Source organism: Rhinolophus hipposideros, assembly GCF_964194185.1.
Source record: "Rhinolophus hipposideros genome assembly, chromosome: 3".
NCBI lineage: Eukaryota > Metazoa > Chordata > Mammalia > Chiroptera > Rhinolophidae > Rhinolophus > Rhinolophus hipposideros.
In genome coordinates this window covers 45036279-45091668 of record NC_138049.1, presented here as the reverse complement: position 1 = coordinate 45091668, position 55390 = coordinate 45036279, and the positions used below count along the sequence as shown (strand labels likewise).

The following is a 55390-nucleotide window of genomic DNA, read 5'->3' as shown; positions in this document are numbered from 1 at the left end:
GGGTACCCTCTTCATCCCCCAGGACTCTGACACCCTTCACTATTTTCAAGAACACTCCCCTCACCCCATGTGAGTTCTGAAACACCATGGCAGGCTGACCCCCCCATCCTCAACCCACCTGGGACCCAACACCCAGCACTAAGCCATTGTCTCAGCCGCTTTGGTTCTGACACTGAGCCATGCTGACCCTCTGCACGGGTGCCCCTCACGTCTGTCCTGCTTGGGCTCGACACCCTGCAATAGGCCTCCCTCGTGTGGATACCCTCCTCATCCCACTTTTCTGGTGTACTAATTCCTTAAAGATTTGTATTATCTGTATGTAAAACCAGGTTTTCCTCAAACTAGAGAAGTCTGTGTGTATATTATTGATGGTCTATCAGCAATAATATGTTTTCATTTCAATAATGATCTAAAAAAATATAATAAAATAAAAGCTTATCTGGCTCACCTGGGATGTTCATTTTATAACCACATATTTTTAGTGCTTTGTGTTTAAAGCACTAATTTAGTCAGTGCTTTGTGTTTACAATTGGTTTGGCACCACATGATCATTAATGTGGCAAAAATTTAACTTTTAATGTATTGGTAGTCTCTTTTCTTTCTGTCTTTTTCTTTTAGATTTACTCTCTTAGCAACTTTCAAATATGTAATACAGTTTTATTAACTATAGTCAGCATGCTGTGCATTACAGTGCTGGTAGTTTTTAGACTGGCATTTCTGGTATCAAAACGAAAACCATCTTGCTTTCTGTTCGGTAAAGACCACATTGAATTATCTTAACAGTTATAAAGCTAAAACTGCTCTTATTCAGTGATATGATAAGATGCAATTAAGTTTAAGCTCTTTATTTAATAAATTAATTTTTATTTTTTCAGCATAAAAATAACCATGCTATTTGAATTGTCATCATCTAATGAGAAAGAACCAGGGGGACCTAATACACTAATGATGCTTTCATGCAAAATGAAGGCCAAATGAATCATGGCACCAATATAAATGAAGTTTTATACTTTACAGTAGTTTACATAGAGGAAAATGGTGAGAATATTGAGTCATTACAGGTCTCATGGTAGCATAGTTTGAATTCAAAAGAAAGTAAGCAAAGCAGTCAGTTTATTCAGGTTATAAGCAGATGTATTGGTTTGATTCTGTGTTTATATGACATACCACCTTGTAAATATTCTCCATGAAGAACTTTTCATTAGAAGTTTTTAAAAAATTATTTGTCAATATTATATTTTGGAGAGCACCATTTTTAAATCAGTTGGTCCAATCAAAATAATCAGTTGATCATTTCAGATGAATAACCTGATAGGAGGAAAAATTATAATAACGATAATTGTGATTCAAATGACTGTCCATCATACCCCAAATCAAATATCTCAGTCAACAATTGAAACATAAAATGCATAAAGGCATTTTATGCATTTTATTATGCATCTTATTATGCTTTTATAAATTACATGTATAAATTGTAGTTAAACCCAGTATTGACTATTTAGTTTCAGCAAAATGTTACTGACTTTACACTAAATGTATTTTATTTGAATTTATCTGGTGATTTTGTTTTTATTTAATTTGTAAATTTAAGTTCTTCTTTTGTTTTTTTCAATTGTGGTAAAAACCATGATACGTACCATCATAACCATGTGTAAGTGTACGATTTGGTAATTTTCAGCATATTCACATTGTTGGGCAACAGATCTCCAGAACTTTTTCATTTTGCGTTCTTACAGGTTTTAAGAAGCAACAAGCATAAAGCACTTATACCTAATTATATACTTTTGTACATATTTAAAGAATATAATGAAAGTTATTTAAGTCAACATGGGGGGCGTTCCAAGAAAACTTTTTTCCTTTTAAAAACAAAAAAAGAGGTTTGGGAAACACCAATGAGTATGATAACTCTATTTCAATTTAAATGTTTGCATAACCAGCCCTGCCCCCTTTTCCTCTGTGGCTTGATAGTTCTGAGTGGGCTCTGTTGGAGGTGACAGCGATACCTCATTTTTTTTTGGAAAAGCAGAGCCAGGGGAAAGCATAGCAGTTTCCCAAAATGAAATCAAAATTTCCTTTTTAACAATAGGTATAATAGGAACACGATATTGCCTTTAAATGACTTTTCAAAATACTTTCAAATCCATTATCCTATTTTTGAGGCCCCATTGGGAAGCGCTAAAGTTAAGTTTCCTTTCAAGTCAAACATGATGGCCAGGTTTGATAGGTTCTACCGTTCATCATTCCAGCCAGTGCTGCTGGAGTCTTGCTCCTTAGCAAGATGTGAGAGGAAAGAAGGTTGCCTCCAAATGCTGATTGTTCTGTGAGTCGGCCAAGGCCTCTCGCAGGCCTCAGTAAGAAAACAAACTCTGCTGATTAGCTAAACCGAGATGGAAGTAGCTCCTGTTGACCCCTTCTAAGGCTTCGTTTTGAAAATGAAAGAGTTTCTTGGTTGGGATTTTTTACTTACCTCTTTGGAAGGAAGAAAATATCACAATCCCCATAAATAATCATTAATTACGAGGTAGAAAGCAAGAAGGAAAGGGCAAGAAAGGAAGGAACAGGTACTAAGTATTTACTACGGGCCAGGCACTATCATAGAAGCTTTCTATCATCATTCATCCTACCTTATCCTGACAGCTTCCCTGGCATGCCGTTCTGTTGTCCCCATTTTATGGCTGAGACTCTGAGAGGTAAGGCAATGTGCCGAAGGTCACGTAATCTTTAAGTAAGTGAACTGGGATTCAGACTCAGGTTTGTCTGATGGCAAAGCTACACTGCATGCACGTTTGAGAAACAAGTTAAGGCACATCGCAGACTCAACTTGATCAGTGTTTTCTGCCACAGATTTTGTTTGGGGATATTGGACAATGCCAATCCTCATGGCATTGGATTGGCATTGTTGTCTCAATTCATGGAGACAGTCTCTTTGCCCAAGCCAGCAAATGATCATTTTCTGCTTTCTCCCTGTTATTTGTATATTTAGCCAATGGGCTCAACTTCAAACTAGCAGAGTGTAGAAATCCATTTGCTCTCTCCCAGCTGATCCCAGCACTGGCCAGGTTTCTGCCTTCCCAGATGTGGAAGCCAGTGTACAAAACACATCCTTACCTTCCCCCAATGTTATCTGGCCCTTCTTGAGGCATGGAGCTTGGCTGCTCTTTGGAGAGGGCTGATGTATGCCCTGTGGGCTGCATTGCCATTTATTGGTTTAATATGCATACTCTGCAGTGCTTTTTCCCATTTCCAACATTCTGTCTCCTAATCTCAGATCTCATTTACATGGTGATTTATAGGTACTTTGAATATTATCATCTAAAAGGTATACGTGGGGAGGAGGAGTGAGCAGGTTTTCTGTTTATTAGGAAAAATCTCCAGTCATCTGCTTCTTTGAAGATCTGACCTTCAAACTGCGTACATGTGAGCTCAGTCCAGGGTCACAGGGAGGGTCAGGGAAAAGGGACCAGCTGGCCCTTGCTTAGCACTTACTGTGTGCTGCCTTGGGTTTGGCCTTTTCACATGTTGTGTCCTCTCTCCCCAGGGAGAGTTTAAATAATTGGAGGGTAAGTGCATGTTACCCTCATCTTTGTGCCAAGCTTAGTACCTGGCACACAGTAGGCGTTTAGTAAGTAATCGGTGATTGGTTGCTGATCTGTAGCTGCTGCTGAACTCCCACTCTGTGATCTTTCTGGGATTAGCTTTTGACTGACAGTTTCCTTACAGATGGTAGCATGATAGAACCAGCACTTTCCTGCTCACTGTGGGGTGTCAGGCACTTGGGCTTCATGTGTCTCTTCAAAGAATAACTATATGTTGGTATCCAAAGACCTAGTCTAGAATCTTGAGTTTTAAAAACCTGAATGTGGAACGGCCCTCCCTGCCCACCCTCTCTGGAATGTCCCCCGCCTTAAATTCACCTCACAGCACGGTTTAATGCTTGAACTTTGTGATACTATTTTTCCTGCTTGAGTTAGTTCAAGAAACCCTTTTCACCAGTGACACCAGAACTTTGATGAGGTCTTCAGACAGCCATTTTTTTTCTTTTTTCTCATTAGGATCAAAGGTAAGGTGATACGTGAAGGGGCAGCCAGGGCATCTCTGGGAGGCTAGGGCTCCATGCAAGGGGCAGGAGCGGTGGTGCTGGGCATCTTGTTGGAGGAAAGAAGGAGCACAGATGGAAGCAGGGAAGGGGTTTTGCTGAGCATTGACCGCTCTTGGCCAGTTTTGCATGGAGGTAGCTGACTCTGGCTGCACAAGCTCTCTTCAATTTGGTTGTTTTGCCACAGTCTCATGCAGAATTGTCTGTACTCTAGGAGCCCGGTGTGAATGAGTATCTTGTTTTGAAAATCAGTTTGAAGCTAGAGTGGAAGAAGTTTTCTTGTAATCATAAAGTGAGAACAATGAAAATAGGACTATCCTACTTTATCATTATTTTTGGCCTTATAACAATAAAAAATAAACTTTTCTTTTCACCTTGGGAAGATGGTATAAACTCTCCACATTTTGTGTACATTTCAGACAAGAGATTCAATTGCCCCAGAACCTTTTTGAAAGGGATTTAAAAAAACAGGGAAACAGCAGCTCTCTGCAAGTTTCTGAATAGCTGAACTTGGTAGGTAACAACAGATTGGAAGATAGAATCAGTTAATCCCTGAACTCAAGGACCCCTTGGCCCATATCCCAGATAACACAGGATGCTGAAAATTGGCCAGGTCCCAGCCTCACCTAAACACAATTCTCCTCCCTTAAGAAGAATGCAGCTTTTGACTACTGCCCACAGGAGAGCTGGGCCTCACCGTCACGCCTCGATGAATGTGTGAACAAGAGGCTTTCTGTGGAGGACATTGCCTGGAAGGTGCAAAGGCCAGACAGGTACCTGCGGCCCAGCTGCTGCTCAGGGACAAGGCTGGCAGCCAAGCCGAGCGCCAGCTTTTCAAAAGCAGCCCTTTTGATAACACTGATTACATTTCCCTCGCTAGAGCCTTGGGCTGATTGGGCAACAGCCAACTTCTCCTGGTAACAAAGAGGAGGGGAAAGTAATCCAAACACAGGTTTTATTATAAAAACCAGGGAGTGAGAGAAGTATGTTTATTCTGTAAGATAACACACCTGCTCCGTGCTGGGAGGCTCATTTCCATCAGTTGCCATGGCAAACTCGTTATACTTCAAGGCCATGTGGCTTTGTTTCCTTTTGAGATCTGGTCCTTGTCCTACCTTTTCTAACAACTCCAACACAATGACATGGAAGCCTGCGACAGCATAATTGATTTCTCCTTCCCTCTATCAACGGTTCCCATTTGTTTGGCGCAGGACCGAGGCTGCCTCCTCCTTTGAACTCCTAGCTAACCGTGAAGGCATGCTTCAGAGAGCCGTCCTCATTGAAATTCCAGTCCCCCTTCCCTGTCAGCGATAAACAAGCCCAGCATCAATGGCCTTCTTCCTTCCAGTTTTACAAATGAGTGGCTCAGTTCCACGTTTGGCTGCAGATCCAGGTGCCCAGGCGTACTATGCGGGGCTAAGAAGCCTGCGGGAGAGACTAAAAATAGAACAGCAGTTTTGGAAGCATACCAGAGCAGCTACTTCATCTCAACTTGCTTTTGCACACTAAGCCTAATGGGATCCATCAGGCATGAATCCCCCCCTCCCTCCCTCTCTCCTTCTCCCCTCTCTCCCCAGCTGCCTGTCTGCCATCAGCGACTTCCTGGTGAAGGGAGCAAAGGGAGGTCAGGCAAGGGACAAGACATTTGTGCCCTCATGGCTTTAGTTTACAAGTCCTGGGAGATCTGAGGGCCGCAATTACTCCTTCCACAGGCGTGTTTCTAGAAGAGAGCAGGCAGGCCCAGAACATGGGCACCTTTGCCCAGGTGCACTTTGGTTTAAGACTCTCATTATTTAGCAAAAGCTCAAATATCACTTCCTAAGTACCAGTGTAGGTGTGACCTAGACCTATACTCGTACGCTCTTTGAAAGTTAGAAAACTAAACGACCCTGTGTGTTCCTCTTCCAGCCTGCTTGGCTTGAGGCTAAGAATTCGGGAACAAGTGCATAGTCACAGATGGAGGAACTGTCACACATGCGTGAGCTGGCAGCAGGTGACAGCCCAGGGTCGGTGAAAGCCTCCCACCTGCCACCAAGTGTCCTGTGATTTTATCTGAAACCTTTTTCCAATAGAAGAGAGGACAAAGAAGTAGGAAGTGATGAACATGGTATTCTGTCAGGGCTCAAGGCCTCCCCTAAAGCTAGCTGTACTGATTGAGCGGGGCTCCACTGTGTTGCTCACGTGCCTCTTGATGAAAGGTACCCTTCCTGCAGCCTCTACACCCAAAGGAGAGGCTGCATGACCCATACAGTTCTCATTTCTTCCTCTGGAAGGCAATGCAGATGTTTCAAACTGCTAAGTATTATTCCAACAAGTGCCACTCTTGCAGAACCCGAAGTGTGAGGGAAAGATGAAGAGAACATAGTTAAAAATTAAAACCTTTTTCTTTTTCTTTCCTTTTTTTTTCTTCTTTTTTTTTTTGGAGATTGGCTGGATAAAACTAAAAGAAATTGATCTGGCTAGTAGGAGGTTTTGTCCACAAACTTCAGGGAAGTGTCAAGGTCTTTTAAATTGTGCCTCGGTTTCATAGAATACCAGTATAAAATAACTATGCCAAACTACTTCAAGAAAAGTCACTCCATATAATCACAGCAATAATTAATTCCCCAAAGAACAAGTTACAACATGATCATTTAATCCTCTAGGCACTGGAGCCCGGAGGTGCTTCTGCCCTTAGGCCTCCTATGTTCATGAGGCTCAGTTTACCTTTGGGAGATACTGGGTCAGTTGTTGAACAAACCTGCCATCAAAACCCAGAAATTTAGGTTTTTAGGTTCACCCAATACATGTCTGGAAACCAGAATACCTAGGTTCTAGCCGGGGTGAACTTAGACAAGCTACGGTTACAGGAGGCCCCACTATGCATAAAAAGAAAACCGGTAGAGGTGTAGGATTTCCAGGGTCCTTTCCAGAATGAAAATTCCATGACAGAAATAAAGGATATGAGAATAAAATGATTTTGGTGCTTTCTTTCTTCCTGCGTGGTTTTAGTTGTTTACTCGGTTGGTGGGCTCATGTAGAACTATTTTATCTTGAAAACTAGTGCATAATTCTTCAGGGTGAGTGGCATTTCTACTTTGTCGTATTTTCCCAGTCTAACCTTCCTTCTCTTTTCAGTTGCCATTTGGAGGTGGGTCTCACTGGTTCTTCTTGGTTCATTAGGAAGAGACAGAAAGATCCTGTGTTTGAGACACTCTTTCTGGATCATTTCCCAATGATCATAAGACTGTAATCCACTTGGCGAAGGTGGTGGTGACAACAGGGTGTGTGACGAAGTGGATGAGGTGGTTGATGAAATTAAGAAGAATGCAATTGGCAAGACTTCACGAAACAAGGCCTGGAATGTTCACAACAGAGATCTTGCCTCCCTTGCTGAGATGACTGAGAAAAATCCAATCACTACATAGGTGATTTATTTTATAGGCAAAAAGAGAAAAGGGTATCAACTACAATAATTTTTCTGAGCACTGAGCTGAGAAATAGCTAGTCTAATACTTTGATTATAGCCACGAACTGAGATGTCTGAACAATACAGAAGTTAAATTGAACTACACAGGTAGGTATTTTGAAACCAGTCACTGAAATTCAGAATTGTATTTTAAATTTTAAGTTAGTCACGAAATATTAGACAAGACTCTAACCTTGCATTTTGCACACCTCATCCCTAAAATCAGGTTAGGTCCGAATAAAGCCTGAGGCGAAGAGGTTATTTTTACCATGTCAGCCCTACCTCACCTCCACCCCCAAAATATCTCCTGAGGAATGTGTGAGGACCAGGAGACTGTCTAAATAAACCAAGTGTTAATCTTAGTGTCGGTGCTCTGAAATGGTTGTTACAAGTCCTGCGATGTGCACAGTCATCAGATTGCAGAGAAACTTCAGGGGTCAGACTTTCATCACTCAGCCAGGTGTCGTGTGTGCACTCATGCTTTTTATTTCTTTTTGCTACCAGTGCTATCGGCTGCAGCACTTTAATGACTATTTGTGGAACACCAGGGACCTTCCGTCATCGTTCACCTGGGGTAGAAATAGTGGCTGAACACTCAGGACAGGTCTCTGAAGGGAGGAAGAGCTAATAACATATTATTAAATCGTTGTAAGCTAGAAACATTTCAGAGTAATAATTGCTGAGGTCACTTTATTTACAGCTGTGTGTAGAATCTTTAATGACGGTGTCACCTCCCAAAAAAGAGAATAAGAAGAGAGAAAGAAGACTTGGAAGTTTGTGTTTGGGCTATTTTCCAGGCATTTTGAGTTACTAAAACAAGTAAGTCAGTTCTACCAGGTTTCAAATACTATGGAGCTAAAGGGACTTGGCATTGAGTCTTACAAATGTATTTCAGGCATACTAACTTTTCTTTTCTTTTTTAAACAAACAAATAGCCCCCCACCCGCCAAAAAAACAACAACGACATTCACCTTAACCAGTAGACATCTACCTGTTTCCCCGAAAATAAGATCTAGCCGGACAATCAGCTCTAATGCATCTTTTGGAGCAAACATTAATATAAGACCCGGTATTTTATATTATATATATTATGTTATATTATATATTATATTATATTATATTAAACCTGGTCTGATAGTACAATAAGACCGGGTCTTATATTAATTTTTGCTCCAAAAGACGCATTAGAGCTGATGGTCCAGCAAGGTCCTTATTTTCAGGGAAACACGGTAGGTTATAATGTAAATAAAACTAGTGTTCTTTGTGATTGATTAGCAAAGTTCCTTAGTTATTTTATAGTTAATAAGTATTTGTCTCCCTTGGTGACATATCAAGTTTGAACTATCTCATCTTACAATTGAGCCTTGTTTAAGAGGTTAGGTAGACATATATAGTAGAATATGAATACATATATATATATATATATATCTGTATATATATATATGTATCTGTATATATATATGTATATTTCTTTTTTCAGAGACCAGATGAACAAGATATATATTTTTTCTAAAATTATGAATGTGAGGGTATTGTTGATAATACTTTAAAAACAGAGAAGAAAATGTCCCTGTTCAGAAAACGTAACTTCATCACTTCATCCTCTGGGAAATACAACTATGAAAATGAAAACTCCATCATTCCTGAAGAGTATTTAGAATTTAGATCCTAGACCTTAAACCTTTTAGGGTCATTAGAGATACTTTTTTGTCCATGTCATTTTATAAATGAGTTCTCAGTTTCAGAAAAGTGAAAGGACTTGCTTCCAGTCTCACATCAGTCAGTGGTAGAACCCAGACTGGCACACAGGTCTCCCCAAAACACCATTCTAGCCTGTAGTACACGTCCCGTCTCTTTATACAATATACCAATATTTTTACATATATAGCAGACTCTAAAATCTGTAATTCTGTTTAGAATCATAGTTGTGTGTTGTACAAAGTTGTTTCGTTAAAAAGTTCTACTGCACAAATAAAACTTTCAAGATGATGTCAAAAAGGACTGTTTAACTATCTGGCTTTAATCCTTTAATACAGAGTAGCCTGTTGCATTTATCTAATATTGTATCTAAGGAGCTTTTTTGATGTCCCTGGAAGCAACTGCCCTATTATTATAAATTGATATACATCTGTCTCCTTTGAGATAAGTGAAACACAATCTTACAAAAGAGTACACATTTTATTATTTGTACACGACTCCATTTGGTCTGCGGCCACACAAGCATCTGCCGAAATCAGAAACGTCGGCTTAAGCACGGGAGGGTGTTTGTGGTCATTTACACTGATTGCAAGCTCACTTATATGATGGACCCGCCAAGCAGGGAGAGGCCCAGAATGGATACACCAGCCTGTCTGGAGGAACAGGCAGTGGGTGTAAGAAGCAGAGAACACAGAGCAGCCATGACCGTTTCAAAGACAGGGTGTGTGGAGGGCTCAGGAGGAAGAGCACTTTGCAGAACAGGTCTTCTGGGGTTGGAGGGCCCCTCAAGGGAGAGACTGAAAACAGCTATGAGTGCTGCCAACCAGCCTCAGCTAGCGGAGTGTCTGTCGGCACTGGGCCCCAGACGGGCAATGGCCCCCGCGATCTGGGGGTGAAGGGCATCACAAAGGTATCACCTGCAGGGTGGGCAGAGGCCCCCGGGGAGGAGCCACGTACTCTTCCTCCCTGAGCAGCCGCAGAAGGATGTTCTTTTTATTCTTAGGCCAGCTGTAGACATGAGTGTTCTGAAGCCAGGTGGGCACATGCTCCTATGGGAGAGAGAATGACGGGAGCAAAGGCCATTAGAGAAAAACCTGGATTCCAGATCCCCCAGTTCCCAAACATCCATGGCTTTCCCTTCAGGGGTGTTTCCGACCAAACAACCCTGGTGTTGAGCTATTTTGCTTTTGGAAGGGGTTAGCCTGTGACATGCTCTTGGCTTCGGGTGCAAGCTGTAGATCTCATTATGGAAACCACATGTGCACAGCATTTTCTGTCAGTCTCCCAGACTACCTGCCCTTTGCATTTCAACGTGCTTTTCACCACCCTCACATAAAAGGGGTAGGACGGAGGTCATGCAGAGGGATGCGAATTCCCCTGTGTCTTCGTAAGAAGTATGCCAAGGCTGTGGGCTTAATCTAATTCATTATCCTTTCACTTCAGCCACAGGTCTGGCCTGCAGTAGAAGGAGCCCACCAGACCGCATCAGGCAAAGGCAGAAACCATGAGCTGGGGGTTGTGGGGGTGCAGTTTCAGACTGCCCTCACGGAGTGGACATTCTGTGGGGGAAAGACAGATAATGAATGGGTAAAAGGTATAGCGTGTTCATTGGTGACACATGCTGTGGAGAAAAATAAAACAGAGAGAGGCTAGGCAGTGCTGGGGCTGGGAAGAAAGGTTTGTGGTTTTAAATAATAGAGTGTTTAGGAAAAGAGTGGATGGAGGGAGCAAGCTTTATGGAGGTCTGGGTGAAGGCAGACCGAAAAGCCAGTGCAAAGACACTGGTGGGTTAGTGCCTGGCCTGTTTATGTTTATGGAGAAATAAGGCCAGTGTGGCTAGAGAGCAGTGAGTGAGAAAGAGTAGGTGAGGGAGTCTGGAAGTAGAGGGGCTGTGTCAGATAGGGCCTTGCAGGTTTTTCTCTGAGTAGATGGTACTCCTTTGGGGACTGCAAGATGAGCCTAGAAGTGGTACCTGATATGTGTCAGGTATCTTGCTGGGAATCGATGAAACACCCAAATGAAAAAGACACAGTTACTGCCTTGAAGAATTCGGAGTATTATGATGGAGTCCAAATATAAAGAAAAAGAAACTATTTTCTAGGCAATGGCGTACCCAGGGGCCAGGCAGTGGGAGCAGTCTGCCTCAGCACAGGCAACAAAAGGGATTGTCTAAATAAGTTTTAAAAATGTTAATAAAACTAACCGAAAGTTGGTCTGCTTTTCCTATCACCACGCTCTAATGATTCTAAACAATGACTCCCAGCGCCTCTACCCCAACCATACCACTGACTCCAGGTATATAAGAGCCTCAAGAGAGGGACGATTCAATCTACCGGCATGGGGAAGAGCAGACGAGGCTAGAGAGATTGGATAATATCACGATAAGCAAGAGTTCACTAGACAGATAAGAGCATTGAAAGCAGAGGGAACAGAGTGCCGAGGCACAGAAACATGAAAGAACGTGGCGTGCGTGAGGGCATGCTGAAATAGTCCAGTATGACCAAAATACAGTCATCTGTGCACATGGGCATAAGGGAAAGAAGGCTGAGCAAGTGGGCACGGCCCCCTTCTAAGGGCCTCCCTCATATGTCATACTAAGAAAGGTGGATATGATCTTGTAGTCAGTGGGAAACCACCACGAAATTTCTAAGCTGGGGAGAGAGAGATCAGATCTACATTTTGGATGTTCCCCTCTGATGGCAGAGCTGCGGCTGGCTAGTGTAAGGTCAGAGTGGAGATAGGGAACTCAGTAAGAAGATCTTACAGTGAGAGCAGTGAGAGCCTGGACAAAGGATGGAAAGGCACACATTGTGCAGGTTGTGAACTGTGCAACCCTAGTGTCCCAGTCACGTAAATGGAACACTCCCTCGTCCTGGGCGGAAGGCTCAACGCAGCCCTGACATCTCGGGCTCCTCCAGGCTGAGGCTGGGCCTGAGCCGAGGGTGTTGTGCTCTGACTCTCCAGACATTTACAACACCAGTTTCCTTCCGCCAAGCCTGGCCCATGGCCTCAGAAGGGTTTTGCCCCCAAATCTTCTGGCAAACCTTTCTGGTACAAAATCCCTCCTATGAACCACAGCAAAGTTCACTTTGGTAATTGTGTAGCTACAGCTCGGAGAGCTGAGCTATATGCAATGAAATACTTCTGTGGAACAGCCAGCAAAAAATGTACACATCTTGACTTTTATGTACAAGAGATAAGAAGTATCAGATGAACAGCCTTTTTCTCTCTCACGAGTTGAAACGCAAACTACTTCTTTAAGTGTAACTGCTGTTTGAACAATTAGGCCCAGAGATGGGCCATCAGATGATGCTTTAAAACCTTCCCGTTCAGGCTACTGAACTGAGTGCTACAACTTGTTGACCTTTCTGGCAACACTGTTATCTCTAAGAAGAGATAAAGAGTTGACAAGATTTTCCCCTTAAAATCCCAGATGCCAAACAAAGCAGAGCTTGAATTCTAACGTTTGTTTGTTTACCTTCTTTGCATTTGGGAAGAGCACAGGGATGAATCGGAAATTCATGCTTCCTTGTTTTATGAACTCAATCTGCATCTGGAACAGAACAAATTGAAGGTTTAATTTCAGGAACGAAGATGAAGAGTTAATGGTACCCACAATCATGCCAGCCTGCACAGTATCTTTATTCTGATTTCCTTATTTGAACGCCACTCACTTATAATTTTAAGCTCTCCCAACTACACATCTATGCCCTTTACTCATTCCTTCATTGAAGGCCTATTAAAGTCACTCTCTGTGCTAGACTTTGGGTTTCAAGGATTAGGATACCTTCCAGGGTCTACTGAGCTGGCTGGCATCAGCTCATAAAACCCTAACAAGCATCCCTCTTCCCAATTGTGTGTTCAGGGACTTCACGTTGGTAGCCTGAAATTGGCCAGGGTGAGAGTATTTATACCATGGAAATTGACAAATGCTACCAATCAGGATTTTCTTATTTTTCATTTTGGAGAACCAGTTTACCAGAACACCGTTGATACAATCCCTACCTTCACAAAGCCAGCAGTTTAGCGATCAATCAGAAAGGTAAATTGCCAACCACAGTGCAGTGTGAAAAGTATGAACAAATTGCTGTCGAAGCCCAAAATGGGGGCCATCCATTCCACATGAGAGCTTTGAAGGACCGTTACCAGGGAGGTATCATTTGAATACCGAAAGAAGAATTTGGTCAGGCAGGGAAAATGGGGGTGAGGAAGAACGTTCGCAGCAGAGGGAAGAGCATGAGCAAATGTGTGGAGGTCTGAAAGCATGTTAGTGGGTCGGGAACAGCTAGTAGTGCACCGTAGCTAGTGCACAGAACAGGCTTGGGAGGAAGTGGAAGATGAGGCCGGGAGGTCAGCTGTGAAGAGCTCTGTCTGCCAAGCTGTAGGTTTCCCACACCAGTTCCAATGGGCTCTGACACTGCAGTGGTCCAAAAAGATTTGGCTGCCAAGAACTCTATCAAAACCAGAATTTTCATCTGAGAGGAGTCAGAGTCTTCCAAATCCTGTGACCAGCACAAAGTTTTCAGTCCTGTGATGACACGGAGATGAGGAATGATGTGTTCCCAACTATTTCATCTTCCCATTGATTTTTATGACCGAGGCGTCTTCATCGGGCATGGGAATAAAAACAGAACCGAGAAGAATGTGCTAGTGGTGATGGCTTGTTATTGAAATCACCAAAGAAACCGCTCGTAAAAGCACACTCTTACACTCATACTTACTTGCATACACGCACATTCATACAGCACACACAAACCCTCCACAGGTGCTTTCTCAGAATCACCTCCCTTTAAAAATCAGAAGGCAACCTCAAAAGCATATTTCAAAATGACCCAAGTACTGTGCAACTAAAAGCACAACCACACTGGTACAAACACATGAAAGGAAGGGCATAGGGCTTATAGGTTAAAAGTGAAGAACTGCATTTAGTTTCTGACTTCCAGGACACTGTATACTGCAAAATTTTTATTTGTTCACTAAGCTAGCCAATCTGTGGAAGGGCCAGCCAGCCAGCAGCAGTGCGTGTTCATATTTCCAGATAGACTGGCTTTCTGTGAAGTTGTTAGCTCTGTGATGCAGTTACTCGTGGGCATCTCTTCACTCCGTCTTGGAGTTTTCTGCGGCCTGGAGCGAACCAGGAAGGCAGCTCGGTAGGCAAAAGGCACGTCTGTACCTGGCCTCTTCAACTCCTTCAGTGATGAGCAAGGGCCCACGCATCATTGCCCTAATTAACCGAGTTTGGACAATCTGGTTCATAGCTGGGCACAGGCAGACAAGCTCTGGGGTTGAGCTGTGTAGTATTGCCTGGCATTGCCACACACCCAAAGAGCTTGACAAGTTTCCTTAGAAACTGGCAGGGACCTGGAACCCTTCCCACACATCAGCTGTCAGCTCCCGTTACTGGCACTTCCTAGAGATGGAGACAGGACATCAGGTACTTTGGGGCCATGCAGACATGCAGCAGACAGCCAAGGGATGGCAGCACCCAGAGACAGGAGGGACCTTTTCTGGGCTGTCAGACTGGGAGAGGATGGACTAGGAGGGAGCCGTCTCCTGACTGCTTGGCCTTACTCTTTTGACTGCACTACCTTGTCTCGGTTTTTACTTTGGGTTGGTTCTGAGCTCAAATATGTGGTCGGCACTTGGTAGAAGAGGAGACAGAGACCCTCAAGACCCAGATGGGGAACCCACCCTGCCTTTTTCCTGTGCTTCTGACCCACAGGACAGACCTGATTTAAGTCAGCTTCCCTCGAGGTAAAGCTGCAAATCCCTTGACTACTTGCCTCCCTCCTGCCTTGTGCTGCTTGCTTACTCCACCTGGACAACTTTTGCTTCCTGCCCCATCTTCCTGGCCTAGTCAGTGATCCTTTCTGCCCATGCCAGGTGCCTTCCCCCACGCCGTGCAATGTTAGGGCTGAAAGGAAGCTCACAAGTTCTAGTCCAGTAATTTTCAAGCCTTTTTAAACCTCAGATTCCTTGGGAAACAAACAAGCCTGAGAAAGGCAGACCAGCTCTGGGGTGGGAGGCCCAGAGCACCTGCACCCCCAGCACACACAGGCACCCACGAGGGACTCCACAGGAGGGCCTGACAGTCACAGGTCTAGTCCGGCATCCTAGTCAATCAGGCACTGTCTCCGTCGTGTTTCTGTGATCATGGAAAGCAGGATGATTGCCAGCCCATAAAACAGCCAGTTCCAAAGAAAGGCGATATTTTCAGAATGTTCTATCCGATGCTGAGTACGTCTAACTCCCTATAAATTTCTCCCACTGGTTTTAGTTTGACCGGGCCCCAAAGTTTAGTGTCGCAAAGGCCTGATACTCACCTATCGTGAGCTAAGAACAATTGCTTGCCTCGGTTGAGCATCTGATACATGCCGTACACGTCACATTTATTTCATTTACTCTTCACAGCAGCACGATAAATGATAGTGACCCATTTTAGGAATAGGGACATGGAGGCACAAGAGGTTTAAGCAGCCAGCCCATGGTCACACCTATGCATGAGCGAGCTGACTTTGAGCGAAGTCTCTCCCACACAACAGCATGAGTCCCTTTCACTAGGCTACTGCGCCTCTCTGCACGGGCTGGGGACAGGATATGACAGACGCAGGAGCCCCGCTGTCAGGAGCCTCCAGCCTTGTCTCCCACCCCTCCCAGGACTTCGTACTTGTTGGTAAACAACCAAGCTGCTTTCCAGAACCCGGGAACTTAGAGACCATAGGTTAAACTCCCCTTGTTACTGATAGGAACACTGAGTCCCAGAGGTGTGGTGGCTTGGCCAAAGCCCCAAAGGGAGACAGAGCAGATCCAACATCCCCCTCTCCTGCCTGGGCTTCTTCACGCATCATCATGGCCTTCAGGTGGTCTCTAGTGAAGGACAGGCCTGCACAGAAGAAAGAACCGGTGTCTCCCAGGGCCAGCAAGGGGCTGCCGTACCCTCGCCACTCACCATCCGATGAATGTATTTAGTATGTAAACCATGCTCATCCTCATCCAGCTGCGACTCTGCGCCTTCCACATCCTGTTTGTATTTGGGGCTGATTGCTACGATTATCATCACTGTCTTCTGTTAATGAGAAGGAGAAAGCATGTTTAGGAAAGTGTAAAGTGTGGTCCATTTGGTGATGGCAGGCTGGAACCCGACCAGCAGGACTATAAGCATTTCCTGACACACGCGAGGACGGAGGGCCAGGCTCGCTCTCCGTGGAAAGTGAAAGGCACTGGCCCCTACTCGGGCAGATGTCTGTTTCCCCTTCTCCCCTCCATCTCCCTCCCTGGATCCCTTCAAATGCGCAGAGCAAACAGCTCCAAGAAGAGCTCTCCTAAATGGATAAGGTTTTGCCCACCATCTTCCACAACCAACCACCACTAATAAATGTCTCATGAAAGCCTGATTCACTAAGTGATTCTGCATCGTGGCCGAAAGGCTCAGCAACGCCAGTGATGGAATCCCCCTCCCTCCCGCAGCTGGATCTGAGCTGCCAGTCACTGCACTCCCGACTGCCAGGCTTGTGGCACGTGCGTCAGCAGTCAGGAGGACCCGACCCTTCAGCACAAAGCAAACATCAGGCTGCAGACAAAAGGAAAAGCCACACAACCCCAGCCTGCTGAGACTCTGTCCCCCATCACCCCCTCCGAAAGCAGCCAGAAGCCGCCGAAGCCCCGACATGGCCACGCTGGCAGCAATCAATTTCTATCTTGTTAAAGCACAAAGTGCCCGGGAAAGCTCTTCAGCCCAATCCTACAAAACACTTGGGGTGGCCTCAGATTAAATTGAATTCTGCCGCTTCCTTCCCACTCCTGCCTTTCTTTCCTCCTTTCTTATTCGGGTCAAAAAATTGTTTGCTCTGATTGTTATCAACCACCTGTGTCTGGGTTGACCGTTTATTTTCTGCCTGTGCATGTCCAGGAGGGCGACCCAATCTTTCCTTTCCAAGTCTTTGCACCACTGTCAACAAGGGAGGCTCTGTTGGGGCTTTCTCAGCTTTGGACTTGGTGGGTTTGCCAGTGCTTCTTTCATAAAATAACTTCATAAGCTCATTGTATTTCTCACCAGAAACTGAGCTCAGAATTTTGGAAAGTACTTACATCTCTAAGGTAGCGTTCCATCCACTTGATGATATCAATGCCTCGAATTCTATCCTCAAATATGTCAATCTAAAAAAAAGAAAAAAAAAAAAAGAAAAAGATGTGGGAGGTGGCTCTTAATGAGAAGCTTTCTCTAGACGCAGTGCTAAACACAAGATACTATATACATTTAAAACTGAAACCATTATAAATGCATTTTGCAGGAAGGCGCATGTTAAGTCTAAAAAACAAAATACAATTTTATTAAAATGTGCCCTATTTCAACATTAGCAGGCATTTAAGTATTTAATATCTATAATTAGAATATAGTGGTGGTATGCATCAAAATATATCGTTGCCTATACAATAATTATGTTTTAAAAATCTGACAGACATAGACCACCAAGTTGGATATAAGCCATTAATATACTATATACAATATACTATATAGCTATATATACATAATATGTATTATATATATACATATATCTGTAATTTGAAAGGCAAACATGATTCTGGAACATTTTAATGGATGCATGGTGTGCAAGTACTGACATACAATTGTACTTTACTTGCGTTAGCCAGGTCATTATTATGGTATTATGTCCAGTTTCAATCTATATGTTTAAAAAGGATTGTATGAAACTTGGAGCAAATCCAAGGAACAGTCACAAAAACAATTACTGAGATGGTGGGGTAAAGGTTTACGATGAAAATCAAGAAGCAGAACTCTTGGGTCTTGAAAAGACAATATTAAATATCAAGTCTTTGAAGGAATGTTGTTGGAAGGGAAAAAAGCCAGATATTTTCTGTTTTACAGAAGACCAAATAAGAAGGCCTTTCTTGGGTTCAGGTTTGTCCTGCAACCAGAGAACACTGTGTGTGTACCAGGTACTCTTGATTGGAAGGGGGACTATCTACTGGAATGGGTGACTCAGGGAGAGTGTCTCTGAGGAAGGGTCATTGCATTCAGCCGCAGTGCTCCCAGATCGGTCGTCCTAAATATCACTTCGATTTTTAGGACTGATTAAGTGCTAATCATTCAGCAAGCTTTCCATGCCATCTGTGCTCCAGCCTTCCCTTTCTTCCTCACATGCCCTGCCTACCTTACTCCCCACATTGGTATCCCTGTACTGCACCCTAAAAGCACAACACAAACCTCCCCACTCTCTGAATCATCCCAGTACACGGACTTCCTCCTCCTTACCCCACCACACTCTACCCCACCGTGACCACTAGTGGTACTGGACAATTCACACATTATAACATTCTTTCATTTACTAAATGTCCCATGTATGTCTGCCTTATCTCTTCAGCCTGGTTCTAAGCTTTTTATGGAATGAGATTGTGCTTCATGTACACCAAACTCTCAAATACATACAGTACATAACATGAGTTCAGATTATGCTTCTTCACTAATGGGACACAAAAATGGAATGGCATTCCTTTTGGTTTGGATGGCCATGTCTTACTTTAAAACGTTGATGACCCCTGACTACGTCAAGTAACTTTGATGAAGCTTTGGTAGCTCCGTGGGACTGTGTCAGTAACCCATTTCTGTTATACAAGACAGAAGCACTGTAATGTTGGGTCTGAGAAGAGACAGCTTGGCTCTACTCTTGGTTCCACTGTTGGCTTCTGCACTTTGCATTTACATGACTTTGGAAACATTACTACAACTCTCTAAGTCTCATTATCTTTATTTGTAATATGTGGTTTATAAGCCTACTTCCTAGGGTGGATGTCAGGATTAAAATGAGTTAACATGGAAAAGGCCTATCATAACGCCTGGCATGATGTAAGTACTCAATAAACGGTTATTAGTATTATTATCCCAGCACCTAAATTATTCCCTGCTGCTGAGGTGAACATTCTGCGAGGCGCAGCGTGCTTGATATCTTCCCTTTGTCTCTCCACGTCTCTGCCCAAGACCACAGCTTCTGTCAGGCCAACTTCTCCACATCGCCATTATTATGGGCCAAATTGTATCCCTCGAAATTTATAAGTTGAAGTTTTAACCCCCACTGCCTCAGAATGTGAATCTACTTGGAGATAGGGCCTCTAAAGAAGTAATTATGGTAAAAGTGGTCCTATGGGTGGGCCCTGATCCAAAACGACTGGTGTCCTTATAAAAGGAAGATTAGGACGCACACAGGAAAGAACCAGGTGGAGACAGAAGGAGAAGCCGGCCATCTACAAGCCAAGAAAGAAGGCTCAGATTCAAATCAATCCTGTCAAAACCTTGATCTTGAACGTCTAGCCTCCAGAACTGTGAGGAAATAAAGTTTTGTTGTTTAAGCCCCCCAGCCTATGGTACTTCACGGCAGCCGTAGCAAACCAACACAGCCGCCTTCTTCAGGCTGCAGTAACCGCTGGTCCCTTGCTTCTTTAGACGGAGGGATGCTAGCAGCACCCTGCTTTTGCTTGTCCCAGAACAGTGCACGATTCCCTGTGAATCCCCTAAAACTTACCGAGAGCTTTGAAAATAGTCCCTTTTTAAAACTCTCCTTAAATTACCCATTAAGTTTTTTCTCCACTAAGGGGATCTTAATGTATCAATCTAGTCACTTAGCTGTCAGGACGGGGCTCTGTCATTCTACCACAAAGCTTCGTAGTGATGAGTGGTAAGGAGAGATTTCAATTCTGCCCCAGCAGCCCGATTGTTAGGGTCATAACAACCTGTCTTCTTGTCCAAGGGCAATCAGTATGCTTATTTGGAAATCACCAAAAATGAGATATTTTCTGAAATGTTGGCCTTTTGTCCTGTAATTTGATTTTATGTCATGGTTACCACAGTGCTTTCTTATTCCAGAAATGAGAAATTGAACTGTGGGTCTCTACGTAGTCATGAAGTTGGAGTGTATAAATGGGATGCTTTTAAAAAATTTCTAGAAACTCTCATTAAAAAAAAAAAAAAAAAGAATAAAAATATTCAAACAACAACTCCTGTTAATGTCAAGTAATCTTTAAAATTGACGTTTAGTTACGAAGTATTCCCTCTTTATCCTTCCACATTCCTATTCATTGACATTTCCCTTAATTTGTCACCACTGTCTAGAATTCACTGTCACTAAATCCCCCAAGGAGACCTCTGGGAAGGAAAAGAAGTGATCTCAGTGTTTGAATAAAGCCCGTCCTCCATATAGGCTCCTGTGGAATTTTATTTATCCTCAAGAAAAACTTACACAGGTTTAAGGGGTGCTCTTGCAAGGCACTGCAGGGGCTCTTGAGGCATGTGTGCTTCCTGATATTTCTTGAGCCAAGGTCACAGCGAACTGCAGGGTCGGGCTGTCTACCTCACCTAGAACTAGACTAGACCAGCCGAGACCCTGGCTATGTAGTCCCTATCGAGAAGTGTGTCTGCTGCAACAGGCGGAACGGCACCCATGCACGGTGGGGGACCCAGGCTGCAGGGATTCTGCTTCAAACCTCACAGCACAGAGCCCAACATAGGGCTTTGTGAAATAAACAGGGGGCCTGGTAAAGACTGCAGCTTCCTGCGTCACAGGAAGCACAGCCAAAGCAGGCATGACTGATGAAAAAAGGGAACGGCACAAAGTGCAGCAAAAGGCTGGCGTTTCCTTCAGGCCACTGACTAACTACGTATGTGGTCGGCATTAACACCCTTCTGGCTGTTCAGAGGTATTCAGGATCACTCAAAAAGTATGCAGGAAAAACATGTTGGAGATGGGATAGTTTCATATCTAGAAAATAATTACCTAAAGTCATAAGCTTTTACTTCATAACCACATACATCAAATACTGTAGTTTAAAACATCAACAAATAGTTATACTTTTTCTCCTTTTGTTTTTCTTCTCCTTGTACTCACTTTAATTGTTCAGTCTTCTCTTTGGATGAAATACTTACTGCAGTTTGGAAGCCATTTACCAACAAAAAGTTCACGAATTTCACCACCTCCATGGCTGTGTCCATAGAATAAGTGATAAAAACTTTCCCTAAGAGAGATTTTTTTTCACGTTAGAAACCAGTGAAATAATAATTACATTCTGAACAACACTAGTAAATTATACGCAATGTCTTTTGTTTTCAAGAACAGTGAAGGGAAACCTCTGGATGGGGGTTATGCCTGCAGCAGTGTGGATTACTGTCCTTGGGACAGTGACCCGCAGGCCCCAAAGAACAGGGGGTCTGCCCAAGGGCATGCAGACTGCTCAGGTGCACGGCAAGAAGTGGCACGGGGGAGACTGCTGGCAGTCTGAGTCAAGCCAAGGAGGCCTTCTGAAAAACCCCATGATGCATTAACGAAAAATCCATCACCCAGAACATGTGGGTCCTTCAGATCAGATGCCTTGCCACCTGGCTTCTTAGAGACGCTTGGCCCTGTGCCTAAGGAATGCTCGCACAGCAGGCCAAGAAGCTGAGTTTTAGGAAGGGACCAACTGCAGTGTCTGTTCTCTTTTGATCTCATGATGCTCTCGCTGCCCTGAACTCTTGCTTGACAAGGAGCAAGAAAGGGGAGACGGCAAGTGGTTTCCCACCCTCTCCTCCCCGCCATCCAGTCACAGGTGGGGGAAAGGCCAGGAAGTTGGAGTAGATGAAAGCACAACTGAGAAATGGTAGTAAAACTGCAGCAGCTGGAAGGACAGACACGGCCTCTGGGCGCTCCTCCCTAGGTCAGCTTAGAGCACAGACAGAATGGTGTGCACACACTTGACCCAGGCAGCAGGAGAACCCATGTTTCCTCAGGCTTCAGCCTTGGGGAAACTGTCTGGCTAGAGTGTTAATGTGCCAGATGAATAATCTCTGTCTGTTGGTTTTTAGTCTGGAAGAGATCTGCTAAATCTCAGAAAGCCCCTGGGGCAGAGGGTGGAGAAGAAAGGGGAGCTGGAGAGAAAATATGAATCTGTCTGTATTCATGCATGCTTCAGTCTTGTTTTTTGAAACACACCTCTTATAAATATGTATTTTCTGTTGGAAAAAAAAAGAAACACACATTTCAAATTGAAGCGTGTACAATGGTCATATTGGCTCATTAAAAGCAGTCAGGCATATTGATGGCACTCAAGTTATTTTCTTCTCAACACCTAATATTCAACCAATTCCTATGGAAGAATTTTAGGACTCTCTTTGTAGATGATGGTAAGATAAATGTGATCTATAAATTGACCCCAGAACTATATCCTATGCAGGGTAGCATCCATTCTGCAGAAATGCTCAAAATTAAAATGTGGAAGACTTTAAGATTAAAAACATTTTTATGACTGCAAAACAACAAAGGATCTTTGTAATAGAAATCTTTCGAGTCCTAACTGACGTAAGAACATAGATCCACAATAGGAATTAGCAAATGGAAAGGGCTTCATTTTCAAGTTTGGTTCCCAGCAGTGCCCAGATTTGCACAGGACGTCTTAGAATTACCTGCGTTTCTCCAGCAAGCACCACAGAATATAACAATTTCACACGCAGTGGCTGTTTTCTTAAGATTTCTGGAACTTACGGTCCTGGCTAACCTTAGCAAGAGAACATTTTGGTGATATTTCAACATTTCTGTTTCTGGCTAAAAAATGTGGAAAACGAATCCTCACCTGATACTTAGCCGAATGTTTCTTTAAATAAAAGGCTTAGTTCGCATCTGGTTGTAAGACAGTATGGAGAATGTGAGACCGCTTTTTCCCCAAAAGACTGCTCATTCCTACAGGAAATGACCTTGTTCCCGACGGCTGCTGCTAATTTATGGTGAGATGCTAGGTCCCTGGCCAATACCACGTGATCATCCGATCAATTTACCCAGGGACAAGTCCACCGAGAAGCATCATTTAGAAGAGGGAAAAAGCACTGGGGTTATTTGTTGTTGAAGTGTATGCTTAAGAAAATCGAGTGGGAAGCAGTTTGTGAATATCTCTGGCAGTGTTAGAATCACTAAAAACATTCATTCATACAAAATGCTGCTTCCGTTTTCAGCAAAAGGTAATTTTGTTGAAATTTGTACATGAGAAATATCCAAGGTTATGGATGAAAAATCACGAAGTACTCTCAAAGTATAAGAGCGGACAAGAAGAAGGAAAGCAAAAAACAACAACATTGCAAACAACTTACGCAATTCTTCTGGCAAATTGCTTATTTTCAGAGTTCCTCTGGCTAGAAGGTTACTAGGAGGTCTAGGGACAGCAGCTGGGGACGGAGCCTGGGGACCCTGTGGTCTCAAGTCTGCAGGACACTCCAAGGAATCCCTGGGAGCTCCAGCTCTATTAGGTGGCTGGTGAAACAGCTGGTCCCTGGAAAGGAACACATTTACAATAAAAGTTTCATTTTTAACACAAGGTACATTTTGCAGAACAGAAATGGTTAAGAGCTATAGGAAGACACCGGTGAGCTATTTCTCTCCTCTGCTTCCATTTCTTTTCTGAGCCAGAGGGACAAGGGTTGCGCTATGGAGTTACAGTCAATGAGCAAACAATTTGGCCACTGCCATCGGTAAGGGCCTGTGCTGGGGTGAAAGAGGGAAGTAGGATTTGATCTCTTGATTCAAGAACTGTCTAATTGGGAAGACAAGTCTCTTGCAAGGGCAGATAAAGTCACCAGGAAAACAGTATAACGGGTGACATACAAGGTTGGTGTTATAGGCATTTGGATTAAAAAAATAGGACTTTTAGCTCATAATAGATAACATTTAATTATGTATCAAAAAGTAGAAAAGGCCATGTAGTTTTAAAAATATTTATGTTACTAGATGGATGAAACTCTGATTTTGAAAACCCTTTAACAAAGTTTCTACCACATGGTTATCCGGCATCTTTATTATTGTTTTAGTCATCAGTATTCCTGTAAGAATAGTCAGACTCAATCATGAGAGATTTGGAAGGCTGACGGAAATGGAAACCATGCTTCTGTCACTTTTGTGGTTTTTGTTGGTAAGAGCCGTCAAAAGGTGCTGAGTTCCTCAGGAAGCATCCCAGTGTCCTATTACTAGCTTCAGTGTCAAGGTCAGGGCATGGGCATCCATTTTTGGCCAGTGCAGGTCTAGCAGGCACAGAATGGATCCAGTAGTTGCAGTGCTGTTGGCTACCTGATTCTGGATTGTCCTAGGGCAATGTGGCCTAGAATGGAGAATTCCATAGTGGCTTTCTGACCTCTGCCTCTGACGGTGACAGAGGAAGCAGCCTCTTGGTGGACTGTTCTGTTACGTTGCTCTGCGATCATTTCTAGATGAAGCCCAGCCCAGAGCTCGCTCTTCCAACCTCCCACAATTTTGTAAACACCCAGTTCCCAAATTAAATTCCTTCTGCTTCAAATAGCTAGAGTTGTTTCTGTTTTCTGTAACTGAATCCTAACTGATAAGGGGACTACAATTGTGTCTGTAATGTTTTATTTCTTTAAAAAAAAAAAAGCTCTGAAGCAAATGTGGCACTATGTAAACATTTTAAAAAATCCAGGTAGTGGGAATGTGGATGTTTGCTATTTGTTGTATATTTGAGATTATTTTATATTTTAAATTTAAAAAAATATTTTGATTACAAAATGTATGTGTATATGCCAAGTTTTTATTGATTGTTGCTTATGCTTTCATAGTTACCCAAAAGAGTAGAGATTCTGAAAGTCTTATGTGATAGAATTTTAAATAAAATTACACAGAATCTCAACTACACGATATTTCTAAAATGTGCATATTTGAGGAAGTTATTTTTATTAATGTATACCAAAAAATCCTATAAAACATGCCTTCATCTAATAGGGATCCAGTTCCATATCCTTTTTGCATTAAATTCCTTTATACCCCAAATTGCTTAGTTGTTATAGAAGATAACTGCTCATTTGATAAAGAAATGTTAAGGCCTTCATAATATTCAAAAACTTCCATATAAAAACAGTATCATGAAGATTAATGACAGAGTAAACTTCCTGTGTTAAGGTTCTCTTTCAAATTATCAGTAGGAAGAGAATTAGCTTCATTACCTGACCTTGTTTTTCATTATCCTAAAATGATAAAAATAAATCCAAGGAGACCATAGCAGGCTTACATTGATGTTACAGAAGTAATTACTCTATGCTTTACTTACAATTCTCCTATGAATCTAAAATTATTTCAAAATAAGAGTTTATTTTAAAAATTACTATTGCCTCCCCTGTTCAACACCAAATGTGTTTCATAAAGATGCTTCAATTTTATTTGCTTTTTTAGAATTCTAGATATTTCGTCTGCAACAATACTTATCTGGTTGTAAATCACATTTGCCTAATTCCATTATTCAAACCCTATGCGATTTTGTTTTTTTAAAAATAAAGGATTTATCTGGAAAGAAAATCTGAGGGCTTGTGGGCTTTTGAGTAAAGGGGAAAGCAGGGTGGGCTTTTGTAAAGAGCCCTTATTGTAAAGAGGGTGGGCTTTTTTTCTTTCAATAACATTTTTTAAGCTAATTACTAATTTCTGTATTTCTGAAAAATCTGCTTTAATAGGACCTTCACATCTCATTCTATTCTCAAAACAAAATACAGTTTTACTGGGGTCGGCCCAGTGGCTCAGGCGGTTGGAGATCTGTGTTCCTAATGCTGAAGGCTGCCTGTTCGATTACCACATGGGCCAGTGCCAGATGGCTCAGTTGGCTGGAGCGCGGGCTCTCAACCACAAAGCTGCCAGTTCGACTCCTCAACTCCTGCAAAGGATGGTGGGCTGTGCCCCCTGCAACTAGCAATGGCAACTGGACCTGGAGCAGAGCTGCTCCCTCTACAACTAAGACTGAAAGGACAACAACTTGACTTGGAAAAAGTCCTGGAAGTACACACTGTTCCCCAATAAAGTCCTGTTCCCCTTCCCCAAATAAAAAATAATAAAAAAAGCAAAACTGGAGTTACCTATAAAAAAAAAGAATACAGTTTTACTTTGAGTGGTATATAAAATTTGTGCTTCATCAAAGCAAACATTTCATCCACTCTCTTTCCTGTCATAAATTAGAAAGCTCCATTTATGAGTTTTTCCTATATATTTTAGATCCATAAATTAAAAGAAAAGGAAAACCTCAGAAAGAGTCAAAAGAGAACAGAGAGGAGAAAACCGATTAAAAGGTTAGACAACTGAAGTCAAGAAAAACCAGAATTGTTTTTCTGGAAGAAGTATAGGAAAGACATAATAATGGCATTCAACAAGCATGAATGCTTTTGTCACAAAAGAAAATAACAGGTTATTTTAAATTTCTATTGGGAACTAATTGAAATGTAAAATTCCAAAGTAAGAAATGGCTTTAAACAGGTACAGAAATGAGGGATATGAAAAAGAACTTCCTAGAGGTGGAAGTCAGTCATAATAAAAATAAGAAATCTAATTTCATGGGTTAAAAGACCCGGTGACCTGAAAGTAAAAGAAGGAGTGAAAGTAAAAGAAAGACTCAGCATCTTATTTGCTTCAAGAGAATTTTGACTAGTCATCAGTGGCTTTATATGTCTGGTAAAGAGATTCTTGTCAACCACCTTCCATTTCCTCCTGACCTGAAAAGTCTATGTGGAGTGTCCCACTGTGTGACTTGGCCACCAACCTGGGTAGTAAACCAACAGAGTTCTGATACGTCGTGACTACGTCGGCATGATGCTTTTTCATGTTAAAACTGGCTGCAAGTTGGCCCCATTGTACTTACTGATACCTCGGGATCCCAGGGGAGGAATAGTCCCTTTGTGCGGGCCTTTCTTCTCGGTCCCAGGGGCTGGGATAATTTAGGATGACTTTCTGCACAGGGTGCAGGCCCCTCACACTGGCTCCAGGTAGGGGCTGCCCAGGCGGAGCCGGCTGGATCACTTGCTGGTAGGCTGCTCGAGGGTAGTCATGGCCATCTGCAGGTGAAGACAGCAAAGAGAACAGGGAAGCCTGACTCTACTCCTTCGTATGAAGAGAGAGGTAAACTCAGTGCAAATTTTTGTCTCGATACCAACTAAAGGTTCCAGATATCGGTTACCACCTCCATGATGTTTGCCATATTTCTGTACTATCATTTACTTGATAGTTTTCATTAAATTGAGTCATTGTTTTTTATTCGTTCCTAAATAAAAACATCTGTGAAATCATGAGTTTGGTGTTCTAAGTTAAAAGTGCAAAGCTTCATACAGGTCCCTATTTTTATAAGATACTTAGGATAATCGAACCATGAAGAACCTCTCCCATACCACCATGCCAACCAGAATTCCCCAAGTTTCTAGAACCCAAGGCTAGGAGTTCTGTCCCCATGACAGACACAGAATCACTATTCTTTCCTTTCCTTCCAAGTACACACATGCACTTTCTCTTATGGAGAAATAAATGAATTACAACTTGGCTCATACTTCTGGGAAGTAGCCAACCAGTTGGCAACATCACCCAGCTTTTTTGGTCCTCTCTTGCTAAATCCTACATGCAGTTGGGACCAGGCAGTGAGAAGAAGGCAGAGCTCGGCGCACAGCCAGGGCTGGCAGTGTCTTATGTTAATGTGTAAGCTGGGAGAAAGTTGGTCACAGCCAAGCCCAGGAGCAGTAAGGTCTCAAGGAACGGAGGGCAGCCTGTCTGACCAGCGGAGAGAAGAGCACTGAGGCCAGAGGAGGGATGCAGGGAACCCAGTAAGGGTGAGAGAGGAAGGATCTAAGGGAATTGTGCAGGCCCAAAGGGCTCAAGTATCGGAACTGTGAGAGGAGGGGATGTGCCTTAGGGGTGGGCCCAGCCTCTGAGGGAACTAGAGAACCAAGTGGGTCACCGTGCAAAATGAATTTGATGATCCAGGAGGCAAAGCTAGGTAGGGCAAGAAGGAACCTTTTTTTAAAAAGAATTTATTGGTTTTTATTCTTGTTTTCTGATTATAAAAGTAATAATCAAGCCTTCCCACTGTAGGTAGGATACATCCAGGGAGGTGAAGTGAAATAAAACTCACAAGCAAGCAAGAAAGTAACAGATAAGGTGCATTGGATCCAGAACGTAGAGGGTAAGAATGTGGCTAAGAATTAACTGTATTCTTATTTTGGCAAGTAGTCAGGGGCCATAGAAGTTTTCAGGGAACATTCAGGGGAACGACGGCCTCAAATACAGAACAGAAGACAAATAATGTGTGTGTTCACTAGTGTGGCTGCCTCTAGGTCTCCACTGTCTGGACACAGGCAACTTAGCTGGGTGACCCTGGAAAAATGCCCAAGCCAGTCTCTCAAGCGTAGCCCGATTCCCTGCATTCAATCTATTGTCTGATTTGACCCGTGACACCAGCCAGGTCCTTCCTGTCATGCTTCCTCTGGCAAAAGTAACCATTCCCCACCAACCCAGGTTGTCTTCTGGCCCTGACTGTAACCCTTGCCCTACTATGCTTAGGCCTGCTCATGGTATTAAGGAAGGGGAAGAGGATAGAAGGATCTGCCTGGGCCTATCCCAGCTCTCTGGCTGATAAAGGACACCATGATTCAGAGGGCATCTCTAAGAATGGGGAGACAGGACCGTAGAAATCCTTTTGGTCTAGGACAAGATACACTACATAGGTTTGGCTTTTATAGCCTTCTTGGGGCAGGTCAGATATATTCCAAGGGGTCCATATTGCCAGTTGGGTTTTTAGGCCAACAGGTCAGGGCACTACTGCTGCTTCTTTTCCCCAGCTAGAAAAGGGCAAAAAAGTGCCACTGCTATCAGGTCACCAGGCAGGGGCCAGCCCTGCTTTTAAATGAGTCTTGCATGCATGGACCATTTACAAAACCAACTGTGGATACAACCCTCGAGATCTCCCATTGCACTTAAAATCCACCATGCATGACCAGGTCTCTGCCCTTCCTGATCTCATCTCCTAGGACACTTTCACACGCTCACCAAGCTCCAGCTACCCTGGCTGTCTTTCCTCATCTCGAACACCCCAAGCTTGTCCTTACCTCTCGAACCCTGAGTTTGCCAACCTCTCTGCCCAGGATATTTTGCTTTCTATCTTTACAGATCAACTTCTTGTCACTCAGATCTCAGCTCAGATATCACCTGTTCAAAGAGGCCCCACCCTTTGATCCAGTTGCCATATCCCATCCTCCTTCTCACCATTTTATTTTCTTCATGGCACTTATCATGTGTTTGTGTAAGTAAGCATGACTCTTGTTAACTCCTTGTCTGTCTTCCCTTCTAGCATCTAAACCCTGTGGAAGCACACACCATGTCTGTTTGCCATGATGTCTCCAAGCAGTCATGGCACCAGGGTATGGCCAATGAATGAATGAATGAATGATGATTAAATAGTTACAAAGCCAACTCCACATACACACACAAGAGAAGCCATTTAGGACTGCACAATCTGCTTGCTAGGTCTTGGGTTTTCTAGATTATTTCTCATCTGCTACCCATTTGTTGTTGTTGTTATTTTTTCACCCAGTGTCTCTCTCTTAAAATAGGAAGATGAAAGACAAGGTAAAAGAGGAGAAACTTTGCTAGTGGCTTTGAATGTTTTTAATGTTCGAAGCAAGTTTTGCTTCCCATATCCATTAATAAGTGGTTAATGATGTTTTATTTTCTTTAAAAGGGCTACCAAACTCTAATCTAGGGTTTGTTTTTTCCAGAAAGCGGATATTAGTGTTGTTAATCAACAGCCTTTAAATCAAGGTCATATGATTTCTAACACATTATTTCCCAAACAACATGTTTTTGTCTCATAGCAACAAATCTTATCATTAAAATCACCGAGTCTTGTGGGCTAAGTGTTTGATTAGCTGAAACTTTCAATTCTGAAATGGCCACCTGTAGTAAAAACTTACACCAGTTTATGTGAGCAGATGAAATGATCCACCTCATTTATTATTAAAATTAGGGTACTGACAATAGAGTCCTCGATGCTACCCTTTGATTGTTTAAAACAAAGAAATACTGAGTATCATAGGATCAATCAAACATAAGCTTTCCCTTTTGTAAGTGGAATTTAACTGGGGTTTGCCTGGAATTTGGTTGGCTGTGGAGAAAAGTTGCTAAATTAAAACTATGCTCATCAGGTAAACGAATATCTTTTCATTGTTCATGTTTTGACCATTCCATTCCACTAATCTGACCAAGCCTTGCTAGTTTAGTTGGGTACTACATGTATAATAATGGCTGCCATTTATGGAGTACTTGTTACATGCCAAGTACAATTCTAAGTTCTTTATTCAGGATTATGGATTCAATTTTCTATTTTCCTGAATAAGTTTAACTTAAAATAAGGTCCAAATTCCGTACCACGGCCCTTGTATCTGCACCTTCCAGCAGATCATTCTCTCCCTGATCATCGTGCTCCAGACCCAGTGGCTTGCTTTCGGTACCTTAACTATACCAACCTCCGTGCTTCCTAGACCCCCTCATCATTTATGTTTCAGCTCACTATATCCTCCTCAAAAAGGCCTCCTCTGGCCACCCCATCTATTAATGTCTGTTCTAACACCCAGTTATTTCCCTGATAGCACTTATACTTTGTTGTTTTGTTTGCTGATTTCTACTTCTCTGTCTCCCCAGTAGACTGTGAATTTCACGAAGACAAGACCATGTGTTGTATTCACCACTGTATACCCAGTGCCTAGCATAGGACTGGGCAAATACTTGTTGAATAAATTGATAAATGAATGGGCAAGTTCTGTTTCTAAAACCCACTGACTTCCCTCCATTCTGCCCCTCTCCCACAGACAATTAAAGATGGACTTTCCAAGGCTTGATATCACAAAGGCTCTACTCATGATTAGGGATCACTGCTTTTTCCAGAAAGTAGCAAACAGATTTCTTTTTATTCATTCAACAAATATTTATTGAACTTCTAGGGCTAGGTACTCAATGAACAGAGATAAATAGGATTCAGTTCCCCTAAGTAGCTCAAAATAAACGGAGAGAGAAAGAAAGAAAATCTGTGTGTCTGTGGGTGTCTTGTTTTGAAACACAAACCCACACTCGGTGTGTGAGAAGGAGAGGCATGAAAATCGGCAGCCACCTACATGGTAGACTTAAGAATTACTGCCCCAAAATATCTCCCCCACTGACTTGTTCCTGGTGCCTAAAATTCCATCAAGAGAGTTTATTCTGTAGATGAAGAATAAGAAGGTTGTGGGTGATGTGATAGACAAATGATTTGTTAGGATGGTAACTCTGATTCTGAGACAATGTTAATCATAAAACAAAAATAAAAATCTTACACAATCATAAATAGATGCCCAGAATAGTATGTTATTTGTCAATATTATGATCCTTTTGGCCTGCGTATACACGGTCTTCGTATTACTGGGTTTTTACCACTTGGAATTTGTAAACCAAATCCTAAATGAGGTTTTCCACTTATCAGTCAAAACATTCAACATTTTTCTTCCTTATTAAGAATGGTATTAAAAGAGTTTATGAGAAAGAAAATAAAATCTGATTTTCAAGTTGTCAAAAAAATCACGACATAATGCAGTTTAGCCAGGAAACCAAATGGTCAACATAAACTGTTAGAAGAACTCTCACAGCTGTAAGCAGCTGTGGTTCCTGAAAAGCAACTCCCTTCTTGATCATTGTTCCATCCGGTTTGTTTTTCCCTTATTTTTAATTGTGCATGCATTCTAGCACACAAATAGTCACTTTTTGGAGTCCACATGAGCAACAGTAAGCATGTGTCCAGTTTTGTTTGATTCAGTCTTCTTGGTAGAGAAAGCAAGAATTTTATAGTAAAAATAAGGGCTCTTTAGATTTAATAAGTTCTTTTTTTTTATTTATTTGCATCCTAGGTTTTATTTGATTGCACAGCCATGATCTCTGTCCTGGTGCTCCCTGGAAGGATTTGGAGGCCACCTTCTCCAGGGGGTGGTGGGAGGAGGAGGAAACACAGACTCATCCCACTTCTCAGTTTCACCTGCTTTGAAAACTTTTTTTTTAAAACATGAAAGGGGTGACCAGTAACCATTTTTGCTTTAACTTGCAAAGGCTAAGATATGCTATAGGCATGGTGATCATTATTTATTTATATTTTCATTAACGAATGAAGAAGTAATGCTCTTCTCAACCACGTAGCCATGGTTTCCAACAGCACGAGCACCCCTTAGGTGAATGGCTCTTTTGAAGTGGTTTTGTTGGCAATTAAGTACAGTTATAGCCCTGCCATGAAACTAAGCATTTGTACACCTGCTTTGAATACTTAAAATCTGCACCAGCAGGAGGGATCTGGAAATAGAGGGGCACTCTCCATGGCTGTGCTGCAGGATTTTAATTTAAATAATATTTAAATAATAACAATAACTAAGAGTGGCTCATAAACTCGTTTAATACCATTTTTTAATAAGGAAGAAAAATGTTGAGGACTTACGACAAACCAGCCACTTTCCTAGTGTCTTTAATACATTATCTCATTTAATCTCACAGCAGCCTTCACGGGAGCCATTGTTATTGAAGGCCTTATGAAATATACTGGGCTTGCAGTGCCCCAGAGAAAAACCACAAGCACCGGGCTTCCTTGACAAAACAGACCCAACCCTGACCCTGTACTCTATGATTAGATGCCGTCAGGAGCCAGGGCCAAAGCATAGGCAGGGTGAGCCTGCCTACTCATTTCCCCTTACTTTGCTTTCTAACTTTTAGTTACCTTTTAATTATAAAAGTAATACCTGTTTGCTATAACAAATGTAACACAAGCATATAAAGTTAGAAGAAAAATCTCTGTATCTCTTCTTAATTCCCTGTCCATTTTCTTCTATGATTACTGTTAATAATTGGGGCCTGATTTTTTTTAACGTATAGTTTTTAAACATATAGTTTTTAAAAGTAATATGTATGGGATCAAGACTGCATGCGGTTTCACTTAATCTTTTTTATGGCAGAATGTGTATTTTACGTTGTGTAATAGGGGCCTCACAGTCTATTGTATAAGCAAATCACAGATTACTTATCTGTCCTCTTACTGACAGGCATTTTAGTTTGCATTTTTACTCTAATGCAGCAATGTTTTAATAAACATGCTTGATGATGTGTTTTTACATGCTTGTTCAATGTTTCTATAGGAGGGATTGCTACAAGTGAGCCTGCTGGGCCAAAGAAGGATAAATAATGAGATTGCCTTCAGGAAGACTGTACCAATTCACACTTCTATCGTGTTTCCCCGAAAATAAGACCTACCCCGAAAATAAGCCCCAGTTAAGATCGTCAGCCAGTCAGACACATTTAGTATGTTATGACTATGTTCCAGAAAAAGATGACATGACTGTATTTGAATAAATGTAGATTGTGTACATGAAAAAATAAGACATCCGCCGAAAATACACCCTAATGTGTCTTTTGGAGCAAACATTAATATAAGACCTGGTCTTCTTTTCGGGGAAATACGGTATAAGACCTGGTCTTATTTTGGGGGGAACACAGTACCAAGAGTAGATGGGAGTGTTCCTTTCTCCAAAACCCCACTAACACCGGATGTTGTTCAAAGTTTTTCATTTTTGCATACCTAATTGGGAAAAAAGGTATCTTTAAAAATTGGGCATATATAAACTTTTCTTAAATGTAGTCATGTTAAGCCTGGCTTCATATGCGTGTTGGCTATTTGTGTATCTTCTGTGAATTGTTTCCTTTCCTGTGTAAGTTCTCTCCTCTCTGCCCTTCCTCACCTCTGTTCACTCCCAGGATCCTAAGCAGCTCCTTTCTCCCCTCCCCTTCAAATGAAGGAAATACTATAGAGGGCAAGGAGAAGGGACCTGGTGAAACAGGTCATGAGGTATTAGAGGCTAAAAGTGCTCCCAGTGAGGAGTGTTTGGATTTTAAAAGATTCTTTGCTTATCTCCAAAGACTGGATTGCTAACGGTGCTACTTTAGGCTTCAACAGGAAAGATATTTTCAAGTAGGAAGATTTTCCTGGGACCCTCATATTATAGAGTCAATGCTTTCTTTGTCTAGCACCATGAGGCTTTCTCTTGTTAGTAGATAAGGACAATTGCTTGGATCTTAGTATCACAAAGCCCTTGACTAAGTCTTCACTCCCTCGATATATTAAGGAATTAATCAGAAATGCAGATAAAACGTTAGGTGCATCACATCTGTCATATTATTTCTTATTAGATAAAAAACTGGAAACGACTGAAAATGTCCAACAATAGAGAATAAAACAATTTGGTAGATCCATCTGATGCAATACTTGCAGCACTTTACAATGATGCTAGAAGAAGTGCACTGCATGTCACCGGAAAGTATTTACATCTACATGAAATGTATATGCAAAGAAAAAAGAAACAGAAGTAAATATGTCAAAAACCCAAGAAGGAATTATATTTGGGCGATGGAAATAGGAGCTTTTGGGCATATTTCAATTTTGAGAGTACACAAATATTACTGCTATGATAAGAAAAATTATCTTTAAGTGCAGATAGTAAATATTAAAAAAGTAGTTTACAGTATTATTCTCACAAAGTATTCCCTTCTGCCCTGGAAATCACTGAGAAACAAAACCAACCCTGACCTTGCCAAGGTTCATGTTCTCAGTGAGTCACACTTAAGGAATTCGGCCACCACACCCATCCTAGTCCTGGGCACCCAGAGCAGGCAGTGGTGTCCTCCCCTCCCATCAGTTGATTTCCCAATTTCCAACAGCTGGATCCCAGTTTTAGGCTTCAGGGGCTCTTCCCAATCCCTACTGTTTCTACATCTCCTGGCCTTACTCCTAACCTCACTTTCATCCTTACCTGTGTCTTCTAAGTTAAATTCCTCTACCTCCTTCCTTTTTAAAAAATAAAAAACAAAAAAATTAATTACTGTATTGCTCCATTCACTTTAGGAAACTTTATATTAGGTTGGTGCAAAAGTAATTGCGGTTTATAAGGTTAAAAATAATTGTAAAAACCCCAATTACTTTTGCATCAACCTAATACTACGTATGGCTGTACAGTACAGTAATTGTGATTGATTACACCATTTGTGATTATTTCTATAATTTATTTTAAAGGTAGGTATTAGGCTTTTGGTCAGACTCTTCTTATACCATTTGAACTGCTTTGTGTACAGTGTTTATTTGCTTAGAAAAGTATCATATCTCACAGTCTTGTGTTTGATCTGTAAAGCTCTATAGTTACATTCCTGGGACCTTGGTGGAGATTTCATCAAGAATTGTGATGGACCTGTTATCCCAATCTAAGACTTTATCACTTTCAGAGATTGTTAATACACTAATGTGCATTATTCATTCATTCAGAGATAATTTATTGCGAGTCTAGTATATGCTGGCCACTGTGCTAAATGCTGGAGAATTGTGAATTAAAAATACATCTTTGTTGATGTGCCAAAGTTTGCATTCTGGAAGGAGAGGTAGAGAAGTCCATAAGTAGATGCGACACTGGTTATTAGATGCCCTGACAGGCAGAAAACAAGGAAACAGAGAGCCTGAAGGAGGGCAGATCTAAGTGTCCCCCCCGAGGGACACTTGAGCTAAGTTTTAAAAGATGTATGTGGTGATAGTTGTTTAACTCTGTAAATATACGACAATTCATTGAATTGTACACTTACAATGAGTAAAAGGTGAACTTTACAGTATGTAAATTAGAGCTAATAATGCTGTGAAAGAAAAAGAAGAGGTGTAGAACGGGGTCAAATGCCGAGAAAGGGAAGAACATCTTGGATAGAGAGAAGAGTGTTGGCAAATGCTTGGAGAGGTGAAATAGCTAGACAGTTAGGGGGCCTGCCAGTCCTCGGGGGTGGCTAGAATGTAGGGTAGAGATGGATGGCTCAAGTCTCTAAATGGGTTTAAGCAACAGAATCACAGGAGAATTTCATCTCCATATAATGGTAGGAATCCAGAATCTCAATGACATTCTAGGCACCTTCTGATTTTCTGACTGAAGGCCCCTTTCTCTGCCAAATCTAAGTTGGGAAAGAAGCACACAGATGCCCAAGAATTAAGATAATAAACAAGCTTTCCGAAGCCTGTGGGCCATCTCCTTGCCTCTAGGCAGGTTTCCGTTAAACTAACCTAGACAAAGGAATCTGTTTTATCTTTAAGTTTCCGTTAAACTAACCTAGACAAAGGAATCTGTTTTATCTTTAAGTTTCCAGTGGAACAGGTTTTTGGCTAAGATAAAGCCTTCTTCTAAGGGCCCTCACAAATCCAACCACCCATGAAAAGCTCTACGGGAAGCAGAATGCCCTTCCTGTATTCTGACCTGCCCTGCGTTGGTCTGCTGATGACCAGGCATTGACACAAGGCTCTTGCTTACTTAGTTACCCAGCCCAGAATGTCCAGAAGAGGGAAAGCTCACTTACGTGGCCCTTGGTGGTCGGCACCTCCAGGACAATGGTAATGATAGTTCCACTGAGCATGTGGGGAAGGGTTGGGACGCAGCATCTGTGCACACACTGGATACCTCTGAGGTTCAAACTGATGGAAATCCCTGGACCTGAGAGGTCTGGGGAGGTCCTGGGGGTAACACACAGAAGTGAGGGGCAGCGGCCTTTCCAGCTGCCTGATGCCCAGGACATCCTGGGGTTGGGAATCATACCCTGTGTCTATCGTAGGCAGGTCTGGGGCTGCTCGGTTCCTGTGGGGCTGGGGCCGCTGTACAGTTTCTTGGCTATTGCTGGAGGAGTCTGCTGCGGCATTAGTTAAACTTTGGTCTGATTTGTCTGAGTCATGGCCAGTGTCAGGAGAAGCTGCTGAAAGCTGAGATCCCAGCCATTGATTACGTTTTTCCATAAATGAAAACGGATGCTGTGGGGGGAGGGCTCCGACCACAGACTCGGGCTTAGGCTTGCTGGCTGCAGAAGAGCCTGAAGGCACAGCTCTGCCTGGGTCGGGGCATCTCCTGCAGAAGCTGTCTTCACTCTCCACACCTGGAATGCGCAGGGAGGTGATCTGCTGGGACACAGGCTGCTGGTGATTTGGAAGTTTCAGGTGTGGGTGAGCCTGAGCAAAGTCTCCTGAGGAACAGTTAGGGGTTTGGGGCGCAGACAAGCTGTTGGGTGCCATGTTCCCTATATTTGGAGCAGGTGGTTCTGATTCGTCCTCCAGGGAATATTCTGGGATTGGTCTCAGTAACTGACTTGGGTATGGTTCTGATTCATCAACCTCCACAGGAATGCTTCGGCTCATTCTAGTTTCTGGAACAAGAGAAAACATGCCACAGACTTAGAAGACAGATCATTTCTTGGAGTCCCCACTTTATGACCTGAAGGGACCTCGTTCAAGATATGGTTTAAATTAATAGTAGTGTGACACCCATGTGCTTGCGGAGCCCCCATCACATAAAGTTGTTTACTTACCCTCCAGGCAGAAGCACTCGTACTTGTTAAGATGTTTGTACCTGGAAGGAGATTCAAAGAATGTGATTGGACTATCATGTGGCAGACAGCACAAGGGGAAGACACAGATAAAAATTATCGGCAAAGTACTGAGGAAAGAGAAATTATCATGATGTGGGCTACTTCGTGTGTGCTCGTCCACGTATAAAATGTGTGTGGAGAAAACATAAGACATGGCTATACTGGTTGTCTCTGAAGATGGAATCAAGCTGGGGGAGAGAATTTTCGCCTTTTAAACTTTAAAAATTTTGCTCTGTGGGACTATTGCCCAATAATAATAAAAAAAATTAAAAAAAAAGAAAGCCTAATTTTAAAAGCACTGAAAAAAGGTCCTAGTGACATTTTCCACTTAACAACTATACGTTGTTTAGAGGACTTAATTTCCTCAAGCGCTATGCCTGCCACGAAGGCAGCCACAGCCATCTGCTCTGTGATATACTGGCTGAACTAGCAAGGTTTGCTAAACTAGCCTTTAGCCCACACAGCATTTAGCCCACAGGTCAGGTACTATTAGTTTAATCTGCAAAAAGAGAACTTTGAATCAACATGACAGAATGAAAAAGAAAATGAGCCTCCTCTCATAATTAGATTGGTTGAGCTGATGCCCCAGGACACCTAGGTGCCAAGGGAAGGAAGAAAGCACGGGGGTGGCTGCTCCTTCTGGAGCAGGTATAGTGGGAGGGCAGGAGGGAGTGAAAAAGAAAAAGACCCTAATTTGTTCGATGCAGGCCTTGTACATAGCATACTTCAAATACCATACAGAGAAAGGGGTGGTGCCGGCCATGGTGGATTTTTAAATTCATATTTTGGATCCATGTAGAATTTCGACCACAAACATTTACTGAGAGCTGACTGTGCCTAAAATCACGATGTACATTAATTATTGTTCTAAGACAAATCTTGAAAAAGATGAATTCACCTTCTCTGGAGCCATGTATCCAAGCCAATGGCAACATGACAGCACGCATTTTGAAATGCTCTCCCTCAGAGCAGAGGTGGGGCTAGCAGTTTCCTACCCAATTTATCTTCACTGCCTATAGAAAGATAACTCAATTTGCCTCTCCACTGCCTGCCTGCCAAATGAATGCTCTCTAATACTTCTCTTGCCTGCACTTGGTAACCAACTTACCCGTCTGCTGCTAACAACCTTTGTACTCTCTTCTGGCACAACAGAAAAACTCCTTCAGCTTCCAATTTCCAACTGGCCCTCGTCTCCCATCTAAGTCTCTACTTCTCCTGCTGTCTCCTTTCCAGACTGCTGTCCAGGCGGTGTGTGTCTGTTTACCCCTTGGCTCTGCAGAAGAGACCTCATCACCTAAATTGATTAGACCCTGTAAAAATGAACAGGAAACTACCCAACACAAATATTTCAACTATTATTTTTAAATGCTCACCATGGTTTTCCTTTCTTTCTTACAATTTTTCTACAGCTATGAAATTGGATATGCCATACAACACAGCCAGTCAGGAAACAAAAGTGTTTTCTGAAGGGCTAGCTGAGTGTTTGTGTAATCTCCTGCAAGCATCTGTGGGCCCACAGCTGAAGGGGAGGGCAAAGAGAAGCATCAAGTGAGCCAACTTGCAATAGGACTACATTCTGTCAACTATTTCTTGTCATGTGATTCACTTTCACTGCCTACACTACAGAAACCACGGTTTACATTCTCCCTGGGTCTTCAAACGTGACTACCTTAGAAGTGCTTCCCTAAACAACAACAACAAAAGTCACAAATTCTACTCTTGTAGCTGAGAAGCCTTCAGGGGCTTGGAGGAAGCTAATAAAAAAGGTGACAAGTGCAGTCATCTCATGTAACTAGAAAGCAGAAGTCCATCTTGTGGGAATTGTATAGTCAAAACTGGTCTGAAAGGGAACAAAGGGCTCTTCGGGTGGCAGTAAATAAACCTGGGACGTCAATGAACAACCTTTCAGGACAGGTATGGGATTAGCAACCCTTCAAAAACAAAATGGACCCTGATGTCTTAAATATGTAATTAGCAAATATTTAAACAGCAAATATTTACTGAACCCTGGTATGTGTCCAGCTCTATGCTGTGAATCCTCCTTCTGAGGCATAAACCTAATTAAAAATTTATTTACAATAGGTAATACCTCCAAGTGATACAAAATTCAAGAGTAAAAAAGATTATACAGTGAACAGTAATCAAAATGATTTCGAAAGACATATAAAACATTATTCCTACCTTTGAGTTGCTTATGATCCAGATCAAGAGAGAAAACTAATATAGGAAATCAAAGGCCCTACCTCAGGGCCTTTGCACTTGCTTTTCCTGCATAGCTTTCTTCCATTCTCCTTCAGGTCTTTACTGAGTTGTCACTTTCTCAGTGAGGCCTCCCTCGTCACCTTCTTTCAAATTTGTATACACTCCTCTTACTCCCTGTCTCTTTTTCCCTGCTTTACTGTCCTCTCTAGCAATTATCATCACTGTATACGACAATATGTATATTATAAATCCAAATACCTAATACATTCTTTGCTTGTTTATTGTCTCCTCTTCCCCTCAGAATTTAAACTTCACAAGGGTGTGATTCTCGACTATTCTATTCACAGCTATATTCTTAGTACCTAGAACTGTACCTGGCACATAGTAGGTTCTCAATAAATATTTGTCGAATGAATAAATGACTGATGCCGTTTTGGAGTGGGAACAAGTCTGTGTAGTTGGCAGGATCACTGACAGTGTAAATGTCAGGCTCCATGAGGGGTAGCAGAGAGCATTTGGTGGACCAAGTCCTCAGACTTTTTAAAATTATATCACATGGGTATTTTTCCCCCTTCCTCTCTTTCTTCCTCTCAGATATTTATTAAGTGACTACTCAGTGTAAAACCCCAAGGAGAGCGTGGGCCATACCTAAGAGGTCCTGCTCTTAGGCAGAGTTGATTATGACCCTCACTTGCCAAATAAAGGTGATTCAACCACGCAGTGTGATGGGAACATCTGCTACTCTGTTCCAGATGGGGAGGCAGCTGGTCTAGTCATGTATCCTCAGAGCTTTGCCCAGAACAGCAGAGGGTGGGGTGTGCCTGCAGCTATCATGTGGGCCCCTCCCAGCCCTAAACCCTGCAGAGGGTGTCACTGAGAACAGTTACACAAAAGTGCCACATCAGAGGGCCATGAACAGATTAATGGGTAGTGTCGGAAACGGCAGTTTTATTTTTTGGTCTTTAATGTCAATATGGTAAAAATACTATAGATTGAAAAAAAAAAACAATCACTCAGTATCTCGTCACTCTTAACCATTTCCATTGTTCCCTGTTTCATGCCAGGGTGTCTCTACATGGCATGGCCTGTGCTCCAGTCCCTAACAAGGGTGGCACTTGGATCAAAGTGGAAAAACCCAGATTTCTAGCTAGGGCCTAGAGGAGAAGACTCTGACCCCTGAAGGGCACAGAAGGCCTGCCCGCTAGGACCCTACGAGCCCCAGTACTGGCAGTGCCCTGGACAGTCTCGGGTTCATCAGCACGAATGCCAGAGCTCAGGAAGCCTGGGAGAAGCTGAGGCTGCCAGGCCTGGGGGACAACGGCCCCGTCGGCCAGACCTTGGCAAAAGCCTAGGGGAAGGGAGAGGCTAAAGGGTGAGGGGACCCAAGGGAGCTTCTGGCTCAAAATCACTTTCTGAGGTCCACAGTACAGATGACCAGGCCCCACATCCAGAGATTCTGAGGTCGGACCAGGCCTCCTGTGTATTTTTGTTTGAGTCCCACTGGTAAACCGATTCTCTCATGCTTTGCGAAAGGAAGTGTAATCTGTACAATTTGGCAGTAACTACCAAATTTTGAAAAGCTTATGCCCTTTGACCTAGTAATTTTGCTTCTAAGAATTTCCTCTGCAGAGATATGTGCATATTGTGTGAAACGAAGAGGGCACAAAGATAGGCAACTGCAAGGATGTTTATAATAGCAAAGACCAGAAACAACCCACATATACAAAAAGGTTTTTAAATGGTGGTCCAGTCCTACAGTGGATACTCTGAATCTTTTTAAAAAGACGGAGGAAATGCTATGTGAACTGATGTGAAACTATTTCCAAGATGTACTGTGAAGTTAAAAAAAGTAAAGAGCAGAATGGTGTATAGATGATGCTACTCGTCGTAAGCCCTACTATTGTTTATGCGCATGCCATCCGTCAGAAATCCAGAACAGTCTCGGGAAAGGGAACTGGATGGCTGGGAACAGGGGCAGGAGGGGGACTTGCTTTTCAGAGTATTTTATCCCTTTTAAATTTTGCACCAAGTGCCTGTGTATCTACTTAAAAGATAAAAAAAGAAAAGGAATTAATCAGGAGGGGAGGGTCACTTCTTAAATTATATAAATGTCTAAACACTATGCTGTACACCTGAAACTAACAAAATAATTTTAAAAAGGAAAAGAAAAAGCTCCACTAGCAATTCTGATGTTCACAAAGATTAAGAACCTATGAGGATGAGGCACTCTTGAGACCACCCGGTAGAGTGACTATGTCCCTTAAAATACAAAAAAACATTCAGCAAAGGGTGAGAATATTTGCGGGGGTGGGGAGGACACAGCTAAGAACCAGGGCTAGTCCCAAGTACACACAAGTAGGCTGACACAGTGATGCATGCAGTTCTGACTCACTCTAATCTGACCCAAGAGACTCCAGTTTTCCTTCTCTGGCATCTCTCACTGCCCTTTGGGCTGTGAGCTGTGGTTCTAGCTCTTAGATTCTGACTGCACCTTTCTTCAAATCTCCCTGTCGGTTCACTGCTTACGTGTCTCTCTCTTTGGCTTCCTTTCTGCCTCTTCAGGCCTGACATCTTTTCCTTTAGCTCCTCTACTCTACCCCGGGTATCTGGTTTTGCAGATAAGATCTTACCCAGATGGCAGCAGTTCTGACATCCCATAGGACAATGCTCCCTGGTGTCTTATTCACGGAACTCCCCTCCATCCCGTTGCCTGCATACAGCTCTCAGTCAAACCGCCTGAGCTGCCTCCACCTCTTTGCTCTGGTCTATTCCCAGCACCCTTTTTCTCCTTACAGCACATCCTACCTTAAATCAGTCGTTTCTTGAAACAAAGCCTATTAGTCTTCACAACACTACCTTTCTGATCTCACAGTTCATCAAAAAGCTTCTTTTCCTCCCATCAACCCCACCTCCCTTTCTGCATGTTCATGAGATCCCACTTGTCCAGAGTGGGGAAACAAATCTCTCTCAGAGCACATGTTAATAGATCTAATGTCCACATTCACAGTTAACTGTGTCTGCTGCCTTCCAGATGGACTTAACCCTGAATCAACATATATTTCTAGTGCAGATTTAAATGCACAGGCTCCAGATTCCAACCCTATAGGTTTAAATTCTCTGCCAGATGCATGATTACGTGTGACCTTGAAAAAATTCCTTAACTTCTCTGGGCCTCTCTTTTCCCATCTGTAAAATGGGAAAATAACACTTGCCCCCTAGGCATATTGTGAAGATAAACAAAAAAGATATAAATAAAGTGCTTACTGTAGTGCCTGGAACATATTAAGATCTCAAGAAAAACCAAGGCTACAGTATTTTGTTATTGTTTTTACAATAAGTGATTTGGCTTTGGAACTATTTCTAGACTATGTTCAGTGTTTTCATACCTGGATGCTAACACCATTCTGTGAACCTAATGTTTGGAGACCATATCTTTTCAACCAACATGTGTATTTCCGGCACATTTGATACACGTCATCTCATTTGGTCCTTAAAACAATTGGGGCCACAGGCAGGGTACGTGTATCACTCTACCATTCCTATTTCAGAGACTTAGACACATAAAGGAGCTTTTCCAAAGGCACAGCCGAATCTAGACTATAGATCTCCTCTTTCCACAGAGATGGGTGGAGGGGGTTAGTAAACTTTTTCTGTAAAGGTCCAGAGAGTAAATGCTTCATGCTCTGTGGACACATATGCTCTCTGTCTCATACTGTTTTTATTTGTTTGTTTTTAAACAACACTTAAAAAATATAAAAACTATCCTTAATAATATGCCGGTGCAAAAATAGACCATGGGCCACTTTTGACCGGAGACATGTAGTTTACCAACCTCTGATTATTGATTATACTGATAACTCAAAATATAAACCTAAATGGATATATTAAGAAACCGTACCGTTTGTTAGTAATAATTGTGTATATTTATTGAATGTTTATTATGTGCTAAATATTGTTCCAAGTGTTTTGTTTGCATGTATTAAGTTATTTCATCCTTACAGCCACCGTATTTGATAGGTACCAGTGTCAGCCCCAAGTAGCACAGATGCGATTCAAATCCAAGCAGTTCAGCACCTAAGCTGTTCACATGACCATTTTGTACCTAGGTTTGAAGTATTAACTTATACAGCTATTTGAGGGAGGCAGGGAAGGGATGGGCGGAGTTGAGCAACCCCTAGAAGCTTCTGGAATAAATATGTTTTAGAACCCTTCTCCTTGAAGCTCAGGAATCAGGCAACCTGTGTTGTACAAAGAATCGCCAGCCTGGAAATCTGTGGTGGCTTGCCTTCACGCCGTGACCATAGCAGATCGGATATGGATGAGATTGCAGAGGCATCTTGATTTGAAAAAAGCACTTGATTGGATCTCATTAAATTTTAATCATAAACTGAATTCAAAATAAATTGAAAACTGGTTGACAGAGCATAAACAAAGGATGATGATAAATGGTGATACATCTAGAGAGGGGATATCTTCCAGGGGACACGTCTGAGGCAAGGACGGATGGGATTTAATGAAGGTGTTATGTCCCTGGAAGAAGACAAATAGCAGAGCAAGAAACACAGGAAGGGCAGGAGCGAGCAGCCTGAGTAATTAATATACCACATTACCAGCTCCGAGCAATCAAGGCTCGCTGCTTCAGTTCACCAACTGCTTGGATTTTTTTTAAAGCACTCTTTGGGTCAACAGTAAGGTTGAAGGGTCCTAGAAACACAGCATTAATATTTCTGGGGGTCATCAGAAATAAATATATAAATTTACAGCTAGGAAGATCCTCAGATCCAATTTGGATCAGATACTTTCAATTACAGATTCTCAAGGTCTTAACTTTATCCTCCGGGGAGTAGTTTTTTTATTTTTTTTAATATGTCTAAAAGTCATGGATTTAAAAAAAAAGTCTTTAAACTCATTAATGTTCTTTGTTTATTGCCCAAATGCATGCGAACTTTCACAACATCGGTTTGCTTAGTGGAAGTTGGTTTTGAGTGAACTGTTTGGCTCAGGGTCAAATTCCAGTGAATAAATACTTCCAACTTTACTTGCAGAATTTCCCAGACAGAGCAGTTCTTCCATTTGGTTTGCCAGAGGATTGGAAGCAGTGGTGAGCCATGGAGACAAGGGAGCATTTACTGGCTCTTGTTCCTACCCCTTCACAGTAGGACTCAGGTCAGGCCAAAGGCAGCACAGCGTGACCTGACCCGATTTGAAGAAGTCCGCTCTGGAAGTCTCTGAGCCCCTAAACAAGGAGGAGATGGACTAAAGGGAACAGACTGACTCGGCCACGTTGGAAGTTGGTAATAAACACTTAGAGCACAACCTCACAACAGCCCATGGGTTGTTTGCTTGTTTCAGATAAGATTTCTCTGCGCACACATTGGTGATTCTTAATTCAGTCCAGACTCCAGAGTGAAGGAGAGGGAAGGAGCGGACAGGAAAAATCCGGAGAGAAAGGCGAAGCGATAGAAAAGAAGAAAGGAGAAGGGACGAGAGAAGCAAGGAAAGTTATAAAAACTTGAAGAAAATTTTTTAAAATTTGCCCTTAATTGCTATAGTAGGAGAAGAACTTATTTAAATTGTGGTTTTGATGTATTCTTGGGTATAGAAGGGGCAGTTGGAAGGAAAGGAAAGAATGAATCCAGGTAAAAGGCAAGAGTGGCATAGGTAAGCTGGTAAGCCAGGAATAGTCTGGGAAGACATCACAGAGGAGGAAGCAATTCAGATGAAGGGAGACCTGGTGACCCTGGGAGGGAAAGAAGGAAAAACACTGGAACCCTGAGCACAAGAAAACAATGAGATAGATAAGAGCCAAGTTTCCCTCATCACTGAGGGAGCTGCCAAGACCTCAGCCAGTCTGCAGGGTGGAAGGAAGCGGGACCGGTGGGCTGGGGGCTCCAATTAGTCCCAAATAGCTTGATTTCTGCTGCCTTATCAAGGAAACAAGCCAAACTGGCACAGCTCTCAGGGTCATAAGGTAGATGAAAGCCCACCCTCCTCCCTCAGCCAGTTCATAACTTCTGGTCTCCAGGAATGTCTGTGTACAAATCTGTACACGCACACGCAGCTGCGCAGTCAGACATGGAAGCACATGAATGCTAGTAGGAACCTAGCTGGACAAGAGATGCAAAGAATGTCAGAGGGAGAAAGGACAGCCTGGGTCTCAGGAACTAAAAATATCTTGGTGACAAAACACTGGGAAGAAAGGAGAGAGGCCCAGGGGAAGAGCGTCTTGATTCCAATCCTCAGATTCTTTCTCACCAAAGGAAGGATTACACAATTGTTTTGATAAAGAAATGTAATTAAACATTAGGGGTCATTTCGTGGGATCTGAAAGGAATTTATAGAGTGTAATATGCCTCATCTGTAATCTTTTCTGCATCAGTTGCCTTCAATTCATATGTTTTTTTCAAGGCTAATCTAAAATTGCCAACAGCAGAAAAGTGATTTGAATTAAGGATATTTCCGAGACTTCGATTCTGCGATGGGTACAATAGATTTAAGTTAGACAAACTACCCACATAGTCTATCTTTCTGAGTGCCTGTTACAGGATGCCTGCAAATATGATTGCCTTCTCCTGTAACTCATCACAGGTGAAACACCTTGAAATTCCTGACCTCTCATCCCAGGGGGACAGAGACAGCCGTCCAGAAACATGACGAGGACTATACCAGGGCTTCGATATTCCACAGAAACAGTTTGGCAATACCAAAAACTGTGAGTCAGCCCATCCCAATCAGCCAGGGCTTGTTTGAACTATTCTGACAGAGCGTAAATGCCCAAAAGAAACAATAACAACAAAAGTAGTGGTTTGGAAAAGGTTAAGAATTCTATGTGTCTGCCATCTAATAATGCGTCCAATCATAGTCATCACCCTTACATGGTATCAGGATGTGCTTCACAGCTTCCTTTCACCTCCCATGAAAGCACCCTCCCCACCCCCAACAGCCATTAGTCTAGCTGAGGAGTGATTTCCAGCTCCAGCTAAGTCAGAAATGCAGCCTTCTGGAACCAGGCTTGCCTGCCAGTTCTTTGGCCTGCCTTGACTCTGTGGGCAAGTGCACAGGACAGTTCTTCCTGTGTGACCCAAATGGGACATGAACTAATTCAAGAACCCCCCCCCCTCCCCCCCCCCGTTTCTCCTAGAGCCAATAAAAACGCGGAAATTCCAGGTAGCCCTCCACCAGAGCCCTGTGGCTGCCCAGCTTCCCCCAGCCTTTCTCCCAGACTACGGGTTTACCTTCTGCCTTTAGAGCAGATGAGTGAAACAGAAATCAGAGCAGCTTAAGTGAAAGGGTCCTGAGCACTTAGAAGTGTTTGATGGTATACTGGGAGCTCCCCCGTAAAAAAAGATTAAGAAACAAAGTCCTTTTCCTCCATGGACTAACCATCTAGTAACAGAAGGTAAAACTAAAATATTTGAAAAAAATCAATACACATGTCTTTCAAAGACCACCCATTACGGCTCCTCTCTGGGACTCCTGTTCCCCTCGCCTTATTTTGTTAGAAGGGAATTTAGACAAAAATCACGTTAGTTCACTACCGCCACCCCTCACCCCCACACATTTTATTGATGAAGAAATCCAGGCCTAGGGAAACCAAAGTGAATTGCCTAAGTCTCAGAGCCAGCCAGAAGGGGAGTGAAAACTTGAAACCAAGTTTCTTGTCCTCTTTTTTTTTTTTAATTCATCATTTGGTCTCATTTTTTTTCCCTGCTCCTTAACAAGATCCCCCTCTTCTAAAAGACTATCTTGAACTTGAGAGCCCCAGGAAGCCTGATCAGCTTCTAAGATAAAGAAAGAAATAGCACTTCTCCCTTGTTTCCCCCTACACACTCTGCCCAGAGCCAGCAATCGTCTGGGTGGCTCGGAGAGGCGCAGGGCTGCGGGGGAGGGCGCAGGAGGCAGCCCACCGCCAGCCCCGCGCGAGCCGATCTGCCCGGCCCCAGAAGGTGGTGTGGAGTTTTCCCCGGCATGAAACAGGGATCAGGCACACTTGGGAGTTCGCTTCCATCTCTGCCCCTGACGCGCCCTGGGGCTGGAAGCCAATGGCTTAATCTTTGCCATCCCCACCCAGCACCCTCGGAGAAGTGGGGCTCGTATTCGGGGTTGAAACTCGTCGAGACGCCTAAGTACTCAAACAGATGGTGCCCAGGCGGCTGGGACCCGACCCGGGGTGTGTGCCTCCAGCTCCTCAAAGGGTTCGTCTCGGCTCGCCCGTCTCAAAGACTAAACCACCACCACTTTCGCGCAGTCGCAACGTTAACTGTCCTTTTTCTCCGCCCGAGTTGGTCTCTACACGTTCAAGTGAAAGATGGGGCGAGGGAGGTGGGGGAAAAGGAAGGCAAAACAGGTCCGTCAAGGAGGAGACACGAATGTTTGGAAGATGGGCCACTGGCTAAGAAGGCAGGCAGGGCAGGCGAGCTAAGGCTAGACCACTCACCGTAGGACCACCACGGACAGACCAGGCCCCGGGGGGTCGCGCAGTCTCCTCCCTGTGTCACCGCACCTCGGGTGGCTCCGGCGGCCCTCCAACCTCTCGGGGGCCCAGGTAAGCGGCAGAACAGGCTCCGAAGCAGGAAGTGGAAGTTGTATGCAAATTTCTACCGAGGCTAGGAAGCCTCCGCTCAGAAATCTCCCTGTGGGCAGTGAATCAACAGCCGAGAAGTCACTTTATTTCTTAAAACAGAAACCTCCTTCATGCACTAGAAAAAGGCTACTGACCAATTAGGCTGCATTTTGGTTTCCACCATCCGGCCAAATAAGTGCCAAGGAATGTGTCCCCTGGCCCTCCGCGTTATCGCAGCCCCCTAGCCTGAGAGGTGCCTGGGGAGGGGGTTGCATTTGGGTGTTAAGATTGGTTATTCGTTAGCGGTTCCAAAGGAGAAGAAGACTGGGGGTAGATGGTGAGTAGGCGTATAAAATAATAGCTTCTTAATATTTCTAACTGCTTAAAACGTTAGCGTTTACTGCCCTTAACCCTTTGCCCTGTAAGCATGTACACATAAATACACACACACACACACACACACACACACACATATCACACATCCTCCTCTGGCTGCATTTTTCATGACCTCAAGTTTATTTTCTCCCCCTCCCTTCTTGTTTAATCGGTAGCCTACAGAATTTATTGCTGAAGGAGATCTGGAGACAGGATGACTGGGGCAGCAGAGTGTGATGGGAAATGTCGTGCCCGGAGCTCTGGACTCAGAGGAACCTGGGTGTGAGCTCAGTTTTGCCACTGGCCAGCTGGACACCACATCGGGGGCCTGGCAGGCACACACTGTGCTCCTGGTGCTGGCCTTGCCTGCCTGTTGTAGAGGCCCAAGGATCAGCCACGCGGCAGGTTGGCTCTTCACCCTTGGGCCGGGGACAGTCCCCAGAGCATTCCCAGCCAGACTGCCAGGTTCTGTTCAAACGGGCCACACCAAGCGGGTTGCTCTACGTTCTACAAGCAAAGGGAATGCAGCTTGTTTTTAAAACAGCATATATAGATTGTACACGTTTTTGGTATATCCTTACAATGGAATATACACAGCTGTTAACAATCATAAATATTTATGACTATATTTATTTCTACATACTAAAATGGAAAAGAGGATATAATTTATTGAAAAACATGATCTCATTGTTGCCAATATATACGACAGATAAACACACGTACATAGATTTATGTTTGTTCACCACTGGTCCCAGCACCTAGCACATTACACAGAACATAGTAGGCAATCACTCTATCTCTGTCAAATGACCAAAAGTGACAGTGACAGAAATTTCAGGAAGAATGCATGCCATTCTGTTAAGTTGTTGTTACCTGCCATGAATGGGATTGAGGGGAATGAATGAGAATGGATGGCTTTTATGCTATACACACATATGAACTCTTTGACTCCCCCCCTTCAACAAGCATATACTACTTTATTCATTAAGAATAATAAAGGGGTTTTTTGAAAAATAGTAAGACCTTGGACTTTCTGCCTCAAAATTATTATTATAATAATCTTTCTTTAGAGTAGGGTAAAATAGCATTCTCTGTGGAGTGGTTGGTACCAGGATACTTTTGGTGTGAGGAGATGAGAACGGCAAAAAGAAGAAGCATGGCAAGGGGAGGAAAAGAAAGGGAAAGCAAAGAAAAAGGTGGGATGAAAAATATTTTTCATTTCTTTTAGATGCCCTTAAATGGATTGGGAAAAGCCTGGAAGATGCTTCTGTCAAGTACTGCCTTTGGAATACAATCAATCAGGAAGAACAAGGGGAATCTTTTTTTTTTTTTTCTCCTTTTCTCTCATTTTCCCAGATGTGAGAGGCCTAAGGATCCTGTAGGAAAAACACCAAGTGCTGAAGTGCTTCTTTCAATTGCTGTTACGTGGGCCTTCCTCCCCTCCCAACTTATCCTAAGCAGAAAGGCAGGCACTTGTGGGAATGAGTTAATGGTCCGCCTTTGCTGGGGCCCCTTCTGAGAAACAGCCTAAGGATGTAAACTGTTTAGAGAGGGTGCCCTAAACGTGAGAAATTTCCATCAGAACATGCCCGAAGGAGTTACAGTGAAATATGATTACAGGGGAAGTGGCAGGGAGTCTGGGAAATGGACACTTCTGGCCCCCAGGAGTTCCCACTGGGAGCTAGTTTTCAGGCTCACACACACACACCCTTTTAGCTGCCATCACAGGAGGGAAATCTTCACTGAGGACCTATCATACACTATCTGTTAGCACACTTAATTCTCAAAATAGTCTAATGAGCTGCACTTACCGTCATTCTCACTTTAACTTGGAGGAATCCCAGGCTCAGAGACATTGAGTAACTTCTCCAAGGTCACACAGCCAGACTGGAAAGAAGGATTCCAGAACTGTTTCACTTCCAGGTGGACGTTACTTCCCCTCCCCCCACTGCCCTCTTGTAGTCTGTCCTTGCTACATATTTGGCTGGAACACAGGTAGCAACTTCGTTATTTTGCACAACTCTTGACAACTACAAGTGGGAAAGAAAGGTTTAGGCAATAAAAGGGTGTGGCTGAGACTGTGCCAGTTACCATGGTGCTGTGTTTATATGGTGATGGCTGCTGTATAAATAATAGGTAAAGTAGTCAAGATGTAGGTCAGCTCTCTTCCTCCAGTTAAAAGTCTAAGAAGGGAGCATTTATGTTTGCCAGATTCTAGAGTTTGTTCAGTATTCTTGCAAAAGGAATAATTAGATAAAGGTCAGTTTTTCCCCTCTTTGTAAACAAAACAAAACAAAACAAAACCATTTGGACCTAATGCTCAGAAACTCTCCATTCCACAGCACTAATCTATGAAAAGAAAGAGGGGAAAATGGGAAGATTCATTCCTTGGACAAACCTTGATTTTCCATTTTTAAATGCTATAATTTCAAGTGCTGAAAGGGCAGAATAAAACTATGACACATCATGGGGAAGAGAATACTCCCATCATGCACTGCCCTGGGAATGGGCCTTGTTCAAAGGGTCCCCAGCACCTAAACATGGCTGGATAACTTCCCACAACTTCTGATAGTGGAGTCATTGTGGGGACAGAGGCAGGAAGAGGAGATGCCCAGACTCCTTGCGCCTGGTCCTGCCCTTTCTGGTTACTTCAGTACCACAACCTTCAGTGAGTGCTTGCCTCATTTCAGACATTGGCTAGGTGCTAGGCGTGTGAGCTGAAAGAGCCTTAACATGTTCTTGTGTCTCTTTCAGAAGCAAAAGCTGGAGATGCAGGCAGCTCCAAACCAACTAGTCACTAGACAAGCTGAGAGTCCGCCTATGTCTTCTCCACTGCTTTGGGGCACTGCTTCTAGTCCAGAGGGGCTGCCAGGCCCAGGCAGAAGCTAGAACCCATCACTACCCTCCTCCAACCCTTGGCGAGTTCTGCTCTGGAACTGTTTCCGGTTCTATGTGCGGAATCAGTCAGGACCTAAAGAATCTAACCAAGAGGTCCTGGTAATACGAACTCTCACAAGGAAAGGGTTAGCTCTTCATCTTTTTCCCCCCCAGAGGTTCCTTGAGCCAGTACAGATTTACACCCCTCCTTCCACTACTGAGGGGCTATTGAGAACACTGGCTTATCGAGATACAAAAGGTCCTGTCTGTGCCATTTTCCTAGGGCCATGCCTTACATTTGCATACTGAAAGCGGAGCACTCCAAAGTTTTGAGAAAATCCAAAGGTTACCTGTGTCAAGGTGACTCCCCTCAGATCCACTGGATCCAAAGTTGTTGGCAGCTCCTCTTGCTAAAAAATGATGAAGTCCAGACCCAGGGATCCTCGTTACTACCAGCCCAATAATAGCTAACGTTCAAAGAGTGCCTATTAAGTGTCAGCGGTGTGGTAAGAACTTTGCATGCATAAACTCATTTAATGTTCACAATACCTCTCTGAGGTACGTACTATAAGATTAGCTACCATTTATTATCTACTATGTGCCAAGTGGTTTTCATGATCTGTATAACGAAGCAGAGAAATTCACCAGAATGCCATATACCTGCTTCCGGAGAGAGAGAAAAGCAGAGAGAGACCAGATTCTGCTTCCTATGGGGGCTGCCCTTCAGGGTAAGTCAGATGAGAGGAAGGTTTGGAAAGGGACGCTGAGAAAGTGGCACAAGCCCAGCAGAGGATGTGGAAGAGACACAGCGGGGTGGCAGTGAGGGCCTTTGTCCTTTGGGGAGAAATGTGGTGGTGAAAGAGCAGGAGGGATCCCTGTGCCCCTTTAAGAAAATCTATGATCAATAATCTTACATTATTCTCCAAGTCTCTAGTTGGATGCACTCAATTGTTTGACTTTTGGACATGTACGCTCATACATGGGTGGCTTTATTTAGGTTACATTTAAAAATTAGGATGGTTACTACAGAAAAATAGAAAATAAGTGTTGGCGAGGATGTGGAGAAATTGGAACCCTTGTATACTGTTGGGAATGTAAAACGGTGCAACCTCTATGGAAAGCAGTATGGCGGTTCCTCAAAAATTTTAAAATAGAATTACTATATGATCCAGAAATTCCACGCCTGGCTATATACCTAAAAGAAGTGAAAACAGAATCTAGAAGAGATATTTGTGCACCATGGTCCTAGCAGCATTATTCACGATAGGCAAAAGGTGGAAGCAACCTAAGTGTTGGATGAATGAATGGGTAAACAAAATGTGTTATATACATAATACATACATGTATGTTACCACATGGATACCACATAATGTACCTGGAGGACATTATGGTAAGTGAAACAAGCAGTCATAAAAGGACAAATACCGAATAATTGCACTTATATGAGCTACCTAGAATACTCAGATTTATAGAGATAGAAATTAGAATGGTGGTTGCCAGGAGCTAGGGAAAGGGAGGAAAGGGGAGTTATTGTTTAATGGGTATAGAGTTTGCAAGATGAAAAGACTTCTGCAGATGGATGGTGGGGATAGTTGCACAATATGTGAATGCACTTAATGCCACTGAACTGTACACTTAAAAACGGTTAAAACGGTAAATTTTATGTTATGTGTATATCACCACAATTAAAATAAAAATCCCCAAAGCAGCTCTGCACAATAGATTTTATTAACCTCATTTTACAGATGAAGAAATTAAGATGTAGAAAAATTAGGTAGCTTGCTAGGACTGGGTTTCAAACCAGATCTGACTCCCTAAGAATGGCACGCCTCTCCCCTGCACCGTGCTGGCTGGTACCCACTTGAGGGGTGGCAAGGAGGACAGTGGGCATATGCTGAAACCACCCATAGACTGCCCTTCCTCTAGCACTGCTTTTTCTAGTGTCCTTATTCTCTCCTCTGTCTTTCCTTCATCAAAAGGTGCTCTCAGGAAAAAATCTGATCACTCATTTATACCTAAGTTACATGGTGTGAATTTAAATCAATGTGCTACCTCTCAGAGGGGTGCTTGTATTTTAAGCCTCATCACCCTCTATGAAATGAAAGCCTTTGTTCCATATTAAAGGAATTTCAGGCATCAGGAAGCAAGCAGGGAGGAACTGGAGGGTGGTAGTGGCAGGTAGGGCAAGCATAACCCAAAGACATGCGTTAGATGGTGGAAACTTTAGGCACAAAGTTAGAAGGGAGATATATTTTACGGACAGACTGATTTTTCAAGGCTCCACAAAGATGTGAGGTGTGGAAGTAAGGGAGATAAATGGACAGTTCACGTAAACCCTTCCCTTTGAGCAAACTTGGCTGCCTGGCTTCCAGGCTCCAAAGTCTTGTTTTGTCATGAAAACTGTGCACATCCCAGAAAACAGCCTCTAGAAGGTTGATTTCCTCAGGGTGTCATTTCCCTGGCAATTCTCAATGCCTCTTCTCTTCCCATCACATTGTGAAATTTGGTATAGAGCAGCGGGGTACAATAGCTGGAGATCTCTGTCCAAAGAATCGGAGCCACCATCCCTTTGGTGTCAGGAATGTACTCTATGTACTCACAGACAGAGTGTGGTGTACAGAACCTAAGGCAAATCACAGGGATGCGAATACCTATCTTCTAGTGTTTGGGGAGTGGAATACCTGAGACAGGGCATTCGGGGAGTGGGAAAGACATTATGCCAACAGTATCCGTGCTAAGATCCTGGGCTCTAAGTCAGGATTCTGGCTTGAGTGCCTATTTCACCTCCTGCCAGGTGTATGACCTTAGGAAGTTTCTTAACTTCTTTGTGCTTTGTACCTCGGTTTCTTCATCTAGGTAATGAGAATAGTAAGGTATCCCTTTCATGGGTAAACAAGGCTCCGAATGCCGCCTGTGTGTGACGGAAATGAAGTTTGGTGAGTGGGGACCAGGGTCGATTTGAGCCCCAGTTGCCTCCTCAGCCAAATGCAAAGTGCCCAATTATATACAACCCTGTGGGACTGTATGGAAATTAGATTAAATGACCTATGTGCAGTGTCTGGCATTGTGCTCAATAAATATTAGCTACTATTACAATAATAAATAGTAAATACTATGTAAATGCGTAACTCAGTGTACCAAGAATTAGTTATCAGTCAATACTGTAAGGGAAAGAAGTCAACAAAGTAGTAGATAATACAAACATTCCTATGTAACAAGATGTATTTTTATGCTAACAAACAAGGGTTATTGTCTGTTAGAGAGTTTACTGCAAATCAGAGATTCTAACCACATGTAAGAATCCAGCTGAGGAAAACCCAAGGTTTGAACCACATACCACTTGAGGGCTTTTGCCTGCCCTGTTCTGCTCTCTGTTCTGGGGACAGACTGACCACTTCTCCTCTCAGACCCTAAGAAAGCCCATGTGGAAGCAGAGCTGTCTTCATTCTCTAAGCTTGCTGCCTTGATGCTCACACCCTCCTGGAAGAAGAAAAAAAATTATGTAGTCTTTTCATTTAGAAGATCTTCCCTTTCAGCTCTGCCTGGTTGGCAGAATGCATGTAGGAAGAAGTAAAAGGAAACAGGGATACAGATGCTATCTATAAGAAAGATGTTCTTAGACTTGCATCTTAAAAACAATTTACTCTGTGCCAGAAAAAGACCCGTTGGGAGCCGTCACAAGCAGTGCTTCCGAGATTTTGCTACATAGAATCACCTGAGAGTTCTGGCAGTGAGCTACAAGTGTTTTTAAGTTTCCTAGGTGCTTCCAGTGTACAGCCAAAGTTGCAGACTGACGCTCTAAAACATGTCTTATCAAACTTGAGTGTACATGCAAACCTGCCCGGGGATTTTTTTTAAAT

At 43.0% G+C, this 55390-nt stretch overlaps 1 protein-coding gene across 6 annotated transcripts; it reads right to left on the bottom strand.

Moving 5' to 3' along the window:
• Positions 1-9683: 9683 nt before the first annotated feature.
• TRAF3IP2 (TRAF3 interacting protein 2) lies at positions 9684-50554 on the bottom strand. Of its 6 annotated transcripts, none has more exons than XM_081034155.1 (11): positions 50465-50554; positions 48153-48348; positions 37454-37494; positions 36458-37291; positions 26898-27090; positions 23368-23546; positions 21178-21266; positions 17331-17399; positions 16192-16308; positions 12721-12795; positions 9684-10291 (listed from the first exon to the last, which is right to left on the bottom strand). In XM_081034155.1, the coding sequence occupies exons 4-11, from the start codon at positions 37281-37283 to the stop codon at positions 10145-10147; spliced, it is 1695 nt and encodes a 564-aa protein (XP_080890281.1). In that variant the 5' UTR covers positions 37284-37291; positions 37454-37494; positions 48153-48348; positions 50465-50554; the 3' UTR covers positions 9684-10144. The 6 variants fall into 6 exon arrangements, with proteins under 6 accessions (XP_080890281.1, XP_080890282.1, XP_080890284.1 ...); XM_081034156.1 differs by lacking the exon at positions 50465-50554 and adding an exon at positions 48434-48832; XM_081034158.1 differs by lacking the exons at positions 37454-37494; positions 50465-50554 and adding an exon at positions 48434-48873.
• Between the last annotated feature and the right edge of the window lie 4836 nt (positions 50555-55390).

What these genes read in the sequence shown, in the direction of transcription:
- TRAF3IP2 (XM_081034155.1), bottom strand. Translation starts at nt 37,283, where the DNA reads ATGAGCCGAAGCATTCCTGTGGAGGTTGATGAATCAGAACCATACCCA. An exon ending in TGCCGACCACCAAGGGCCAC is followed by an intron (nt 27,091 to 36,457) that starts GTAAGTGAGCTT and finishes CTTCACCTGCAG; the next exon opens with ATGGCCATGACTACCCTCGA. An exon ending in TCTTCCCAAATGCAAAGAAG is followed by an intron (nt 10,292 to 12,720) that starts GTAAACAAACAA and finishes TCTCTCCCATAG; the next exon opens with GAGCATGTGCCCACCTGGCT.